The sequence below is a fragment of the Benincasa hispida genome, chromosome 1 (genome assembly GCF_027475165.1).
Source record: "Benincasa hispida cultivar pf3 chromosome 1, pf3_genome.v1.1, whole genome shotgun sequence".
Classification (NCBI taxonomy): Eukaryota; Viridiplantae; Streptophyta; class Magnoliopsida; order Cucurbitales; family Cucurbitaceae; genus Benincasa; species Benincasa hispida.
Genome location: NC_143478.1, coordinates 51,694,721 through 51,766,809, shown reverse-complemented (window position 1 = coordinate 51,766,809; position 72,089 = coordinate 51,694,721). Strand labels below are relative to the sequence as shown.

General features: G+C 33.7%; 4 protein-coding genes and 1 long non-coding RNA gene across 5 annotated transcripts; 4 read left to right on the top strand and 1 right to left on the bottom strand.

The window, feature by feature from the left end:
- The first annotated feature begins 2,432 nt into the window (after nucleotides 1-2,432).
- LOC120067086 (glutaredoxin-C1-like) lies at nucleotides 2,433-3,146 on the top strand. The gene has a single exon (XM_039018488.2). It carries the CDS (start codon nucleotides 2,528-2,530, stop codon nucleotides 2,906-2,908), a length of 381 nt encoding a protein of 126 aa, XP_038874416.2. The 5' UTR covers nucleotides 2,433-2,527; the 3' UTR covers nucleotides 2,909-3,146.
- An 8,473-nt stretch (nucleotides 3,147-11,619) lies between these two features.
- LOC150038529 (uncharacterized) lies at nucleotides 11,620-40,777 on the top strand. Its single transcript, XM_090313474.1, has 6 exons — nucleotides 11,620-12,347; nucleotides 12,543-12,831; nucleotides 13,030-13,180; nucleotides 13,717-14,350; nucleotides 15,099-15,675; nucleotides 40,709-40,777. Exons 1-6 carry the CDS (start codon nucleotides 11,620-11,622, stop codon nucleotides 40,775-40,777), a joined length of 2,448 nt encoding a protein of 815 aa, XP_090169600.1.
- Nucleotides 40,778-54,316: 13,539 nt separating this feature from the next.
- On the top strand, nucleotides 54,317-58,389 carry LOC120091202 (membrane-anchored ubiquitin-fold protein 4-like). The gene is made up of 4 exons (XM_039049122.2): nucleotides 54,317-54,656; nucleotides 54,920-55,161; nucleotides 55,947-56,117; nucleotides 57,920-58,389. Exons 2-4 carry the CDS (start codon nucleotides 55,032-55,034, stop codon nucleotides 57,973-57,975), a joined length of 357 nt encoding a protein of 118 aa, XP_038905050.1. The 5' UTR covers nucleotides 54,317-54,656; nucleotides 54,920-55,031; the 3' UTR covers nucleotides 57,976-58,389.
- A 4,071-nt stretch (nucleotides 58,390-62,460) lies between these two features.
- LOC150038528 (uncharacterized) lies at nucleotides 62,461-64,839 on the bottom strand. Its single transcript, XR_016530882.1, has 3 exons — nucleotides 64,704-64,839; nucleotides 64,436-64,531; nucleotides 62,461-63,957 (listed from the first exon to the last, which is right to left on the bottom strand). It is a non-coding gene; the product is annotated as an uncharacterized LOC150038528 (long non-coding RNA).
- LOC120085175 (major pollen allergen Ole e 1-like) lies at nucleotides 63,809-64,849 on the top strand. Its single transcript, XM_039041065.2, has 2 exons — nucleotides 63,809-63,986; nucleotides 64,319-64,849. The coding sequence occupies exons 1-2, from the start codon at nucleotides 63,809-63,811 to the stop codon at nucleotides 64,654-64,656; spliced, it is 516 nt and encodes a 171-aa protein (XP_038896993.1). The 3' UTR covers nucleotides 64,657-64,849.
- The last annotated feature ends 7,240 nt before the right edge of the window (nucleotides 64,850-72,089 follow it).

The following is a 72,089-nucleotide window of genomic DNA, read 5'->3' as shown; positions in this document are numbered from 1 at the left end:
AAATTGACTTTTCAAATGAGAACATAATTGAGCACTTAAGAGTTTCGAATATTTACTTGATCGATAATTTAATTACCAATTAAAAGTATTAACTTTTCAATTACTATTTTATAGAACTAAAAGAATTTGAAAATAAAAATAGATTTTGAGATATACCATGTATTATGTCTTTATATTTTTCTTAAAATTGAGCACTTGAGAGTTCCACATATTTACTTGATTGTACTATCCCTAAAAGTAATTATACAAATAAAATCTACACAATTATTTGATAGTGATTAAATTAATTTAATTTAGAAAAAAATTGTTACAAAAAACATTGCAAAACAATAACAATGACGATGACTTAACCATCTAAAATCGCTTTGAAATCGAGTGTAAAAAATTATTCTTTACCATGGAAACTTTAATAAGAAACGTTTACATTTACAATAAAAATGTTATTATACTATTTTATCTCTGGTGATATAATTATAAAATATAAAAGGAAAAATAAACTCAAACAAATAGGAAAAAGAAAAAGGGAGATTAAGCATATAATTTAATAGAACACATTGTTGGAGAGTGAACTCTTTTATCTTTTTCCAAGAGTTCAAAAATTAGTTACAATGAGTTTGACATTAATTTTTAGCTAATTAAAAGTGATTTGCTAGCTTATATGGCATTTGATTACATGAATAAAAGTATATGTTTAAAAATCTCAAAATTGAATTTAAAATTTATTTCATGCACTTATTTTGTTGAGCTCTTAGACTGTTTACTCTCATTCAATCTAATTAACCCATTTTTCCTTGTATAACATAATGTAAAATTATCATCTATTAATTCATTCATGTATAGTTAATAGTATTATGATAATAACTTCAGTGTTTAGAAAAGAAAATTAAAATTAAAAAACAAATATACACATATTTTAGGGTTGTTTTTATGTATAGTAAAATGAGGTAACTAATCTATTAATATTTATCACTGATAGATTATGACATTTTGCTATATTTGAAATTATTTTTAACAATTTTACCATTTAAAATAATTACCACATAATTTTACTTTAAAATTTAATAAAAAGAAAAATAGTTATTCCAACCAAACATATTTTTGGTAAGTTATCTGCTAATATTTTATTAAGGTTGACTTCAAAGAAGGGAAAAAAAAAGTAGAAGTTTTGTAAGAAATCATGATTAAAATTATATTCGAGAAATTAAAATAAATTTTAAGAGTAAAAGAAAACAAGCTTAGCGATGCCACGTAAACACCTCAGTCTTATTCTGCATCCGGGTGACGACTGTACGTAGTGGATCAATTTTTTTATTCCAATATTAACCCTTAATAATTAATTTAAACTCGATTAATAACCATTTAATTTTTAAAAATTACATTTAGAAACATTAGTGTGTCTCTCTATCTCTTTCTAAAGGTTCATATATCTACTAGAATTTAAAATTTAGAGTCATATTCAACCTATCATTCAATTTTATATTCATGTATAAGTTTAAGTTAATTTTGAAACTTTATAATAAGGTAAGAATTTATTAAATATATAAAGTATATTGAGATATTAGGTATTTTTTAAAAATGTAAAGACCTTTTACCCGAACTTGAAAATCGGAAAGACTAAAGGTGTAATTTAACCATTTTTTCAAACTTTTGAGATAATTTTTCTACTTCTAAAATATTTTTTTCACAAATAATTATCATAATATTTAAACTTTTATAGGTTTTTTAATCTATTATCTATTACTCATTTGCCCATAGTTACTTTCAATTAAGCATAGAGGAATTTAAACTACAGACCTCTTGGTAGCTAACTAATACTCCTTATATACATACAAATACTCAAAACTATATTATTCATTATTATTAAAAAAAAAAAATAGGTAATATTGGTTTTTTTTAAGAAAATGGCTGTTTAAATTCTAAGGTCTTGGTCGTTTAGTAACCGTTTTGTTTTTTAAAATTAAACCTATAAATACTACTTTCATTTTCAAATTCTTTAAAAAAAAAAAAAACGTTTTGGGCGGTTGAAATGTATGAAATTTAGGAATATTCAATAATCTGTTGATCAAACTTATTTTGCACAAAAGTATTTTATTTTTTAAATCAATGAGTCTATGAGAAATTTTACTTAAGCGTATTAGCTAAAATTGAATCAATAGTTAAAATTACAATACTCAAATTAATTTAAAGTTAAAATTGATAAAATTGAAAGGTTATAGTTTAAATTGATGTGACAAATTTAAGATAAGAGAAAAATAGATATTTAAAAATTTGAAGTGCAAATATCAGGAAAAAAATAGAATAAAATAAAAAATTGTGAAAAGTTTATATAACAAATAATAATTATAATAATAGTAATGTATGACTATCTTTGGACTTTTCTTTACAAAAAGTCTCCTCTATAAATACAATTCCCTCGAATCCCTTTTCTCCTCATTAGCTTTTGCTCTATTCGTTTTCTTCAATCCAACTTCCCTTTTCTTTCACCTTATTTTCTCTTTCAAAATCAGCAACCATTGATAACCGCAAAATGCAATACCAAGCACAGCAACAATACGGTTCTTCTTCTTCTTCCTCCTCCTATTCCGCCAACGATTCGTTGCGACGGATAGAGCGTATGGCGGCCGAGAACGCCGTGGTCATGTTCAGCATGACTTCATGTTGCATGTGCCACGCCGTCAAACGCCTTTTTTGTGGAATGGGAGTTAACCCTACAGTGTACGAGCTCGACGAGGATCCGAGAGGAAAAGAGATAGAGAAAGCCTTGATGCGGTTAATGGGAAGCTCCTCCGCCGTCCCTGCCGTCTTCATCGGCGGAAAACTCGTTGGTTCTATGGATAGAGTCATGGCCTCTCATATCAATGGCTCCCTCGTTCCTCTCCTCAAAAACGCTGGTGCCCTTTGGCTCTAAAATTTCAATGTATGTGTCTTGCCATTTATGAAAGGTCGTTAATTAATGTACCGGTCTTCTTAACCAATTGAGATAGGTTCGTGTTTTGAGTAAAGAAAAAAAAATGTGAATTAAGAAAGTCGAAGAGGAGAGTGCTGGGGACTTGTAATAATTAGCTCCCTCCTCTGAAAAAGGAAAAAAATAGTTTTTTTTTTTTTTCTTGTTTATTATATGTTTTTGTTTTTGAAAGTTTGGAAAATTGTTTGCCTTTTCTATATCTCAAGAGACGGGTTTCTTTCAAAACCCACTGAGCAAATTATTCTTCAGTGCATCAAAAAATGGAAATGATTTGGATTCGAAAATGCATATATATTAGAGAAAGTAGTTGCATGGCAGAAAAGGGAAATTAGCTTCTTCAAATAAAAAAAATTAAAAAAAAAAACATATTTTCAATAAGGTAAGAATTTATCCATGGGAATGGATAACTATCCAAAAGAAAAAGAAAAGGAAAAAGATGTCAAAGAATATGATTAAAACATTAATTTAGTGAAACCTATAATAATTTAAGCATTTAAATTGTAGAAAAAATATTTTTTGAATCTTTTTTTTTTTTAATGTAAAGGTAATTTAATAATAGATTAGACAGAATCTAAAACAAGCTTCCAGTGAGAGCTTTGTCACTTCCTTCTCTGCAGATTTCAGCTTCGAATTCGCCCACCGCCACCGTAGGAGATGGTCGGAATCTGGTGGCAGTTTATCTTTACGTTGTGGTGGCCGGTGGGAGACATCCGTACAGAATGTGGGCCCACTGCCCTTTCTGTTTTTAACCATTGTTTTTATTTTTATTATTCTACATATGTTTTTGGAGCCGTACTTGCTGGATTTTTATATATTAATTACCCTAATAATTCGGATTAATTAATGTGTTAAAAGCTGGAATCACCCGCACCTTCTCATTTTAATAGCAATATGCAACTATACTTGAAATGACGTTGTAAAACGTAAAATTAAGATTACATTTATCATATTCGCAAACATAATTGGATTGATTTTGATTATATTTATTTAAAATTATGAATCTGTCACATTTATTGTTATTATTATCGTTTAGGATCAAACAATAATGATAATAATAATAGTAGCAGTAAATGTGATAAATTTATAATTCTCAAGTTGTAATAGTAACAAAAACGATAACCGCAGTAGTAATTATAACGATATCGACGTAATTTTTCAAAGCAATTTAATTGAGTACCTTCCGTTCATCAATCAGTTTGCATTTTTTATTTTGAAAGTAGACTCAAGATGTCAGTACACACCAAACGAAATCAAATGTGACTCACTTTTTATATTACTATTGATTTATTATATTTTCGGTAAACTTGACCTACATTCACTCTACAAATCATTTATCGAAATAAAGATTCAAACGAAGCTGAACTAAGCTGCAAGGGTGACAGATATGGGTTGGGCCCAACCGTTAAGTGCAAACTATTTGGGCCGTACCAATCCCCTTTTATAGATAGGCCTAATTCAACTGGGAAAAGACTCATTGCACCGAGTAAGGTGGGCTAGTTCAAAGGGAGTTGATCCGAGGAGCAGAAATCCCGATGCAGAATTGGAGTGTATAGCAGATTTTAGGGTTTGATTTTGAAAAAATGATAAATTGATAAATAATAAGATTTATGGTAATTCACATGACATGCATATGACCACAAATTTTTAAATCCCTATTTTATCTTTGTCTAGTTTGTAGTTTTTGTTATTGATAAAATTACACATACATGATAAGTATAGAATGATAAACAATGACGGGGTTCTGTATATAGGGTAGTTGATGATGTCTTAGTTCTCTACTTTTTCTATTCATTTGAGAAATTAAAAATAACCTTCTTCCTCAAAATAACCGTCCATCCTGATTTTTCTCACATAGTTAACGTTTCAATGCATATTTTATTATTAAGTTAGATTTTGTTTAACTACATTTCGAATTAATCTCACTTGAATTAAAAATCTAGATTTTCAACCAAATTTATATTTTAAATATTCATATATTATCAAATTTTATTTATCTAATCAAATTTTAGATTTATACAAATGTTTGAATTGTTTTTCATTATTTTATATATATTCTTAATAAATTAATTAGATATTCCTTCATATTTTTTAAGGTTTAAATTTTTTTGTATATTAGATTCAATTGTACATACTTCATATTTAGTCGCTATTTTAGTTGATATTTTGATAATACCTTACTTGCACGTGATTGGTTCATATATTCGGAATATTAAATATTGTGTAAGTATAGAGCTTTATTAATCATTAAGGTATAAGTACAATTAAGGTATAAGTACAATGTAAGTGAAGATTTTGATTAATAATCGGGATATAAATACAATGTAATTGGAGAACTTAATTAATAACCAAATTAATCATATTGTAATCTAACATATCCAATTTTAAAACTAAAAATGAGCATCATTCCATAACTTTTGCCCTCTTTTGGAATTTGAAATTATTTTTAATATTCAAATTAGATTTTGATAACTACTTCACGAATTGATTTAAAATAAACCGATCTCTTCCTTATTTTTCTCCCCCTAATTGATTCAAATTAGTTATTTGTTTTGATTTGATTTAACTATTTTTCAAAAATATCCAAAATAATCAATCTTTAATTTGTTCATCACCATCGTGGTTTTAATTTACAATATATCTTTAAATTTTATATTATTTTATTCGTTTTTTATTTTAAATTCGGATTAATTTTTTTTTTATTCTGATTAGGATTTTACTTAATATTTCATACATATCAACATCTAACAAAAGGTATATTTCATCGAATTTTATCATTTTTTTTTGTATTTTTTAATAACTTTTTATTCATTATCATCTTATTATATTATTATACCATTAATCTGTCTTTCTAACAAACAAATAAGTACTCACTTTTGCAATCATGCTGTTTTGCTGTGTCTCTACCATGAGTTAGGCTTTTTTAGTAGGTTTTGTGGTTGATAGTATTAATACAGTGTAATTGTTGAAGAATTATGAATACAGTGTAATTGTAAATAAACGAACTCCCTGATTTTTTCTCCACGAATTATATTTGAATATATATTTTATTATCAAATTAGATTTTATCTAATTACTTATCGAATGAATCACAATAAAAAAATTTAAAAAAAATTCTTGATTTTTCTCTCTAATTTATATTAATTTATTTTCTATTATCAAATTTGATTTTATCCGACTAACTTCCGATTTGTTTAAATGTTTGTTACAAATTCAACTATATCTAAATATTTTATCATTATTATATATATATTGTTATCAAATTAATTTGATATATATATATATATATATATTATATTTTCGATGTTTTCAATTTTTCATATCGAAACATGTAAAAATGGCGTGTTTTACTTATTAAACTTTAAATGTTTGAAACATGTGCGCGCACACACACACACGTGAACACACATACACACATGCACGCGCATGCGTGCACACACACAATATTATAATAATAATAATAATAATAATAATATTCTTTCTTGAATTCCATCATCTTGGCTAGCTTTTGACGATCACCCTCGCCAAATCGTTGACTTTTTTTTTTCGCTCAAACACATGTTTCCTTTTTTTTTTCTACTTTGAACATCATTTTCAACAATGACGTTCTAGGATTGATAGTATTTAAAGTTTCTTTTCAAGATCCTATGAGCAAAATGGTCACATGGAAAGAAGACAATGAAACTCTCTATAACTTGTTTGATGTCAAACACAATCATATTTCCAATAGTTATATTGTTCTGAAGTCGCAATTCCTTTAATACTCACTTGCCAACAACAACTTCACTAGTATAATCAATTTTGCTCTTTCTCACCTTGGAGGAGGTCCATCGTTATAGATATCTATAAGTTTCTAATGATCCCCACTGCCTGGTCATCATCTTCCCTCTCATACACGCGTTCTATAGGCAATTGAAGCGTTAAGGATCATATTAGGTGATCTTTAATTTTTGCTTCTGGAATGTTTACATACTGTGTATTTGTGGTTTTAGAATGTTTAGGTAGAGTGTATTTGTGGTATTCGAGATGTTTTTGAAGCAGTGTATCTTTGTATTCTCGTTTTTACATAATTTTGTTATTTTAGGGTATTTTTTCAATTACTAATAAATATTTTAATTTTGTTTTGTTGTTTTTATAATTTTGAAACATTTTTACCATTTTTCCAAATGAAACTTTAAAATTTGCTATTTCTCTCGTCAACCCTAGACCGACCTTAAGTTATTTAGGATTTTAATATAGTTCTTATTTACTTTCAAAATCCTCATGTGTCCAACTATGCTTAATTCCTCAAGGTATGCATCCACTTGGTCTTATTACGGTTTTTTGGTGTAACTTCTTTTCAAATGGTTGTCTCACGCTTTACCTAAGTTTCTCATATGCCCAAGATAGATTCCACATATCCTTCTATGCATCCAAGACTTGCTTATGCGTCCAACCATTGACCTCTTAGGGTTTACTCTATTTAATGTGTTAATTCTTCTTATGTGAGGTCCAACAATTGGTTGTGCATAGTATGGTTGTCCAACACTTAATCAAATATTTCATCATGCGCTCAACTTTACCCTAGATGCTCATATTGGTCCTTCCATGCGTCCAGATAGGGTTCCTTTGGTATGTGTTTACTTTGGTGAGGTGGGTTTGTTCTTGACTTATCATGCCTTAGAGGATGAGTCCTACTTCTTATCTTACCCAAATTCTAGACTATGCTATGAGTTCAACCTCCCCCTGTCAAGGGTCAAACACATGTCTCTCTCTTTTTCCTAAGTGTTTAATCTTTCTTGACCCTCCAAATGTTCATTTTTGCTTCCAACTTCCATTTTCAATACTTAGCCAAAATTTTCTCCTTTTCAGGCGATTTCATGCCTTTAAGCTTTTCTAGGTTCCAAGCATAGCTTGAAAACTTAGCCAAATTTTTAGTTTCTTTACTCTAACTTATGTCCATTCTAATTCCTTGGCCCAAGTGTTGGCTTGGCTTATTCTCCAGCTTAGTTCAAAGGTTTACAGTTCACTTCTTCTCTTTCTTCCTCATTAAAAGCATGGTTTATTTAATGTTTATCCTATATTTGTATTATTTAGTTTATTGATTTTTTGTTTTATAAAATCGATTTTCAAATTGCATGGCAATCACACACTTCTGTAGGAATTCAATTCCCTTTAATTGGTATCAGAGTCTAATTCTTGAAATTTTTATTTTTGGTTTTTAGAAACAAAAATTAGAGAAAATGGTGGGTGAATTTTTGTATTGTTTTCATGAGATGATTACTGTAAAATTCATTTTGGTGTTTTTTATTTAATAGATATTTTTTTATATTTGGCATATAGACTCGTTTTTACTTAATTTATCATGTAAGAGCTTGTTGATTTTTGGGCATTTAATTCAGTAATTGAGTCTGTAAGTCCAGGTCACAAGTTTTTGCTAGTGTTGCTGATGATCGAGATAAAAAATGGAGGATTTCAGTGCAATTTCGAAGGATTTTGCTGTATATTTTGTGTTTCTGGACTGCAACAACGCGCACTGCAACCCTAGCATCCTGACGTTGTGATGCGAGGCGGAAGGCAACCATTTTCTATAGTGTCGCGATGCTATGCCTTAGAGTCACGACGCTGTGTTTGTTCAAGGCCAAGGTGCGCTCGAATTAAAGGTCATCAATTCGAGGCCAATAGCTGCCATTTTTCTTTTTTTTTTAAGTTGTAATTTTATTTGTTTATAACTAAATTAACAAAATTTGATATATTAATTTAATTATTTTATTAGAGTGCCAAATATCGGTCTATTAATACCTTTTATATAGTTTAATACGTATGTGATGTATGTTTAAATTATATAATTCATATGTTGCATATTGTATGCCATATAGATTTAAAATCCCACCTTAGGATAAACATGTTTCATGCATTCTTTTAATATAAGTGTTATATTATATGGTTGCATGATTAGTTTAGCATGCTCATGCATCATACTAGAATAATTTTTATATAGTATGATAGAATGTGAATTATTTTCATTAGTAATAATATAATTGTGATAATATTGTTTAATGGAAATGAATATGTATGTTTATTTTCATGGATGATAATTATAATTGTTATTATTATTGGATGAAAATAAACTTTGCATTGGACATGACATTACTTCGATAAATATAATTGTTATATTTGATCAATATCATTAGATGCAAATTATAGGTTTTAATGATTTCGTTATTTTATAATTGTTATAAGTTTAATGAACTAGATTAAAATCTATAATCAAGAGTTTAATGCAAACATAGGTCCAAATTAATTTTAAATGGTTTAAAATTGATTCATCTAGACTTAAGTTAAAAGGTATTTCTAATATGATTAGAAATAGGTTAATCTTTTAATTTGTTTTAATAGGATTAAAATGAATTTCATAATAGATTAAATTTATAAAATAATTGCCTATAAGGAACCTTTGTCGAAGGAACGTTTTGTCTAGGCTGGGGTATTTAAGCTGATGGAAACCCCTACCTAGTAACCGACCTGAGAGTGAATTAGTTAAATATTTTATAAGCATGCAATAAATGTTTTTTTTATTAAATATTTTAATAAAAAAAATCACATATTGTTAAAATATTAAATATAAATTGAGCAACTTAACAAGGATATAGTTAAATTATTTAGCCAGATTTTTCTGAGTTAATAAATCCATTTAAAAAAAAAAAAAACTTAGTGGGAGGAAAAAGATGTATATGATATGTTTTTATTCCACTCACATTCTCCCTAAAAGTTCACTAGGTGAGATTCATGCTCGGCCTCGTGAAGCCCTAGATACACCCTCCTTTAGGAAGGTATTTGCTGATATGACTTCAACCATTGAACCATTGCATGTACCTAAAGGACCAATTACAAGAAGCAAGGTAAAGAAGATTCAAGAGGCATTCACACTACATCTTCAAAAACTAGATAATTCACAAGAACCGACAAATAATTTTGAGACCAAAGTTTTATATAATGTTAGTTCAATGAGTTTAGAAGAGAATGATATGAAGATGGCATAGAAAAAGTCCTATAGTTTGGAAGATGACATGGTGATCAAAAAAAGTGTGCAGGTTTTGTGAAGAAAATGTTGTCAAGTGTGCACTACATGGGGAAATGTGATGTCAAATCTTTTCAAACGTGCATATCTACTTTGCCACTTCTAAAGGAGATATTTAAGGCATTTTGAAGACTTTCTACATTCCTAGTTTTGCATTTGGACTTATAATTTAGTATGCAGTTAAGTTTCAAGTTTCTAGGTGTTATTTTCTACAATTTGCAATTAATTGTATTTGAATGACTTTGAGTTTCTTGCATCCATGACCATTTGGCCTATAAAATGGCTTGTAATGTTCTTCAAAACTCAGATTATTAATAGTAAAAAGCTTGTGCTTATTCAACCCTTTGGTGTTGTCTTTTTTTTTTCGAATCTTGCTTTAGATTTGATATTTAAATCAATTCATTGGATTAGTCTTGATCAAACTAATTCTGGAGTGAGTTGTCTTAGGATCTAAGAGTGACCATCATAGATTCTAAGTTCGATCTAAGTAGCTTTCTTTGTGAGTATTTGCAAGGATCCTAGAAGGACCTCTAGCTTTGCATCCAACAAGCATCATGGGCGTTTATCATTTGGTATCAGAGCATTTGTTCATCATTCTTGGCCGACTTTAGAGGTGTTATCTTTACTTTGTTTCAATTTATTTTTTTCACTTTTTTTTCTCCATAGCAATTGCTTACATCTTGTTAGAAGACATACTACAATTTGTCTTCAAAACTTCTTCAAATCAGCTTGGATCTTAAAGAAAAAAAAAGTCAACAAAAAAAAAAAAGAAAAAAAACATTAGCAAAAAAAAAAAATAAAAAAAACAGTAGCAAAAAAAAAGAAGAAGAAAAGAAATCAAAGATCCAAAGCACATGAAAGTTTCTTGTCATTCATTTGAGGAAAAAAAATCCAGATTTTTTTTTTATTTTTAGCCTAAGTTTAGTTACTCTAGTCTTAGTTTGTGAGAGTTAATCATTTTGAATTGGTTTTTTATCAAACTTTTAGTGAGATTGCACCAAAAATATAAGCCAACCCTTACATCTTTGACTTAGTACCAACAACCTACCTTTGAGTGATAAACACGAGTGTTCTTGAGTGAAATTGGTGAAAAGTGTGGTGAGGTCCTTTTATTACTAACTTTAAAATGTCACAGGATGAAGGAGTACCACAAGTACAAGATACTAATATGGCTATTCTTCAAGTCATTCAAGGCATGATGGAAATGATGAGGGAAGATAGGCAAGAAAGAAGGGCACAACAACAAGGAGTCTTACAAGAAGATGAGGGAGTAATTGACTTAGTTGAACAAGAAAGACAAATTGGAGGAAGAGGAAACATGAGAGGAATAGGAAGAAATAATATCCATGAAGATAGAGATAGTAGAGTCAAGCTCAAAATTCCACCATTTTGTGGAACGTCGGATGCGGAGGCATACTTGGAATGGAAAAGGAAGAAAGAAGATGTATTTGATTGCAACACATTCAGTGAGAATAAGAAGATGAGACTTGTCATTGCCGAATTCACTAACCATGCAGAAAATTGGTATCAACATCTCAAATCCGAGAGGAGGAAAGAGGAGGATCCTATTGAAACTTAGGAAGAACTTAAAGAAGCCATGAGAAAGAGGTATGTTCCAAAACATTATGAAAGAGATTTGAGAACTAAATTGCAAGTTTTGAGGCAGGGAACAAAAAGTGTAGCTGAATATTATCAAGAGATGGAAATTTTGATAGAAAGAGCAAATATTCAAGAAGAAGAAGAAGACACCATGTCTAGATTCCTTGGAGGTTTAAATCGAGAAATTTCTCATATCGTTGATAGATATCCTCAACTATACTTGGAAGATATGTATCATTATGCAATCAAAATTGAAGAACAATTGAGAGAAGAAAAGGAAAATTCCAAGAAGTATAATTCTAAAGCTAATACCTTTTCAAATTCTAATGTTTGGAACAAGGATGGTTTTGTGAATAGGGGTAAAGCAAAAGGGAAGTTTGTGGCTCCTAAAAGAGCGAAAGCTGGTAGCACCTATACTAGAAAGAATGAAGCTTCAAATGAGGAAAAAAAGAAATCTAGTTCCATTCAATGTTGGAAGTGCAAAGGATTTGGGCACATGAGCAAAGATTGTGTTAATAAAAAAGTCATGGTCATAAGAAATGGAATTATTGATTCAGAAGATGAATGTGATGAACAAGGTGGCAACCGTGAGGAAGAATCCGAAGCCTTTGATGATGAGTACATTGAAGAAGGTAACTCCATATCCTTAGTTGCAAAAAGAGTACTTAATGTGCAAATCATGAAAGAGAAAGTTGAAGATCAAAGGGAGAACTTATTTCACACAAGGTGCTTGATTGAAGGAACCCCATGTAGCTTGGTGATCGATAATGGAAGTTGCACAAATGTAGTAAGTAGTTTTCTTGTAAAAAGACTCCAACTCACTACTCGTCCACATCCAAAACCATATAAACTTTAATGGTTAACAAACAAAGGAGAATTGAAGGTAAACTCCCAAGTTCTTATTTCTTTTACTTTGGGAAGATATAAGGATGAGGTTCTTTGCAATGTAGTACCTATGCATGCAGGTGATATGTTATTGGGCCGACCTTGGCAATATGATAGAGAAGTCACATATGATGGTTTGTTGAACAAGTACACATTTACTTTGAATGGGAAGAAGTTTACTTTGCTTCCATTATCTCCATATGAAGTGCAATGCGATCAAGTGAAATTAGAAAAGAAAAGAAAAGAATTTGAGGATCAAGAGAGGAGAGAAGAAAGTAAGTTAAAGGAGAAGAGCGAAAAAAAAGAGAAAAGTGAGAGGCAAAAGGTGAGTGAAAACCAAGAGAGAAAAAAGAGTGATTTTGAGGGGAAAAAAAGAGTGAGTTTGGTTATGAGAAAGGGGGAAGAGAGGATTATGTTTTCATTCAAAGCACCAAACTTTGTACTTATGTGCAAAGGAATGTGTTTAGTAACTGAACCTAACTCTAATGATGGTTTGCCTAGTGCTTTTAAATCTCTTTTGCAGGAATTTAATGACATGTTTCCACATGAAGATGCACCTACGGGTCTACGTCCTTTAAGAGGAATTGAGCACAAAATTGACTTCATACCCGGGCAACGCTTCCAAATATGGTGGCATACAGAACCAATCCAATCGAGACCAAGGAAATTCAAAGGCAAGTGGAAGAACTCATGGATAAAGATTATGTTCGAGAAAGCATAAGTCCTTGTTCGGTTCCAGTCATTTTAGTGCCTAAGAAAGATGGAACATGGAGGATGTGTGTTGATTGTCGCGCCATCAACAAAATAACGGTAAAGTATCGACATCCTATTCCTAGATGGGATGACATGCTAGATGAATTACATGGTGCAAAATTATTTTCAAAAATTGATCTTAAAAGTGATTACCATCAAATTCGAATGCATGTGGGAGATGAGTGGAAAATGACTTTCAAAACAAAATTTGGTCTTTATGAGTGGCTTGTTATGCCATGGTCTTATCAATGCACCAAGTACTTTTATGAGGCTAATGAATCATGTTTTGAGAGAATACATTGGAAAATTTGTTGTGGTATACTTTGATGAGATTCTTGTTTACTCTAAAAATTTGAATGAACATATGTTGCATGTCAAGATAATTTTGCTTAAACTTAGAGAAGAAAAGCTTTATGCCAATTTCAACACTTTTGTCTAGACCAAGTCAATTTCTTAGGATTCATTGTTGGAAAGGATGGAGTGAAAGTTGATGAAGAAAAGGTCAAGGCTATTCGAGAGTGGCCAACACCCACCAATGCAACCGAGGTGATATCTTTTCATGGTTTAGCTAGTTTTTATAAAAGGTTTATTAAGGATTTCAGTAGCATAGCCTCACCATTGAATGAACTTATTAAAAAGAATGTGAAATTTGAATGGCAAGAAAAGCAAGAAAATGCATTCAATGAATTGAAAGATAAATTGACTAATGCACCTTACCTTGCTTTACCTAACTTTGACCAATCTTTTGAAATTGAATGTGATGCAAGTAGGATAGGGATTGGAGCTGTTTCAATGCAAGAAAAGAGGCCAATCATGTTCTTTAGTGAGAAGCTAAATGGAGCACAACTTAGCTACCCCACATATGATAAGGAATTACATGCACTTGTAAGGGCTTTGCAAGTTTGGCAACATTACTTGTGGCCAAAAGAGTTTGTCATCCACACGGATCATGAAAGCTTGAAGCACCTCAAAAGCCAAACAAAGTTGAACAAGAGGCATGCTAAATGGGTAGAGTTCATTGAGACATTTCCATATGTCATTCATTACAAGAAAGGTAAGGATAATGTGGTGGCTGATGCATTATCAAGAAGGTATGCATTGTTTTTTTCCTTAGTGCAAAAGTTCTTGGTTTTAAACACATGATTGATTTGTACAAAGTAGAGGCATCTGAATTTCATGATGTGTATATTCAATGTTTAGAAGGGAAAAATGTGCATGATTATATTGTGTTTGATGAAATGCTTTTTAGGAAAGGAAAACTTTGTATGCCTAAGTGTTCCATAAGAGAGTTGCTTATGAAGGAAGTTCATGGGAGAGGACTAATGGGGCATTTTGGGGAATTTAAAACATATAACATGTTGGCTGAACATTTTTATTGGTTGAAAATGAGAAAGGATGTGAATAAAGTGTGCAAACAATGTTTCAAATGTAAGAAGGCTAAGTCTAAGACACAACCCATGGTCTTTACACACATTTAGATGTTTCTAGTGGACCTTGGGTTGACATTAGCATGGATTTTGTTTTAGGACTACCAAAGACTAGGAGACATCATGATAGCATTTTTGTGATAGTTGATAGGTTTAGTAAAATGGCACATTTCATACCATGTAATAAAACAGATGATGCTACTAACATAGCTAATCTTTTCTCTAAGGAAGTGGTTAGATCGCATGGAATTCCTAAGATCATTGTTAGTAATAGAGATGCAAAATTTTTAAGCCATTTTTGGAAAGTTTTGTGGGGTAAGTTGGGAACTAAGCTTTTGTTTTCAACAACTTGTCACCCACAAACCGATGGGCAAACTGAGGTGGTTAATAGAACATTGGGAACTTTGCTTAGGTCATTAATTTCTAAAAAACTCAAGTCTTGGGAGGATACTCTACATTTTGTAGAGTTTGCTTACAATAGAGCAATACATAGCACCACTCATTGTTCACCTTTTGAGGTTGTGTATGGCTTTAATCCATTAACTCCGTTAGATTTGTCACCCTTGCCACCTAATATGTTTACTAGTGATGCAGCTGTTTCAAGAGCAGAATACATCAAAAATTTGCATAAAGAAGTCAAAGAAATGATTGAAAAGAAGAATCAAAAGCTTGTCAATAGCAAGAACCAAGGGAGAAAGAAAAAGATTTTTAAACACGGTGATTGGGTTTGGGTACATCTACGAAAGGAAAGGTTTCCAGATCAAAGGATGTCTAAACTTCAACCAAGAGGATATGGTTCATTTCAAGTGATAGAGCGGATCAATGATAATGCCTACAAATTGGATCTTCGAGGTGAGTACAACGTAAGTTCTACTTTCAATGTGGCTGATTTGACTCCTTTTGATGTAGGAAATGAAGACCTTGATTTGAGGACAAATCCTTTTAAAGAAAGGAGGGATGATATGTCTTCAACCTTTAAACCATTGCATGTACCTAAAGGACCAATTACAAGAAGCAAGGCAAAGAAGATTCAAGAGGCATTCACACTACATCTTCAAAAACTAGAAAATTCACAAGAACCGACAAATAATTTTAAGACCAAAGTTTTATATAATGTTAGTTCAATGAGTCGAGAATGACATGAAGATGGCATGGGAAAAGTCCTCTAGTTTGGAAGATGACATGGTGGTCAAAAAAAGTGTACAGATTTTGTGAAGAAAATATTGTCAAGTGTGCACTACATGGGGAAATGTGATGTCAAACCTTGTCAAACGTGCATATCTACTTTGCCACCTTCTAGAGGAGATATTTAAGGCATTTTGAAGACTTTCTACATTCCTAGTTTTGCATTTGGACTTATAATTTAGTATGCAATTAAGTTTCAAGTTTCTAGGTGTTATTTTCTACAATTTGCAATTAATTGTATTTGAATGACTTTTGAGTTTCTAACATCCACGACCATTTAGCCTATAAAATGGCTTGTAATGTTCTTCAAAACTCAGATTATAAATAGTAAAAGGCTTGTGGTTATTCAACCCTTTGGTGTTGCCTTTTTCTTTCAAATCTTGCTTTAGATTTGACATTTAAATCAATTCATTGGATTAGTCTTGATCAAACTAATTATGGAGTGAGTGTCTTAGGATCTAATAGTGACCATCATAGATTCTAAGTTCGATCTAAGTAGCTTTCTTTGTGAGTGTTTGCAAGGATCCTAGAAGGACCTCTAGCCTTGCATCCAACAAGCATCGCGGGCGCTTATCATTTGCATGGGTCAATATCAAGTTGAATGGAGAAAATACTTATAGTAAGTGGGAGAAGGTTGTGTGTCAACATATCCTAAGGTCTCCTCATTGGTTTGAAATGTTTTTTCCATGCTCGACCTACAGTATCCTACATTGGAAGCTAACAAAATCATTAAACACTCTAATTACACTTAATTTGAGTAAAAAGCATGATATGAAAACAAGTTTTTAAAGAAAGGGTTTTAGCTTGAATACCTTTGTAGATTTCCACTAGGTACTTGCTATATCCATGAAATTGACCTTCAATTTCTTAAGTAGACCACCAAAAGAATCTTCTCCACTATTCTCAGCCTGGGATTTGAGTGGTGGAACTCTGAATTGAGAGGGATTGAGATGGGCTTGAGAGAGTTTGAGAGCAGAACTAATTTTGTAGAATTTCTCTCTAATTAAATTGCATGAAGCTTCAAAACTTAGAAATTGAAGCTTTTATTAGGCTCAAACATGCAAGCACTAACTAATTCAACTGACTAACACTTCAATTAGCACTTAGTAACAGTAACTAACGAGTTACAGACATACCAATCTTTACCAAAAAGTAAGAAGAGGCAGAAGAATGAGGCAAATGTTGCTTCATCCTCCAGGACGTTCTATAGAGGTTCAACCTCAGGAACGAAGTCCGCACCTTCTTCTTCTAACTCTGCAAAGGAGAAGAATAAGAAGGGTGGTAAGGGAAAAGGGAAGGCACCTGTTAACCCACCGTCTGTCGCCCCAAGTAGGCATCCACAAGTTGCTAAAGGAAAGTGTTTCCACTGCAACCAAGATGGACACTAGAAGAGGAACTGTCCTCGATATCTGAAAGAGAAGAAAGCAGCCAAGGCTAAGGGCAAGGATGATAAAGGTAAATGGATTTACTTGTGCTTGAAACTTGTTTAGTGGAGAATGATGATTCTGCCTAGATAATTGATTCAGGCACCACTAACCATGTTTTTTCTTCTTTTCAGGGGATTAGATCTTGGCGACAGCTGGAGGCTGGTGAGATGACGATGCGAGTAGGCACTGGGAACATTGTCTCAGTTGTGGCAGTGGGAGGACTCCAGTTAACTTTACAGAATAGGTTTCTTATTTTAATTGATGTATATATTGTTCCTGAACTAAAAATGAACCTTATTTCTGTAAAGTATTTATTGCAATGTAAATATACTATCTCGTTTAATGTGGAAGAAGCGTTTATTTATAAAGATGGTGTTTTTATTTGCACAGCAAATTTGGAATCGAATTTATATGTGCTAAGGTCGTTAGCCATTAATTCCTTTCATCATACTGAATTGTTCAGAACTGATGTAACTCAATAAAAACGTCGATGAATTTCTCCAAAAGAAAATTCCCAACTTTGGCATCTTCGTTTAGGGCACATCAATCTCAATAGGATTGAGAGATTATTGAAAAATGGACTTATATGTGAGTTAGAAAAAAATTCTTTACCAGTGTGTGAATCTTGCCTTAAGGGTAAGATGACTAAACGACCTTTTACTGGAAAAGATTATAGAGCTAAGGAGCCTCTTAAGTTAGTACATTCTAACCTTTGTGGTCTTGTGAATGTGCGAGCCCGAAGTGGCTATGAGTATTTAATCAATTTTACTGATGATTACTCCAGGTACGGGTATGTTTATCTTATGCAACGAAAGTCTGAATCCTTTGAAAAGTTCAAAGAGTTCAAGGCTGAAGTTGAAAACACACTAGATAGACAGATTAAAACACTTCGATCGGATCGAGGTGGAGAGTTTTTGGACTTGGCATTCCAGGACTATTTGATAGAACATGGAATTATTTTCCAACTCTCAACATCGGGCACACCTCAGCAGAATGGTGTAGCGGAGAGGAGAAATAAAACCTTGTTAGATATGGCTCGATCGATGATGAGTTACGCTTCCTTACCGAACTCGTTTTGGGGTTTCATAGTGGAGACTACGGTATATATACTTAACTGTGTTCCCTCTAAGAGTGTTGCAAGAACACCTTTGGAGTTGTGGAATGAGTGTAAAGTTAGTTTACATCACTTCCGCATTTGGGGTTGCCCTGCACATGTTCTTGAGGCTAATCCCAAAAAGTTGGAACCACGGTCGAGGTTATGTCTCTTTGTAGGCTACCCCAAAGGTACATAAGAGGGTTATTTTTATGATCCAACGGAAAATAGGGTGTTTGTTTCTATAAATGCTACTTTCCTGAAGGCGGATCATATAAGGGAGCACTGTCCACAAAGCAAAATCGTGTTGCGTGAGCTTTCCAATGAAACTACTGAAACTTCAACAAGAGTTGTTGAAGAGCCTGTTACATAGCAAGAGTTGTTGATGGAATTCATCCAGTAGGTCAGCTACACCTTAAGAGTTGAGGAAACCTTGACGTAGTGGGAGGGTTGCGAACCCACCCGTTCAAACAATTATGTGAGAAGAATCTCCAAGTCGGGCAAAAGGTCTTACTATTTAATTCGTAGCTACGATTCTTCCCTGAGAAATTAAAGTCACATTGGTCCAGACCCTTCATAGTCAGAGAGGTATTCCCGCACGGTGCAGTTGAGTTATCCAATGAAGACGGGACCAACATATTCAAAGTCAACAGGCAAAGAGTAAAAATATATCTTAGAGAAGACTTGCATCACAAGGTCACCTCCATGCTCCTGAGGAACTCTGACTGAAAAAGAAATGGGTGGTCCCTACACAATCACGCGATTCAAACTCATCAGGGACGCAAGTTTTGTGAAGTATCCATTGAAATATTCAATTCATGAACTTATCTCTATCTCCTTATAGTTATTATCATTTTGTTATCTGTTGTAATAAAAAAAAGAGAGAGAGAAGAAGAAAAATTTTGTTAACTTTGCTTTTTAATTTTTATTTGACCCTCTCGATGTTTTCTTTGCGATGATCGTGGTGAACAATTGCGGAGGAACTACACGCAAGACGCAACTACTTTATTCCGCCATTGCAATCAAAGAAGAGCAGTTCACCGTAAAGAAGGATGAGTTCACAACCAATGTGGGCGACAGAGCAAATTTAGGGGTTGTATCTTTCCTTGACTTTGTCTATTCCAAATTTTTCATTATCGCATCGCATTTTAACTTTGCAAATTTTATCATTGCATCCTCTTTAGTTGGTGCAATCATTTAACATTGATTAATTTAGTAAGTCACCGCATTATTTCTCTTCGCCAATTATGATTTCAATGATGAAACACATGCCTCTATTTTTTCGTATATACTAGAGTCAACTTAATTTTAGGACAGTCATATCATGAAATATTTCTAGAAGTTAGTGGTCTGCTAGCTTTCTTTCAAACTGACTTTTTACGAAACTTCCTAAGAGTATCGCATGACTTCTTTCAATCTTTCAGCAATGAGGACATTGCTACATTTAAATTTGGGGGTGCGGTATTCATTTTCAACATTGCTATTTTTAGGTTCTAAAAAAAATCACAACGTTGCAATCGAATCCTACTCGTAGTTGGATGTCCACATGACACTTGTGGGGGCAAGCCAAAACGAAGATAGGAATTGTGATCAACGCATAAATAAAATGATCACAACTCCACTGCCAAATGGGCATGAGTTTAGACTGAGAAAGAGCAACTTGCTCGTAGTTGGATGTCCGCATGACACACGTGAGAAGGCAAGCCAAAACGAAGGCTAGGCACTTGGATAAAAATCATTTGAAAATACCCTAATTAAAAATAAGTTTTTTTTTATGAAATAAATCATGCGATGCCCTATAATCTAGTAAAGTTTTTTTTTAAGGTTAAACTTGCGGTCCCTAAATTTTAGAAATATTTCAAGAGGAGACCTGGATAAGAATTAAGGAGATTTTGGTGCATAGGATTTGAATAAGGTAACTTTGAGAAATCTAGGAAAGAAAAAGACGGTCGACTTTCTAAAGAAAATCTTTAGTCCATGCTTGAGGACAAGTATTGTTTTAAATTTGAGGGTGTGATAATGGGCAGAAATGCACGTTATTACAATGCAAAGATATAAAACAATGCAGGATTGCGATGGTAAAAATATATAATATTACGTCCAAAAGCATTAAGTTCCAACATTGCGATCGCATGCGTCCATCGCATTAAAACAGCTCAACTTATGTATTTTGTGCAGAAAATACATTGGCACAAGGCGGAAATGCAATTCGAAGAAATTAACGTCCGAACGCATTAGAGATTGCGACCGAAGGCGATGCGATCATATGCACTCGCAAAAATCTGCTCCAGAAGGTGCCGCATAAAGCCGGCGCATCAAGGTGAAAGGTTAGTAAAGCAAGACCTAAGTATAAATCCTACCGAGTTGCCTGGTAAGCCTAGGATCGAACACAGGGACTAAGGAAACAATATACGATGGTAATTTTTTATTACTTTGCGATAACAAATCAAACAATGCGTTGGTTGGTTGGTTGTTTAAAGTATAAAATCTATACAGCGGATTTGAGAAAAAAGTTAATAACACGAAAGATGCGATGAGTATGTGGGGGAACGGGCTGAGAAGGGATTTAGCTAACACTTCCTTGGAATGCGTTCATATTATCTCTAAGTCTCTATCTCTTGCTTATGCAGATCTAATCTTGCTCTCTCGAGTCTAGATTCTAACCTAGCTCTCTCAAGTCTTAGGTTCTTTCTTTAGACTCTCTTTCGAGTAGCTCTAAAGGGTCATGGGCGCAACATAAGACAAGATGATCGCATGCAATGAAGCTCCTAGATCATGGTAGCTAAGTAATTCTCAACCCATTCAACAGTTTTAGCTACTCATGCGTATTTTACAGAGAGTGAACAGATGTAGAAATGCAAGTTCCATTCTATATATGAAATTGAGGTACAGAATGACAATGTGACAGAAAGATAAAGAGCCTGGTAGCAATCTCTTGCTCCCAAGCCTTTTACATTGTTCTTCTCTACTCTGCTCAAAAGATATTCTTGCTCTCACAAGAGTTGGCCCTCTCTCTGTTTTCCATGCTCCCTGGCACTCTCTCGAGTTGACCAGACGATCTTCTGGCATCTACTCCTTTTTCTCGCTTCCGCCATCTACGTATAAGGAAACTAAGAACAACTATGGCTATCTATGGTGAATTCTCCGAATTGAGCTAACTGAACCGAACTCCTTCAATGAAGGTGACCTTTGGTATTTAAAGAGCTTTAGGGTGAAGAACTTTTTCTCTCGAATGATTGCACTGATGGGATGTCATTAATTCTCTATCTGATGCGTCGAATATTTGTCACTGAAAAAGTGAGTGTACTTTCTACAGTATGTCATTAACGGCTTGTCAACTTAATTTGGAATCAACCGTCATCAGCTTTCTGTCCCATCCTGATTTATTAAACTTTCACCCAGATGCGCCTACCTTGATGGGCCGACTCTATGCGGCTACCTTCTTGAGCAGAATTTTGCGAATGCATATGATCGCATAGCCTTGCGGTCACAATCTCTTATGCGCTCGGACGCTAATTTCCTTTGATCGCAATTTTGCCTTGCGTCAACGCATTTTCCTGCAGAAAATACATAAGTTAGTTGTTTTAATGCGATGGACGTATGTGATCACAATGTTGTAAACTTAATGCTTTTGGACGCAATATTATGTATTTTTACCGCCGCAATCCATCATTGTTTTATTATAACTTCACGTTGTAATAACGTGCATTTCTGCTCGTTATCACACCTCTAAATTTAAAACAATGTTTGTCCTCAAGCATAAGCTAAATATTTCCTCTAGAAAATCGACCGCCTTCTTCTTTCCTAGATTTCTCAAGGTTGCCTTATTCAAATCCTATGCACCAAAGTCTCCTTAATTCTTATCCAGGTCACTTCTTAAAATATTTCTAGAATTTAGGGACCACAAGTTTAAACTTCAAAAAGACTTTACGTGTTTCCAGGGCATCGCATGATTTATTTCATATAACAAAAAACTTTTTCAACTAGGGTATTTTCAAATGATTTTTATCCTTGCGTATTTTAGACATATATATTTTTTCTATGACCTTGCACTGATCTGAGTGCCTAGCTGTCGTTTTGGCTCGCCCCTACATGTGTCATGCGGACATCTAACTACGAGCAAGGTGCTCTTTCTCAGTTTAAACTCATGCCCATTTGGCAGCGGAGTTGCGATCATTTATTTATACGTTGATCACAATTTCTACCTTTATTTTGGCTTGCCCCCACATGTGTCATGCAGACATCCAACTACGAGTAGTATCCGATCGTAACATTATGATTTTTTTTTTTTTTGTAGAGCCTAAAAATAGCAAGGTCGAGAATGAATACTGCACCCCCAAATTTAAATGCAGCAATGTTCTCATTGCTGAAAGATTGAAAGAAGTCATGCGATGCTCTTAGAAAGTTTCATAAAAAGTCAGTTTGAAAGAAAGCTGGCAGACCACTAACTTCTAGAAATATTTCATGAGATGACTGTCCTAAAATTAAGTTGACTCTAGTATATACGAAAAAATAGAAGCATGTGTTTCATCATTGAAATCATAATTGGCAAAGAGAAATAATGCGGTGACTTACTAAATTGATCAATGTTAAATGATTGTGTCGACTAAAGAGGATGCGCTGATAAGATTTTCAAAGTTAAAATGTGATGCAATAGAGCAAAATTTGGAAATAACGAAATCAAGAAAAGATACAACCCCCAAATTTGCACTGTCGCCCGCATTGGTCATGAATGCATTCTTCTTTGCAGTGAACTGCTCTCTACGATTGCGGTGGCGAACTAAGCTAGTTGTGTCTTTTGTGTAGCGCCTCTGCAATCGTTCATCACAATCGTCGCAAAGAAAACATCGAGAGGGTCAAATAAAAGACAGAGTTAGCAAAATCATTTATTGCGATCGTTCACCACGATCGCATTTTTTTTTTTTTTGAAAAAGACAAATATACGATAACAGTTAAAAGAAATGTAACGAAAGTTCATGAATCATTGATAGGAAAGAGGATATTCCAAAAGAGTTGCATCCCAGATTTGAGATGCATAGTAACGCAGGGACTGCTTATTTCAATCTGGGCTTCTTACGTCCACGGTGGCTTTCTCTTCTTTTCTCGGTCTTCTAGGATCTTGATTGCCTTAATCCGGAGCTTTTCCCCATTAACATTCATCATAATCTCCCCTTGTGCACATAAATTTGAGCGCGATCGGTCAAGAGGAATGTTCGTCCCAATATAATGGGTGCATCTTCGTCTTTTTCTCTTGAATATTTGTCGAGAGGAATGTTCGTCCCAATATAATGAGCGCAAACCGAACTCCTTCAATAACGGTGACCTTTGGTATTTATAGAGCTTCAAGGTGAAGAACTTTTTCTCTCGAATGATTGCACTGATGGGATGTCATTAATTCTCTGTCTGATGCGTCGAATATTTGTCACCGAAAAATTGTGTGTACTTGCTACAGTATGTCGTTAACGGCTTGTAACTTAATTCGGAATCGACCGTCATCAGCTTTCTGTCCCATCGTGATTTATTAAGATTTCACCCAGATACGCCACTTTGATGTGTCGGCTCTATGCGGCCACCTTCTTGAGCAAAATTTCACGAACGCCTATGATCGCATAGCCTTGTGGTCTCAATCTCTTATGCGCTCGGACACTAATTTCCTTTTATCGCAATTTCGCCTTGTGTCAACACATTTTCCTTCATAAAATACATAAGTTGGTTGTTTTAATGCAATGGACGCATGCGATCACAATGTTGTAAACTTAATGCTTTTGGACGCAATATTATGTATTTTTACCACCACAATCCATCATTGTTTTATAACTTCGCGCTGTAATAACGTGCCTTTCTGCCCGTTATCAGTACACTCAACTTTTTGGTGACAATTATTCGGCGCATCAGATAGAGAATTAATGACATCCCATTAGTGCAATCATTCGAGAGAAAAATTTCTTCACCTTGAAGCTCTATAAATACCGAAGGCCACCTTCATTGAAGAAGTTCGCTCAGTTTAGAGAGTTCACCATATAGACAATAGTTATCCTTGTTCTTAGTTTTCATATACTTAGAAGGCGGAAGCAAGAAAAGGGAGAAGACGCTGGAAGATCATCCTAGTCAGCTCGAGAAAGTGCCAGGGAGCGTGGAATCGAGAAAGGGTTGACTCTTGCGAGAGCAAGAATATCTTTTGAGCAGAGTAGAGAAGAACAGTGTAAAAGCCTTGGGAAGCAAGAAATTGCTACCAGGCTCTTTATCTTTATTTCACGTTGTCATTTTGTACTTCGATTTCATATATAGAATGGAACTTTCATTTCTATACCTGTTCACTCTCTTTACAATAAGCATGAATAGCTAAAACTGTTGAATGGGTTAAGAAGTACTTAGCTAACATGACCTAGGATCTTCATTGCATGTGATCATCTTGTCTTATGTTACGTCCATCACCCCTTTAGAGCTACTCGAGAGAGATCTAAAGAAAGAACCTAAGACTTAAGAGAGTTAGGTTAGAATTTAGACTTGATAAAGCAAGATTATATTTGCATAAGCAAGAGATAGAGACTTAAAGATAAGCTTTGTATGCTAACATGCATCGCATGCACCCTATAGATAGGTTATGGTAGTATGCGGTCCCCTTGTGTATGTGTGTGCCATTCATCATCGCATAGACAAGAATAGAGGCTTAGATGTAAGTTCTATAGACATCATCGCATACATTGCATGCGTTCTAAAACTAGAAGCCGTAGTATTTGCATTGAGAGATGATTTTCTGTTGTATGTATGTAGCATGATCGCATAATATGAATGCAATCTTAGGAAGTGTTAGCTAAATCCCTTCTCAACCCGTTCCCCTGCATATTCATCGCATCTTTCGTATTATTACTTCAAACAATATACCAACCAACGCATTGATTTATTTGTTACCGCAAAGTAATAAAAAATTACCATCGCATACTGTTTCCTTAGTCCCTGTGTTCGACCCTGGGCTTACCAGGCAGCTCAGTAGGATTTATACTTGGGTCTTGCTGAGAAGACTTGCATACATAACGCATATTCCACCATCACATTCTGCACCATTATTTCATCATAATAACAAAACGCATCAGCGAGCGGGGGCGTCCAATACAAAGAGTTTGTATAAGACCTGACCACGAAGTGTTAACGTCTCATTATATAACACCGTTCATGACAGAGACTTCACTTCACTAAGATGACCATAGGTAACATGACCTCAATCCTGAGTGAGTTGGGAACTCCTGCCATTTAGGGCGGTCCTTTGATTTGTATGTGTGCGAGTGGCCAGATCGCCAATTCAAACCTACTATTTTGAGGATTCACCTGATTTGGGAGCTGGGAACTCAGCTACACAAGATGGAATTCACTCCTTCCTCAAGACAGGGGTAAGTAGATAGATAACTCCCTTAAGGGTTGATTTTGAGGCTTGACCGATGTGGCACCACACACATTCTCTTGGCCCGAGAGGTTTTCACACATAGTTGGACTATGTTGTATTGTTCATTAGAGAAATCAGTGGTACTTAAGGAGTGAGATGTAACTGTAGGGATATAACGGTAATTTGACCCAGCTGTACTTACAAGCATCTGTGAAGGGTCATCGTACTCATGACTGGTTATATCCGATGGACACAGAAATATATCTGTGGTAAGAAGAGTTCAGTTGTTGGTCTTTAGTGGATGCCTGACAATTAACGAATGGTGGATCTCGTGGCTAAAGAGTTTAGTCAGCTATTCATGGACCGTTGGAGCTTCGAGCCACGGGTCCATTAGGTCCCTTGGGTAGCTTGGATAAAGTCGAGAACCAATATTTGGGTAAGTTTGAAATGTTCAAATTGACAAGAGGAAGTTCGATTATATATGATATAATTGGACTAGTTAATTATATATGATATAATTGGCTAAATGTCTGAGATACATTATTTTGGAGGAAATTAGATATAAATATGATTTATATCAAGTAGATGAGAAAACACTATAGTAGATATGTGATATCAAACTATAAGATAAAAATATAATATGATTACATTTATTAATTAATTAATTGGTTAATTATATGATAATTAATCCAATTTTCACGTTCGGACGTGGGTTAGTATGGATGAATTGGTTATTGTAACCGATGAAATAAAAAATGTAATCGTTTCATTTTTAAGGAGCCCGTTCGTCAATCGTCCAAAGAAAAGAGAGAGCGCATTGGAAGAAAGCAAAACGATCGCTTAAGCATTTTGAGAGACTATACGATAGCTGATAACTTGTAGAAATACAAGTTATTTATACTGTTTTATTTAGATATTGCGGCCAAAAGAAAGGAAAGTTATGTCAGTTGTATGGAAATTAGCTAAGAAATGCAAGAATTATAAATTTTCGTCAATACACCCACTGACACCATTGCGATGGTAGAAAAGAATATTTCAAGTCTGTTTTGCAAGAAATCAAGCACCGTATCTGTTCATGGCTCAAGATAAAAAGAACAACGCATCTACGTCGCATTGCGCTCATCATTCAGGAATGAATAGACGATCAACGCAACGACGGCGCATGCGACAATCGATAAAGAGCTAAGCGACCAATGCAATCTTAACTGCATGCGGTAATAAAAAAACAACACCGCATGCGGGCAAACGATCGAAGATGTAAAGAGCAACGCAATTGCGGAGGATTCTAACGTGTGTACAGCTGACCGTTGTGCATTTCTGAAGGGATTGATTGCGTAATAGAAGGAATAATCACTCTACCATTTTCGGAACTGCCTTAACAATACAGTGGGGCCATAATGCAGAGAGTCAAAGCTAGCCTATAAATAGCTCCGGCCATTCCACTGAGAAATGATGCTTGAATACAGAGAAAAGTATATATATCGATTTGAGAGAGAGACTGGTTGAGCGACTAATCAGAATAGATCCAGGAAGAATTAAGAGATAAGGTCGAGAGGTGAGTCTCAGGGCAAGAATTCTTCCGATCCCCGCCATTGAAGCTCTTTACGAAGGTCACTTCTACCGAACGAGCAAGCCTGAGAGGGAAGCTCTTCTCTTCATCCACTCCACACGCCGGCAAGCAAATCCACCGTCCAGATCTGTGTCAAAACGTTGACACTCTTCTGTATTTGTTTCTATCTCTTTATCATCAATTATATTCATCTTCTTAATCTCTATCATTCACACCATGTATCAAACACTTAATTCTATAATTAAATATTATGATTATTTTCATCTCCATCTCTTTGTCTATTTCCATTCATCCATATTTCACTTTCTCCACGATGTTTTCTTAAACCCTTGGATAATTAGCAATAATTGAGAAAGTGAATTAATTGGGTTAAAGAAATAATTATGTTTAGTCAAAGCATGCTAGAAGGCATCGTCACCTGTGAGAGCAGAAATGAAGATGCCATTCCGCCTATCGAGAGAGGGTTGGAAGAATGCATTCACTAAAACAAGAAGTACTTCCAGAAATGGAAGCAACCTTGTGTTCACCACGTTCATCCCTGTTTCTTTAACGCAATTAACAAACTTGCGATGTTTGTACTAATTATTCTTTCTCCTTCTGATTCATCCATTAAGCCTTGCCATCGCATAGCACGATCTTTTGTATAAACTTCACAGTCAGTCTCGAACTCAACATCATATATATCATGTATCTTGTATCTTGCATCACATTAGCTTAGGTTTATCGCACTTTATTTTATTACTGCAACTTTAGTTTATCTGCACAATTTTACTTTACCGCAATTTATTTTCCTGTACAAACACACAATCTTTATTAATTGTCAAAACCGGTCGCATATATCACAAATGTAATACATTAACGACAAAAATCCCTGTGTTCAACCTCGGAACACTTTGAGAAAATTGCGTTGGAATTATACTTGGTTTCAGCGCAAGGAAACTTGTGACAACGCATAGCATACTACAAGCATTTCATTAATAACGTATACATCTAGAAATAGTATCGCATAAAGTGTCAATAAGCATAACACAGCATCCACACTTCATCTCCATCTTTCCAAGTCATCGAGTTTATGGCAACATGAGCTTGTATGATTCCCATTCATCATTATCCATATTTTTCCACATGCTTATTTAAAGACATCATAAATCAGTGTTACAATAGCTCCTCTCCACCTAAAAGATCGTCTACCGTGCACCTAAACGATCGCATAGCTTCTCTAAACGATCGTATAGTGTGTCGATTTAGCTAAACGATCGTTTAGTAAATCCTACATGATCATGTAGCTCCTCCTAAACGATAAGCATTTCTGCTATGCGATAGCATTTTCTTCCCTCCCACCTGCTTATCGCCTACACGATTCGTGTTTCCTCCTTCCTCTACCAAATTCACCAAAGACCACCCTTTGGGTTTTCACTCCGAGAATACGCGAGGCTCTTTAGTGGTGGTGTTATCCCCGTTGCGGTCGTGAGTTCGCGGTTATTCGTGTTGCTGCAGTCGACGCTTCCGTCGAGAGTTGGTAGATCACTTGGAGGGTTCCGCTGCGTTGGAGTTCCGAAGATTGAAGATTGTCTTCAACTGGTATGGAACTCTGTCCCTTTGTTAATTTGTTGTTTGAAGCATGTCGATAATCAAGATTTGTTTGCCTAATTGTTTGTTGAATGTATATTATTGTATTTCGGTCACTGTGAGATCGGAGCGATCCGAACGCGCTCATGGAACTCTTAGATATGAGATCCTTCAATTGGTATCAGAGCCAGGTTCTGATACTCCGATTTCATATGTTGCAACGAAATGACATATACATTCATGGTGGGTGCATTTCTACGCTATTTAATTGTTAAATCTGGTAGATATGCAGGATTAATGGATGTTTTCGGGATGATAAGCCTCGGTTTGATTTAAATCCTTTTACATTTGCGATTATTTGTAAAGGCCCCTACGTTTTTTGGGCAGTAATAATTATTATCGAGTCTGTATTCAAAGTTTGTTTGAAGTTTTGAGTCGTTCACCAAAGAAGCAGACCTGTGCGTACGTTGCATAAGAGTGGTACGCGATCTGGGCAAGTGTTGCAGTTCTTCACGGAAGGAGGCGATCTAGGGTTGATCGCATCGTGCAGAACATGTTCTACGCGATCACTTTTGATCGCATCGTAAAGATGAAGAAGTACATGATCACTGATGAATGCATCAGTTAAACGATGGGGAATGTGATCAAGAGTTGGTCGCATTGTGTTGACGATCGGGTACGCGATCGTTGAGTATCGTTTAATGCACTCGCTCACTAGACAATCGTTTAGGTCAGCAAGCTTTATCACTTAGTAACTGACTAAACGATCGCTTAGCATCGCAAGGTAAATCGTTTACCTGTTTGCACGCATCGTGTAGATGATCAGATACTCGCGTATCATTTAAAGCGCATGTGCTAGACGATTGTTTAGGTCAGCAAGCTTCATCGCTTAGTAACTGACTAAACGATCGCTTAGTATCGCAAGGTAAATCATTTACCTATTGTCGCGTTACACGATCGCATAGACGATTAGGCTTTGCAGCCTCGTCGTCGTCTATGCGATTGTTTACTTATGCTTCTATCATCTAGTGCGCGCTGAACGATCGTTTACCTACTTCAGTTTACTACACGATGAAGGCCTCCTGGCGGTTCAAGACTCAGTTCGCCTGTGAATCAGATGTAATAGATAGGGTTTTTTCATTCCAGTTTTTTGTAAAGGCTCATCCCGGTCCATTAATCCTTTCTTTATTACATGCAATGTATGTTTTTATATGTCATATAGTATGCACATATAGTAAATCTCACCTTATGTTATGTAATGGTCATGCATCATCTCTTTATTGTAATTGTTATAATTTAGAGAAGCATGATTTTAATTATGTAAGAGCATACTCATGCATCATATAATATAAGAGTTATATTTATGCATGCATAAAAAGCATTGACACGCATCATCTTTATATTATAAATGTTATAGTATAAGGGTGAATGATAGCATGTTTGCTTGGTTGTTACGCATTATATAAAAGTTATATATAGTAATGACCGAACATTGCATGAAGCATGACACATAGGTTATTTTATAAATATTATAAATGCCTCGTTGTGCGCAATGGTTTTAGTTGTTTCTTTTTAAAAGTTAAAGAGAAATTAGAACTAAAAGAAATAAGAAAGACATGCATGCTCACTTAAGTTTAATTCATGGTTTTAAAGTATTTAAAACTTGGATCACATAGACCTAAGATCACGGTTCTAATACGATTAGCAACCCTAAGGCTTTAATCTTTTAATCAGTTTAATAGGATTAAGTTGGCTAATAAAAGGCTAAAGTGTAGCAAATCTATGTATAAGGGACCTTTTATCTAAGGCGAGTTCTGTCTAGGCTGGGTTATTTAAGTTGACGGAAACGTAACACCCCTACCTAGAAACTTACCTGGAAAGGTGAATTAGATAGATTTGATGCATGCATGCAAGTTAAGAACAGTCCATTAAAGTGTTTAAATGTGACTACTTGAACTTGTTCATATTTCATAGACAAACGTTGTTTATGAGCAGAATTTAAAAAGAACCACTTAGACTATAATCAATAGCCGGATTGTCTAGGTTAATGAACCCCTAGGTAGAACATTCAGTGGGAGGTACTTGGGGCATGAGATGCTTCACTTAAACCTTTCACGTTTCTCCTAAATAGTCTACACCGTGAGATCTATCATCGGCCTCGCGACACCTTTGGCGCGTCCCCCCAACGATGGTGTTTGAGTAGGTCAATATTAAAGTGGATGGAGAGAGTGTTCATAGTAAGTGGGAGCACGAAGTGCGACAGCATATCCCTCGGTCTCCCTCGTTAGGTTAAAGTTACTGTGCATCGCCTTGAAGCACCCTAGGAGTGTCCTCCTAAAGGATGGCAGTTTTACGCGTTTCTTTATTTAATCTCCTATAAGAGGATAAGGTAACTTAGTCTCTTGTCCTAATTTGCTTCTTCCCTACAGTGGGCTCATTAGGGCGGGACTCTGGCACCGAAAGCGAGGGGTTACACTTACGCGAAATAGTTAAAGGTTAACAATTCTGAACTGAAAAATGGTGGCTATTAGGTTCAGTTCCAAGAGTTAGTTCTACCTAATGGTTGAGAATGTCTCATCCCAGTGAAGGGGCAACTGATCACCCCACCGGTGGCATTTGTCCTGCCTCATTGGGGCATCATTGCAAAATAGAAGTCTATAACTTAAGGTACTTGAAACTGTTTTACAAAACTGATTGGTTTAAAAGTGGTTTAGCAAAATTCTAATAAAGTTTATTCGTATTTTCAGCAACATTTTCAAAATGGCAACAACTACGTTAGCATTGCTAAGCGTCGAAAAACTTACTAGCGATAATTTCGTAACATGGAAACACATGATCACGACGATCCTGATCATCGAGGATCTCATGTTCGCTCTCACGGAGGCTTGTCCTCCTATTCCAGCTCCTAATACCGCTTGAAATGTTCGGGAGGCATACGAGCAATGGACAAGGGTGAATGAGAAGGCTCGAGCCTACATCTTGGCAAGTCTTTCTGAAGTCTTGGCCAAGAAACATGAGCCTATGGTCTCAGCACATGAGATCATGGAGTCCCTACGGGGGATGTTTGGACAACCGTCTGAATAGCTTATGCATGAGGCTCTTAAATACATATTCAAATCCAAAATGAAAGAAGGCACCTCTGTTCGTGAACATGTGCTTAACATGATGGTCCACTTTAATGTGGCGGAGTTGAATGGATCTACCATCGATGAGGGCAACCAGGTTAGCATAATCCTGCATTCTTTACCGGAGAGCTTCCTACACTTTGTTAGTAATGTGATTCTTAATAAAGTGAAATATACCTTACAACTCTCCTCAATGAGTTGCAGACATATCAATCTTTACTGAAAAGTAAGGAGAGGCAGAAGGGTGAGGCAAATGTTGTTTCATCCTCCAGGGCGTTCCATAAAGGTTCGACCTCAGGAACAAAGTCTGCACCTTCTACTTCTAACTCTACAAAGGAGAAGAATAAGAAGGGTGGTAAGGGAAAAAGGTAGGCACCTGCTAACCCACCACCTGTCGTCCCAAGTAGGCGTCCACAAGTTGCTAAGGGAAATTGTTTCCACTGCAACCAAGATGGACACTAGAAGAGGAATTTTCCTCAGTATCTGAAAGAGAAGAAAGCAGCCAAGGTTAAGGCCAAGGCCGATAAAGGTAAATATGATTTACTTGTGCTTAAAACTTATTTAGTGGAGAATGATGATTCTGCCTGGATAATTGATTCAGGCGCCACTAACTATGTTTGTTCTTCTTTTCAGGGGATTAGATCTTGGCGACAGCTAGAGGCCGGTAAGATGACGATGCGAGTAGGCACTAGGCACGTCATCTCAGCTGTGGTAGTGAGAGGACTCCAATTAGCTTTACAGAATAGGTTTCTTATTTTACATGATGTATATATTGTTCCTGAACTAAAGAGGAACCTCATTTCTGTAAAATGTTTATTGCAATGTAAATATACTATCTTTTTTAATGTGGGTAAAGCGTTTATTCATAAAGATGGAAATTTGCACAGCAAATCTGGAATCAAATTTATATGTGCTAAGGTCGGTAGCCATTAATTCCCTCCATCATACTGAATTGTTCAGAATTTTCGTAACTTAATCAAAACGTCGACGAATTTCTCCAAAAGAAAATGTCCAACTTTGGCATCTTCGTTTAGGGCACATCAATCTCAATAGGATTGAAAGATTGGTGAAGAATGGACTTCTAAGAGAGTTAGAAGAAAATTCATTACCAGCGTGCGAATCTTGCCTTAAAGGGTAAGATGACTAAACAACCTTTTACTGGAAAAGGTTATAGTGCCAAAGAGCCTCGTGAGTTAATACATTCTGACCTTTGTGGTCCTATGAATGTACGAGCCCGAGGTGGCTATGAGTATTTTATCAATTTCACTGATGATTCCTCCAGGTACGGGTATGTTTATCTTATGCAACGGAAGTCTGAATCCTTTGAAAAGTTCAAAGAGTTCAAGGCTGAAGTTGAAAACACATTAGATAGACGGATTAAAACACTTCAATCGGATCGAGTTGGAGAGTTTTTGGACTTGAAGCGTTTTTAAACTCGGCATTCTAGGACTATTTGATAGAACATGGAATTGTTTCCCAACTCTCAGCGCCGGGTACACCTCAATAAAATGGTAGAGAGGAGAAATATAACCTTGTTAACATGGTTTGCTCGATGATGAGTTATGCTTCCTTACCGGACTCGTTTTGGGGTTTCGCAGTGGAGACTGCAGTATATATACTCAACTTATTTTCCCTCCAAGAGTGTTGCAAGAATACCTCTGGAGTTGTGGAACGGGCGTAAAGCTAGTTTATGTCACTTCCGTATTTGAGGTTGTCCTGCACATGTGCTTGAGGCTAATCCCAAGAAGTTGGAACCACTATCGAGGTTATGCCTCTTTGTAGGCTACCCCAAAGATACACGAGGAGGTTATTTTTATGATCCGATGGAAAATAGGGTGTTTGTTTCAACAAATGCTATTTTCCTGGAGGAGGATCATATAAGGGAGCACAGTCCACGAAGCAAAGTTGTGTTGCGTGAACTTTCCAATGAAACTACTCAAACTTCAACAAGAGTTGTTGAAGAACTTGCTACATCAGCAAGGGTTGTTGATGGGAGTTCATCTAGTAGGTCGGTTCTACCTCAAGAGTTGAGGGAACCTCGACATAGTGGGAGGGTTGCGAACCCACCCATTCGCTATCTGGCTTTCACGGAAATCCTTGTTGTGGTAGTAGATCGCAACGTTAAAGATCCGTTGTCTTATAAGAAGGTAATAGAGGATGTTGACTGGGATGGCGACGTATAAGGAGAAGCTTATCGGAGGAATCTGGAGCTCAAAGTTTGAGGTAAGGAAGTTAGATATTTATGATCAAGTTTGTAGAAGGAAATTTCTCGAGATAATGCCTATAATTTAATTTATTCATATGAAAATATGAAATATGGAAATTGGTGGTTGAATAAGCAGACAGCTGCTTCCGAGGAACAAGTAAGCAGCTGGAAACCCTGATTGAGTGGTGGTAAGCGCAAGCATGAATGTTTTTTAACACGAAGCACTGACTGGATGTATGCGTGAAGTGAGCGCACGGCCTCCAACGGAAGAAGCCACCGATTGAGGACACCGTGAGGGCATAGGCACGCACACGACGTGTTATGGGATGCGCCTGACTAAGTGATGCAATGAGCGTGGAAATTGCCTTATGTTTAATGTTAAGCTATATTGTCTAAGTTTAGCTCAAAAGGGAGCTAGTGGTATTAACCAAGAGTATTTATCAATGTCACAGGGCAAACACCAATAAAAGAAGCCTATCATCCGTGAGGAAGTAGCCCAAGACTGCGAGTGACTAAGTTTATAAAAAGTTTTCTCTTATGAGTTTCCAACGCATGAATTACTATTGAGTTACTTTTCAAGATGTTTCTTAAAGATATACCATGCATGAGTTTTAGCCTGATGTTGAATTTCCTAAGTAAACATGATTTCTTCAAGCTTTACGTGACGCATGACCTAGTATGATAGTGAACATATGAGTGCATGGTTTAAATTCTCTAAAAATGAGTTTTCTGAAGCATGCGTCAACTAGCATTCCTTTACTCATGTTAAGTATTTTATAATGAATGTGTTAAAGGCTTGTTTTATTGGAATGCTTAATGTTTCAAAGTTCAGTTTCGTTCTTAAAGGATGATTTATGATAATGTGATGAGGAATCCGACGCCGAAGGACTAAGATAAGGTATTTAGACCCCCTGTACCTAAGGTTCTGGTCTTTAAGGCATTATCACGTGCACGTAGGTAGAGACTACTCTGTACCAACTAAGGACTTCGACGTTGAGTGATTGAGCAAAAGGGCTCTCCTCAACTAAGGTTATGTGATAATAACTTTTGTTTGAGGTTTCAGGGTTTAAATGTTGATTTATTTGATAATATTGAGTATGAATGTTTTAAACCCTGGAGTTTTATGGAACTTGATGTTTACTTAATGTTCAGTAAATATATTTTTAAAATAGTCACTCACTGGGCTAGTAGCTCACTCTTTCCAATGCTTTCTTTTTCCCAAGTAGCGGTCAACATCCCAAAAGATAGTTGTTCTGCTAGTCTGCCACTCAGTATTCAAGGGTTTAAGTGAAGTTAACTTAGGTTATTAAAGATTTTCTTTCATGTACATACTAGAGATCTAAAATGGTTTTTAAACGAGACCACGATCTGTATATGAGCATGTTAACGTCTTTATGGTTGAGCTTGGCATCTTATTATGCTATTTTGGATAGTTTCTTTATGAGATAGATGTTTATAAATGTTTTTTAGATGCCTAAGTTTTTGTTAAACAGATTGGGGGTTAAGGATGGGCAGTTGATGTCATATGGGGGTCGACATCAGCTGTCTTCACATCTTCTCCTAGGATAGGAAGGGTTTCTAGAAGAGGGTGTAACAAGTTTGTATCCAAGCATAAGATTTTAGGAATAAACTCATGCATTAGTTTAGGACATGAAAGTGATGTAATGATGTAATGGGTCCCTAATATTTGATTATTATCTTAGGAAAAATGTCAAGAAGAAATGGCAGACTGAGTAAGCAGACAACGGATGGGGATCATGACTCTACCAGAAATTCTAAAGTCCTAAAGGATCAGAACCTTGCTAGAAACCCTAGGAAGGGTAAGAAGCATGATACTAATAAAAAATCAGTAGTGCAGCAAACCACGTCTAAGGGTGAGTCTAGTACCCCTCATGATAGGATAGATCCTCATATTGAGAACCGAGTGTTTGATATTATCGCCTAGAGGCTAGTGACGAGTGTGGGTCCATACACTTAGATCCAGAGAAGAAATATGGCATCGAAAGGCTAAAGGCCCTAGGTGCTATGACATTTGAGGGTGTGCCAGACCCGGCAGACGCTAAGGTTTGGCTTGATCTGATAGATAAGTGTTTTAGTGTGATGGGATGGTCTGACGATCGAAAGGTTGATTAAGCTGTGTTTTTACTGTAGAAAGGAGCTGAAAAATGATGGAAAGTCCTAGATGCTCGACGAGGTAGATCTAAAGCTATAACCTAAGAGGAGTTCAGAAAACTTTTAAAGAGAAGTATTATCCTAACTCATTCAGAGAGCTAAAGAGAGACGAATTTCTGAAGCTAGTTCAGAGGTCAATGACGGTCGCTGAATACGAGCAGAAGTTTACTAAGTTATCCCAGTATCCTTTTTCGATCATTATAGAAGAGAAAGACAAATGCAGGAGATTTGAGAATGGTTTGAGGAAAGAGATTCGCGTCAGTGACTCCCACAGCTAGCTGGACGGATTTCTCCCAGTTAGTCAAGACAACTACTAGAGTGAGGAGTTTGCCTGATGAGGAGCAGTTATAGAGAGGGAAAGACGAACAGCGGAGATTTACTTCTGGTGAGTCTGGGAGTAAGAGCTTCAGGCCTCGCTTTTTAGGCAGTCAACTATAAGGAACCAGAGAGCTATGAGTCAGCAGAGAGGTCGAGCAGGAAGAGATCGAGATAGACGGTTGTTTCAGCTAGAGAATCTAGGACATGATGGACTGGTGAGTCTGTTGCTAGTATGGTCAAGAAACCCCCATGTGTGAATTGTGGTAAGCATCACTTGGGACATGTTACAGCGAAAGAAATGTATGCTATCAATATAGTCAGACAGGTCATTTTAAGAGGGAATACCCTTAGCTAGTACGAAAGACCCAGGTGGAGCAGAAAGACGATCTCTCAGACCGTAGATCAGCCAAGAGCAGCTGGGACTAGAGATGAGGGTTTCAGTGGAGCCAAGTAGAAGGAGATAGCTAAACGACCTCAACAGTAAGGTAGAATGTATGTTATGACCCACCAGGAAGCTGAACAGTCGCAAGATGTTGTGACTGATAAAGTAACTCTTTGTAATTTCTCTGCATATGTATTGTTAGATCTTGGTGCTACTCATTCATTTGTTTCTAACATGTTTGCATTACATATTGATAAGATGCTAGAGAGCATGCCTGAGGAGTTGTTTTTTCTACTCCTGTTGGGGAAGTACTAGTAGTAAAGGAATTTTATAGGGATTGTGAAGTAGTAATTGAGATCCAAAGCATGTGGGTTGATTTAATTCCTCTAGAATTACTTGACTTTGATGTTATCTTAGGCATGGATTTTCTGAGTAAATATTATGCATCTGTTGATTGTTATAAGAGAAAGGTAGTGTTTAGAAGACCTGGAGGAAGAGAGATGGTGTTTATAAGGAGCAGAAAAGTCCTTCCTAATAGCTTAATCTCGGTAGTCAAAGCCATGAAACTATTGAGCAAGGGATGTATAGCCTATTTGGGGCATGTAATTGTTTCATAGGATAAGAAGCTGAGGCCAGAGGACATTCTGATTGTTCAGGAATTTTTTGATGTATTTCCTAAAGAGCTATCAGGCTTGCCACCTGACAGGGAGGTTGAGTTTACGATTGATTTGACTTTAGGTACAACTTCTATCTCTTAAGCACCTTATAGGATGGCATCAACTGAGTTAAAAGAATTAAAGGTTTAATTATAGGAATTGGTGGACAAGGGTTACATTAGATACAGTGTGTCACCATGGGGAGTGCCATTTCTGTTTGTAAATAAGAAAGATGGCACTCTTAGGTTGTGTATCGATTATAGGTAGTTAAATACGGTAACCATACGGAGCAGGTACCTATTACCTCGTATTGATGACCTCCTTGATCAGTTAAAGAGAGCCACGGTATTCTTCAAGATAGACTTGAGATTGAGGACAAAAAATTTCGAAGGGAGAGGTAAACTGTAAACCCTTGGCCTTAATTTTCCTATTAAGCATGTTAAATTAATGTATTGAAGTTTAGTTAATTTTATTATATGTTATGTGCAGGAAGAGGCTTGGGAATTTTAGAAGGAAAATATTCTAAGTATTGAAGTCTAGGCTTTTGGGTAGAAAGAGGTGCAAGGTGATGCCTAGTAGTAAAAAAAAATGGCTAAGTGTGAACCATGTGTTTAAAGCCATGGCATGCTTGTTGAAGGCCAAGGCATGAGAGATGCAGCAACCTACCTTGTCTAAGGAAGGGTAGGAGAGATGCCAAGTCAATGGCAAGACGAGTCACGAGGCACAAGCTGTGTGTTGATTAAGAGCCAAGCCTGGGTTTTGAGCTTGTGAGGCGATGGCCGAGAGGTTAAGGCATGTGCAGCAAGACAAGGACATATGCATAGACTTAAGGAGACATAGAAGAGTGCAATGAAGGCTTAGAAGTATGATGAGCAGTGTATGTTAATGCATGGTCTTAAGCCGTGAGGGTAGGATGTAAAGGCTAGAGACGCATTGGCCAAAGAGGGGCCAATGCGTTGCAAACTAGGCCATGCAATGGTTTAGTAGCCTAAGCGTTGGTAAAGAAATGGAAGATTTCAGCTTGACCACCAAGCTTAGTAGGCCAGCTATCATGCTTAGATGCTTTAATCATGCTTAATGGGCTAGTTATTACCTTAAGCATGCATGATGGTCATGCACTCACAAGTATAAAAGGAAAGTAGGAAGAAGTGAACGATTTAGCCAATCTATTGGTGCTATGGGAGAAAATTTTTTGCTGACTTAAAGCTTGAGTGATGCTAAAGGAGAACTAGAGCTGCTGAGAAGAATTTCCCGCAAATAAGTTGAAGATTGAAGAATCTTCTAAGTGTTTCAAGTTTTGTATGTGATCAGGCAAGGTAGGAAGATTGATAATTTTGAACTTGATCGAAGGAATCTGGAGCTCAAATTTTGAGGTAAGGAAGTTTAGATGTTTATGATCAAGTTTATAGAAGGAAATTTCTCGAGATAATTCCTAGAATTTAAGTTATTCATATGAAAATTTGAAATTTAGAAATTGGTGGTTGAATAAGCAGACAGCTACTTCCGAGGAACAAGTAAACAGCTGAGCATTGGCAAGCGCAAGCATGATCGTGGTTGAACACGAAGCACTAACTGGGTGTATGCGTGAAGTGAGTGCACGACCACCAAAGGAAGAAGCCACCGATTGAGGATGTCATGAGGCCGTAGGCATGCATACGACGCATTATTACAGTGCACGCGTCTTAATGCCTATGTGTGCGTTATGGTCGTATGTCACTCACTAGCTGATTAAGAGGTAAATTTGGAGCGTGGCAATTGCCCTAAGTTTAATGTTAAGCTATATTGTTTAAGTTCAGCTCAAAAAGGAGCTAATGGTATTAACCAAGAGTATTTATTAATGTCACAGAGCAAACGCCAATAGGAGAAGCCTATCACTCTTGAGGAAGTAGCTCAAGACTATAAGTGACTAAGTTTATAAAAAAAAAATCTCTTATGAGTTTCCAATGCATGAATTACTATTGAGTTATTTTTCAAAACGTTTCTTAAAGATATACCATGTGTGAGTTTTAGCCTGATGATGAATTTCCCAAGTAAACATGATGTCTTCAAGCTCTACTTGACGCATGCTCTAGTATGATAGTGAACATATGAATGCATGGTTTAAATTCTCCAACAATGAGTTTTATTAAGCATCCATCAACTAGCGTTCCTTTACTCATGTTAAGTCTTCTACGATTAATGCATTAAAGGCATGTTTTACTGGAATGCTTAATGTTTCAAAGTTGAGTTTCGTTCTTAAAGGATGATTTATGATAATGTGATGAGGAATCTGATACCGAAGGACTAAGAGAAGGTATCTGGACCCCCGGTACCTAAGGTATGACACTATTCAGGGCATTACCATGTGCACGCAGGTATCAATCGACGTTGGTTGTATTGAGACTACTCCGCACCAACTAAGGACTTCAATGTTGAGTGATTGAGTAAAAGGGCTCTCCTTAACTATGGTTATGTGATAATAATTTTTGTTTGAGGTTTTAGAGTATAAATGTTTGATTTATTTGATAATATTGAGTATGAATGTTTTAAACCCTAGAGTTTTATGGAAGTGGATGTTTACTTAAGGCCCGTTTGGTAACCATTTGGTTTTTTTGTTCTTGTTTTTTAAATTAAGCTTATTTCATGCACATTTCTTGCAATAGTTTGCATCTTTCTTAAGTACAATGGTTGAATTCTTAGCCAAATTCCAAAAACAAAACAACTTTTTGAAAGTATCTTTTTTAGTTCTCAACTTTTTGGCTTGGTTTTTTAAACCATTGGTGAAAAGTAGATAATACAGAAAAAAAATTTGGAGGTGGAAGTAATGTCCATAAACTTCATTTTCAAAAATAAAAACAAAATTATTACCAAATGGGGCCTTAATATTCAGTAAATATGTTTTAAAATAGTCACTCACTGGACTAGTAGCTCACTCTTTCTAATGTTTTCTTTTTCTCAGGTAGCGGTCAATATCCCAGAGGATAGTTGTTCTGCTAATCTGCCACTCAGTATTCAAGGGTTGAAGTGAAGTTAACTTAGGTTGTTAACGGTTGTCTTTCATGTACATACTAGGGATCTAAAATTGTTTTAAGACGGGACCACGGCTGTATAAGAGCATGTTAATGTCTTTACAGTTGAGCTTGGCATCTGATTATGCTGTTTTGGATAGTTTCTTTATGAGATAGATGTTTGTAAATGTTTATCAGATGCCTAAGTTTTTGTTGAGGTTAAGAGGGCAATTAATGAATAAAGGTTAGCATCAATTGTCTTATCTTCTCCTAAGATAGGAAGGGTTTCTAGGAGGGGTGTAATACACAATCTATTTCATTCTCACATTTCTCTCTAATTTTACATTTTAAAAAATAATATTGAATACGTGTGAGAATAATGTATTAATTGTATATAAACACTGATACATACACTTATACATGACTAATTTGAGTATGATTGAATAGATAAGACATTAATTTCATTTCAAATGTTAGCAGTTTGATTCCTGTATATTGACAATTGTGGCACTAAAGGAAAGCATACACCTATATATTGATTGAGTATAATTATGACGACTAAAGAATCGTAGTCAATAATATCCTACCCATTGATTAAATGTAATGACAAGTCTACCTTGATTAACTGCAAAAATTAATGTAGTTTTATCGAATGCAGTTTCATTAACTACATCAATTAATTTCTTCTAAGATTTTTTTTTCTCAAATTTTTATTTTACAGAAGTTATTTTAGATTTTTTAGTTACAATGAATCCAAAAGACTTCACGGCAAGAAATTGGGCTAAACTCGGGCTTCGTTGGGAAATAAGTTAGCGTTTTAAGCATTTTTTTAAGATTGTTTTCAATAAACACATTTTTATATCTTGAAATGCTGTAAATAACAAACCATTTTTTTTTTTAAATTAATAACAAACTATTTTGGTTTATCTATACTAAAAGTCGTTATCCAACAACAATTTGATCTAATTTTTGAAAATTTTGTTGGTTTTCTCGCCAGTTTTAATTTTCATTTTTTCTATATAACCTTTTGAATTCTCAATCAAATTCTAAAAATAAAAACTACATTTTCAATACTTGAAGATAGATTTTTTTTTTTTCGATTCTCTATATACTCTTCTAAAACAGTGGATTGTCTATTTCCCCACCCAATTTTTTATTTTATACTCAATGTTATATTGAATATAGTTAGTTAGTTAATTAATTAATATTAATTTAAAAAATTAATATAATTATTTATTTTAATAAATCAATAATAATTTTGGAAAATATTTACTCAATTCCTTTATAGAAATAAAATCTTATTAAATGAATGCAAATTTTCATATACACAAATTAATTAATTAGATAACAATATATTTAATATATTAAATTAGTTAAATTAAGTTGGTATAAAATTCATTTTTCAGTAGTTATGATTGATTACTTGTTATTTTTTATAATCAAGTAATGATTTTTGGAACTATTGTAATTAGATCATTCACTATTAACCTATCACAATTTTAAGATATTTTCCTAATATTTCTTATTGAGTTTCATTATTAACATACTATATTTTGTTTTTTTACCTCTATTTTTTTTTATTACTTATTAAAATATATTTTTAAAATAAAATCATTTTAAATAACAAAATTGTTGAAAATATTTACAAATAATAGTAAAGTATCACAATTTATCTACGATAGACTATCACAGATAGACACAGTAGTTTATCGCAATCTATTACAAATAAATATTAAAATTTTGCAATATTTATAAATATTTTGGTCCATTTTCCTACCTTTGAAAACATCCCAAAAGTTATTGACTCTAGTTAGCTAAAATCAAATAATTGATTGTAATAAATAAATTACTATATATTATTTAATCTAATTTTATTGATAAAAAAAATAAATCAAATTAATGTGGTTAGGGATATTTAATTAAAATGTCAATTAATTAATTTTAGTATTATTTTTAATAAAAAAAAATAATTTAATATTAGTTAAATTGACTTAGTATAAGTATTCATTTTTTTAATAGTACTCATAAGTAACTTTCTAATTGAAATGATTATTTTGTTATTAACTAGCTTATAAAGTAATCTATTAAAATTATATGAGGTTACTATGATAAATTTCATAAAATAATATAACATAATTTATTTCTTTCCAATCATAACAACATTCATATGTACAACTAAACACAATAATTTCTTATTCATAGGCGTGTTGTCTATAAAACCTTAAACGACCCTCAAATTTAAGTGGGTTATTATAGTTCACTCTATATTTGGTGTTCCATTTCTAATATTTAGCGTTTCTAGTTATTATAGGTTACAATTAATTACAATATTACTATTTCAAATCTCTCATTTTGAAATGTTCAGTATTTCCTGTTCATGTCCACTCTCCCTCTTTATTAAGATGTTTACTATTTCTTATTCGGATGAAAATAATATGCATTTCAAACATAAACTACTATAACCTACAAATTATAATAAACAAAGACTGTGATAACCAACTCAATGTGCAAAACGTCTCCTTCTTTTTTTCAGAAAAAAATCAATCTTTACTTTCATTTTGCTTTTAGATTAAATTAAAAGTTCAACCCCTCAACTTTCATATTCATGTCTATTTGTCCAAAATTTTTAAAAGTATAAATAAGTTCTTAAACTTTTAATTATATTTTAAACTTTGATTTTTTTTTTATGTACGACGAGTCGTTCACCTTTCAATTTTATATACCTAATATATTCTCTTTGAAAAAATGGATAACCGATCAATTACATATACGATTGAGTTTTATATTTAGTGGAAGCTTCTTTTTTTCTTCTACGAAAAAAAGATGAAAAAGTATGTTTAAACTTTTTTTTTTTGTTTCAGGTCCAAAAAAAAGGAAAAGTCTTAGGTTGAGAAGCGGTCAAAACCGGCGGTTCGCCGTCTTCACAATGTGAGAAAGGTCGTCGGTTCAAAATCAGACCGTTTTTCTCCAAATCCGTACAATTCTCAACAACCAATCGCTTTCTCTCACCTAACACTCCTCCACCTTCTTACCATACTCCTTTGAACACCAGATCCCCCTCTTCTCCCGATATTTTTCACCGACAAACCCCACCCAGAAAACGATTCCACCCTTTTTTTTTTAAATTAAAACTCAAAAAATATACTACAATTTTTCAAATTTTGCTAATTCCATAACCCCTTTTTCTAAAATTATAATTTTAGTCAGTTATGACCGTTTGATAACATTTTCGTTTCTTATTTACTGTTTCTTATTCCTTTCTTTTTTTAAGAATAAAAAGTAGGATATATTTGATAATTATTTTTATTTCTTATTTTTTTTTACAGAAACTTGTTTGATAACTATTCTTATTTCTCGTTTATTATATTTTTTTCTTTACACTTTTTTTATATTTTATAGTTTAAATATAATCTAATTATATAAAATAAAAAATATATAGCATGCATTAGAATATAAAAAATAATTATCAAATACACATAAGTCCTGATGTAAAATTAATAACAATGATACAATTATTTCAATCATTCATATGTTGCTAAAATTTGATGTACAATATTATTTCTCATTCAAGTAATTTGTTTTAAATTTTAAATGATGTAGACTTAAATCTAACTCAAGTATATTTTTATCAAAATGTCGTGGTTGGAAAAATATTAAAATGGACCTAAATGAATATCTTAGTAAATAAATTTTATATATTGTAAAATTATAAATGATTTCATAGGTAAGAAAATAAAAATATAAAAATTCATATTGCAAAATTTAAAATTCAAAATTCAATATTTATATATACACATTGAAAATGAAAATTATTTTAAATAACAAAACTGCTTAGAATATTTACAAATAGTAGAGTTTCGACAAGCTTCCTCATCAACTAACCAAGTCTAAATTATAGTACAATTTAAAAACAACTTTAAATAAAATAAAAATGGAATAGGAGAAACAACTTTTTATAGTTCCTCAAATTTGGTCCATTTTTAGGAACGCTTCTCAAATTTTAAGAACAAGAAACAGGAATAGGTATCAAACAGGTCAGTTTCTTAAAAAATGAGAAATCCTCCAAATAATGAGTAGGTAGTTCGATCATTTTGATTTTGCTCCTCATAGTAAACTGATGGGGGGAAGATAGGGAACGGGAAACTGAAAACAGTAACATTATCAAACATACCCTAATTTCGAAGACTGTATTTGCTAAATTCATTAAAAAAATTATTAATGCTAAATTCATTAAAAAATTATTAAAGAGAGAATTAATTCAGTTGGACTTGATTTTCATGTCATCTTGCGAAATACTGAAAACTAAATTCGAAATCTGAAGTATGCTAGTTTCGCTCCAACACCATCTACAGTGCTCCACCAATGACATTATTTGATATAAATCTATCTACTAATGACATTAATATATCTACTATCATTTGGTTTAGTTTGGTTTATTCATTACCAAACCTGACTAAAGATTTTTATTTTTTTAATTTTCAAACCAAAACTATCAAATCTATCGGGTTCAATCAAATCCATCTAGTGGTTTCAATTATTGTAAAATTGAGGAGCACGACAAGAACACAGATATAGAGAAAATATAATATAATAATATTAAATATATAAAATAAAATAACTAAAATTGTAAAATTGGATAATATGAAAATGAGTGCAATTTTGAAGTGGAATCCTCACGAATGTGTGTCTGATTTTAAGATCCATCAAATGCCACTATTTATAGACAAGTGGTAAATAGGATGTGGTATTACATAAATACAAGTATGAATAATTACAAGGCACATGGACAACATAAAGGGTAACACATGTCTTTTGGGACACTAAACAACGGGCATCTATTTATTATTATAATATTCATAATATAAACAACTTTTTATCTTGATATTAAAGCAAGACTAGTTGCACAATGTGTTAAACCTGTGGGATACAAATGGGTATTTGTGCAACTAGTCTTGCTTTATATTTTGTGAACTCATTATTTTCATTTCTTTTCCTTACAAATACTCATTTGCATCCCACAGTTTAAGTGTAAACCTAACGTTTTGAAAGTGAGTTTAATTCGCTTCTTTCCACTGAAGCCAGTTTTTTCTATTTCGACATTCTTCAACAAATTTTGGTTCAGGATCCTTATTTTCAGATATAATATCAAGAGCAACACTATACGCAAAAATATTGTCAATAATTACATTAGTACGATTCCATCTTTTTCCTGTCATGACATAGTTTATTGAAATCTCATTATTATCTTTAGATATTTCACCTTCCTCACTAGTCATGTCGAGGATTTCTTTATGGGTATTTACATCCTCAACCAAGTCTTTTCCAGTATTAATTATTTTTTTTTTTTCGAGGATTTTTATCTTTGGAATCCCTGGTCTACCACGCTTCTGACGTATTCCAGATTCATTAGTGACAACTTGTTGTGTTGGGATATCAATTTTTAACGGAACATTTACAGCTGGTATATGTAACTTAGTTACTTTTTTTGCATCTAGAGATGCATCTGGTGATTGATTTGCTATATTTTTCAAACGAATTATTTTCGGAACTTCAAGTTCACATTAATCTGTATGGGGATCTAAATGAGACAATAACGATGCATTCCATATAATTTCTTTTTCCAACTTCTTAATTCCTCCGCCTAATGTTGGAAAATTTGTCTCATTAAAATGATAATTGGCAAATCGTGCAACAAATACATCACTCGTCAGGGGTTCAAGATATTTAAGAGCAATTGGAACATATATTGCACATCCAAAAATTCTCAGATGAGAAATATTTGACTCATGACTATAAGCTAATTGTAATGGCGAGTACTTATGATAAGTTACTAGCCTAATGCGTACAAGTGATGCTGTATGAAAAATAGCATGACCCCATAAGGAAGCTTAGCTCTCATAAGTAATGGTCTTGCAATTAATTGCAAACATTTTATAAATGATTCTACTAAACCATTTTGTGTATGAACATGAGCTACATGATGTTCAACATTTATCCCAATTGATATACGATAATTATCAAAAACTTGGGATGTAAATTCACCAACATTGTCAAGACGAATGGTCTTAATTGTAGAATCAGGAAATTGTGCTTTTAACTTAATTATTTGAGCAAGTAATCTTGCAAATGCAAGATTTCGACGTGATAATAAGCACATGTGTGACCATCTATTGAATGCATCTATTAATACCATAAAATATATAGATGGTCCACTTGGTGGGTTAATAGGTCTACATGTATCACCATGAATTCGTTCTAAAAATACAGGTGATTCAGTCCCCACTTTAGCTGTGATGGTCTAATTATCAATTTGTCTTGAGAGTAAGCTTCACATGATAATTCATTAGATTGAAGAATCTTCTGGCACTTCAATAAATATCTATTTGAATTCTCAATAATTCTTCTCATTATTATAGATCCTGGATGACCCAATCGGTCATGTCAAATAGTTAATATGTCTGGATTCATGAACTTTAGGTTCATTCTTGCATATGTTTCAATTACTCGTATATGAGTATAATATAATCCAGAAGATAAAGCAAACAAATCTTCCAGTATACGTTTTTCATTTGAGACAGTGGATATAATATATAGATATTCCACATTATTCTTACTATCAGTCTCAATATGATAATCATTGCAACGTATATCTTTAAAACTTAGAAGATTTCTCTTTGATTGATTAGAGAACAATGCATTGTCCATTGTAAATTTTGTTCCTCTAGGGAAAATAATATTTGTTTTTCCAAAACCTTCGATCAAGTTTGCAGAACCTGATATTGTATTTACTTTTGCTTTTAGCATCGTCAATTTGGAAAAGTATTTTTATTTGTAAGTATTGTATGTATAGTTGCACTGTCTGCCAGACATAGATCTTATTTGCTCATCTTTTAAACACCCAACATATGAAAATGATCCATGTTTCTTCGTTAAAAGAAAATAATTATAATAAGAAAAACAACACTTAAAATATACAAAAGTTACTAAAAAAACACCTAAAGATAGATAAAAGAAAACAACAATATTAAGTCTAGATATGCTCAAAGTCAAAAGAAACACTTGATGTTTCACCAACTGTTCCAATCTTTTCTTCAGGAGATTCAAAGAAGTCCACCATATCCAATCCAAATTTGTCATGTGGGATGGGTCAAATATGTCATTATCTTGGTATGCAAAATTTGCTTAACATTTTTCTCTTTTTCCTTCAGGGAGGCTTGATAGAGGTCAACTAAGTGTTTTGACGTACGACAGGTACGTAACCAATACCTAGTCATTCCGCATCGAAAGCATTTATTTTCAACACTCTTTGAACTTTTATCTTCTAAAGCTTCTCCTTTGTGATCATCGTTTTGTGTGGTTATTTTGAAATTTAAATTATTAGAATGACCACCATGAAAATAATAATTATTTCTTCCTCTACCATAGTCATGACCTCAACTACGATCACGATCATGACCTCGACCATGATTATTAATATTCACAACATTTACTTTAGGGAATGATGTTGTTTCAGTTAGCCGAGATTCGTGATTTTTCATCAATAACTCGTATATTTTGTTCGGCCACAAGAAGACATGAAATTAGTTTAGAATATTGTTTAAAACCTTTCTCTCGATATTGCTGCTGTAGGAGCATATTCGAGACATGAAATGTAGAAAATGTCTTCTCTAACATATCAGAATCAATAATTTTCTCTCCGCATAATAACAATTTCGAATTGATTTTAAATAATCTGGAGTTATAAGCACTTACTGATTGGAAATCTTGTAGTCTCAAGTGCATCCACTCATAACGAGCTTTAGGAAGAATAACTGTTTTTTTTTTATATATAATTATACCTCTCTTTCAAAATTTTCTACAAGATACGAGAATCTTTTATTGTAAAATACTTCATTTTCAATCCCTCATGGATATGATAACGAAGGAAAATTATAGCTTTTGCTTTGTCCTGACTAGATGTTGTATTTTCTTCTTTAATAGTCTTCCCAAGATTCATAGCATCCAAGTGGATTTCGGCATCAAGTACCCATGAAAAATAATTATTGCCGTTAATATCAAGAACAACAAATTCTAATTTTGTGAGATTTGTCATGGCAGCACTATCATAAAATATTGTACTTATGTTGGAAATTTAATAGATATTGAATATGCAAAATAACATTAAATTTATTAATTATAACGAAGAAGGAAAAATCAACATACCTTTAGCGAAAAAACGACAAAAGCTCGTGCTGATAACATGTTGTGAAATTGAGAAGCATGACGAGAATACGAATATAGAGAAAATAGAATATTAAATATATAAAATAAAATAACTAAAAAAATAAAATAACTAAAATTGTAAATTTGGATAATATGAAAATTAGTGAAATTTTGAAGTGGAATTCTCACGAATGTATGTGTGATTTTAAGATCCACCAAATGCCACTATTTATAGGCAAAGTGACAAGTAGGATATGGATTTACATGGACACCAAACATGAATAACAAGACACGTGGATAACGTGAAAGTGACATGACTTTTGGAGTACTAAGCAATGACATCTATTTATTATTATAATATTCATAATATAAATAACTTTTTTTCAAAATTTTCAATTTTACATTGCATCCCTACTTTCTAGTACTCTATAGTATTTACTCCTATTCCATGTGTTCACACTGGAATTTTTCATTTCATGAAAATTTATTTAGTGGTAGTAGACTTCACTTAAGAAAAAAACTTAAATGCAGGCGGGTTGTACCCATTTCTTGTACAACCCACTCAACACCTAATAAGATTATATCCCGTAGCACAAATTTTTTGTGAGTAAAATAAAGGAGTATAGGAATAGGTGCAACCTAATCATTCCCTTTCACTTAATAACTAAAACATAAAAATCCATTCATGAGAGTAGTAACTACACAATGGTAATTGAAAGTTTCGATTATGCTTGTCAAGATTGGCTTACTCCTACCTGCATATAATCACATAAATGATGTATCAACCAATGTGTAAAAATTAATCTTTTAAATGATGTCATTGATATATTTTAAGTTGAAATAAACTATAACAATGATTTTAATCTTTTCTATTATAAATATTATGATAATAGATGCCCATTAGTTACTCATGCTTAATGTCCATTGACCATGTGTCATGCCTTCATTTTCCAAAATATTGTCGAGGTGTCTCAACATTACATATTATTAATGTCCATGTAATCCACCTCCTACTTGTCAAATTGCTTATAAATAGTGACATTTAATAGGTCTTTTGGAATATACATATTGGGCAAAATCCAAAAAGATCGAAGAAAGTGGAGAAATTCATCCTTTCTATTTTATTTACTTTTGTTATTTATTTATTTCATATATTTATATATTGTATTTAATTTATTTTAATATTATATCTTATTGGTATGTGTTCCCATTATGCTCATTAAATTCACAACATGTTATCAGTAGGAGTTCTTATCGTTCTCGCTAAAGGTAGATCCTAAAGGTATGTCGGTTTTTCTCTCTTTATTATAATTAATAAATTAAATGTTGTTTTACATATTTATATATATTAAATTTCTAATATAAATATAATATTTTGTAATAGTGTTACTATGAAAATATTATAAAATTAGAATTTGTAGGATTTGATATCAATGATAATAATTATTTGTCATTAATTTTTTATGCCAAAATACACCTGGATGCCATAAAAATATGATCATCGGAAAACAAATTTTCTTCTTAAAGCTCTGTAAATGGATGTACTTGAGGCTCCAACATTTTAAATTAATATGTTAGATAAGATATTTTTCTACATTTCGAATATGCTCTTGCATTAGTAATATCGAGAGAAAGGTCCAGTCTTATACAAACTTCTTTGTATAGAATACCCCGCTCACATGTCTCTACATGAATGATCAAGATCAGATTATTTGTAGCACTTTACAACAATTGTAACATCTACAAAGCATGTCGTATTCGTAGTGTCGCCAGGATAAAGTATCCAGTCTTATCCATCTACTACAGACCATTTAGGTTATCATTCAAACATGATCCACCTATATATCTCTACATATATGTTTAAGCTACAGACGATAACCTTGGATGTTAGTTTATTGGTTTGTGAGTTAACGCTACTAATGTCGAATAAAACATCTCATATTTTATTAAATAAACAAAATGTTTGTACATTACAATTACAAACTACAAAACTCACGAGATTTAGGGCATCAACCCCAACACAAGGTTCATCAATATTTTGATCAAAACCAAAATATTTTATTGCTTTATCAAATATAATGTTCCAAGATCTGGATGCATGTTTCAACCCATAAATGGATCGATTCAGCTTGTAAACTTTTTGCTCCTGAGCTTGGGCTATGAACCCCTCGGGCCGAGACATAAAGATGTTCTCTTCAAGATTGTCATTCAGAAAAGCAGTCTTGACATAAATTTGCCATATTTTATATTCATAATATGTGGCTATGGATGAGAGAATTCTTATAGAATCTAGCTTTGAAGGTTTGTACCTTTCCAACTACATCTCTCTTTCTTTTATAGATCCATTTGAACCCTATGGGTTTGATCTCTTCAGGTGGATCTATAAGCTCCCATACTGAATTGGAGTATATAGACTCTATTTCAAGGTCCATGGCTTTGACCCATTTGTTCTTGTCTACGTCATTCATTGTCTATTTATTTCAATGGATACTCAACACCATCATCTAGTATGACAACCTGAGTTTCAGTTAAACTCAAGTAACAGTCAGGTTGTATCACAACCCTCCTACTGCGTCGAGGCACTCTCAATGATTGAGAAAGACTAGACTGACCTAAAGTGTTGACTTCTTCATTAACTCTTGATGAAGGACCAGTTGCATCAACAACCCGTGTTGATTCATAAATAACTTCACTTAATACTATTTTGCTAAGTGGTTTATGATCTCTCATGTGGTATTCCTTTAAAAATATAGCGTTTGTCGATATAAACACCTTGTTTTCTTGAGGATCATAGAACAAACCATCTCTTGTTTCCTTAAGGTAACCAACAAATTGGCATAATTTTGAACGAGATTCCAACTTCTTAGAATTTATCACTAACACATGTGCAGGACAACCCAAATTCTGAAGTAACGTAGACTCAATTTACGCCCCCTCCATAACTCGAAAGTATTTGAGAAACATTCTTCGGGGGAGCATTGTTCAATATATGAACTACAATCTCTATTGCATACCCCCAAAACGAGTTAGGCAATTGAGCATAACTCATCATAGAACGAATTATATCTAATAAGGTTCTATTTCTCCCCTTCGATACATCATTTTGCTGAGGTGTACCAGATGTTGAAAGTTGAGATTGAATTCCATGTTCTATTATATAGTCCTAGAATTCTAAATCCATGTATTCTCTCTTCCGATCAGATCGAAGTGTTTTAATTGTTTTACCTAATAGATTTTCAACTTCAGCCTTATACTCTTTGAACTTTCAAATGCTTCAGACTTATGTTCCATTAGGTATAAGTAACCATACCTTGAATAATCATTTAGACCTATGTTCCATTAGGTATAAGTAACCATACCTTGAATAATCATCTACGAAAGAAATGAAGTATTTGTACCCTTCTCTAGCATTTACATTCATTAGACTACAAAGATCCGACTGTATGAGCTCTAAGGGCTTTTTGGCTCTATAACCTTTTCCACTAAAAGGACTTTTTGTCATTTTTCCTTCAAGACAGGATTCACATGGAGGTAATGAATCATCTTCTAACTTGCTTAGAAGTCCATTCTTTATCAATCTCCCGATCCTATCGAGATTTATGTGACCTAATCTTAAATGCCAAAAATAGGTATCATTGTTACTTGGAGAAATTCTTGTCATTTTTGTTTGAGTATTCGCAGTTTAAACATCTCATGATTTAAAAGTGCTTTTGATTCAATTGGTCTTAACACATATAAGTTGTCTTCTAATTTAGCTGAATAGATAATCAGACCATTTTTCATAATGGACACTTCATAGAAGAAAAGGAAACAGAGTATGATTGACAATTAAATAGGAAATAGAAACAAGATTCCTCACCATTTTGGGAACAATATATAAGTTTTCTAAAAACAAAAATCTACTTAAAAAAAAAAAAAAAAAAAAAAACTTAGCAGCTCCCACTGTACGAGCTAAAATGGTGTCTCCTATTCCAACCTTGAGCATCATTTCACCCTCTTCAAGCTGCTGGAAGGAACTAATTCCCTGTAAAGAAGAACAAACATGATTAGTGGCTCCTAAATTAAGTATCCAGGCATCATGATCATTTTCCACTAAACAGGTTTCCAGAACTAGTAAATCATATTTACCTTCAATCTCTTTCTTGCTTTCAGCAAAATACTTGGGGCAATTGCGTTTCCAGTGACCATCCACATTACAGTGGAAGCATTTGCCCTTGTCAGTCTTAGCCTTGCCCTTGCCCTTCCTAGCAGTGGGAGCCTTCCCCTTCCTTCCTTTCTTTTTCTGGTTCTTCTTAGAACCAGAGGATGAAAAAATAGACTTAGTTCCTGAGGATGAACTTATGGAACTTTTTGGAATTGGCAACATTTGTCTTTCCTTCTACTGGTTCCTTACCTTTCATAAGGGATTCGTTATAAGTTTGTAACTCATTAAAAAGGATAGTCATGGTGTATTGTATTTTGTTCATAACTGCATTGCTGCAGAATTGAAGAAAATTCTTTGGAAGAGATTATAAAATAAAGGACACCCGACTCTGCTCGTCAATGACTGCTCCGTTCATTTTGGCAACATTGAATTGGACCATCAGGTCAAGACACATGTTCTCTCACTGACTAGCTTTCCTTCATGCGCGCACTGTAAATGTACTTGAGGGTCTCGTGTCATATCTAAATGGAGGGTTGTCCAAACATCTCCTGGAGGGACTCCATGATCTGATGTGCAGACATCATGGCCTCATGTTTCTTGGTAAGAACGTCAGACAGACTTGTCAAGATGTAGATTCGGCCTTGTCATTAGCCTTCGTCCAACGATTATAAGCATCCTTCAACGTTTGGGATGAATTGTGAGCGGGGACTGGAGGACATTCCTCTGTCAAGACGAACCATAGATCATTAATAACAAAAATTGTATCCAAGTTAGATTTCCACGTCGCATAGTTTTTACCGATTAATTTTTTGTTTTTAAGCAAGGATATGATTGTAGAAGACATGCTGAAACATATAACAATCAATAATATTTATTGAATTAACATATATAACTCTTTATTGATGCCAGTCAATTAATAATACTTACTATGTACGAGTTTTAGGGTATAAAACCCAATGTTCCATGTGTCTCAACATTACCCATTAAATAGTGATATTTAGTGGGTTCTGGAATGCACACATGCAAAATCCAAAATGATGGAAGAAAGTGAATAAAATCATTCTTTTTATTTTATTTACTTTTGTTATTTATATATTATGATTAGGTTAATTTATTATTTATTTATTTTATTATTATATTATATTTATTTTAATATTATATTTTATTAGTATTAATGTTTCGGTTGTACTCTTAAGTTCACAACATTTTCATAGTTGTTATTTATTTATTTATTTGTTATTATTGTAACCAAAATCGAAATTGAAAAAAAAAAACGAAGAGATAATGGAAGTTGGGAGCCAATGAAATCAAAACTCGCACGTATCTGAATCTTTTTTTTTTTTTTTTTTTTTTAATAATTAAAAGCAGAGAAAAAACCAAATCAGAAGAACAATCGTATATGATCGGAGCAAAATCTAGGGTTCTTTCTCATTTCAAGATCTCTTCCCGCGATTCTTTAACTTCTCTCTTTAACATTTCTCCATTCAAAAGATAAAGCTTCTGATTCCTTCCATCTCTCTCTCTATTTCTCTCTCCGCATCTTCTTTACTCAGGTATTCCCTTCATTTACTTTTCTTTTTTTCTTTTCCTTTCTGATGCATGTTGTTTATCAATTTGAAATGGATTCAATCCATTACTGTTTATTTCTGTTAATCCTGATCAATCTGTTTGAGACTTGGTTCTTGTGGTTTATTTAGTTTTATTCAGTGTTATGGTTGAGTCAATTACTGTCTCAGCTTGTTTTCAGATGCCATCTTTGTTTCCTCTTTCTTCGGGATGGCCGGTTTGAGTTTTCGCTGTTTTTAAATTGGTGTAGGTATGCGATAGCGCTCGCTTGTGGTAGGTAGGTTGGGGGATTTCGTGTGGGAGGATTTTTCGGGGGAAGTTGCTGCTGGCGATGAAGGTGTTGTTTTACTGGTAGAGCTCAAATGCCGGACGAGGATTTGATCGAGCTTAAGTTCCGACTTTATGATGGATCGGATATTGGTCCATTTCGTTATTCCCCAACTTCAACTATTGCGATGGTTAAGGAGAGAATTGTTGCAGAATGGCCTAAAGGTCAGAGAGTTGGATCATGTTATTAGTTTTCTTTTTGCTGTTGTGGTTTTTCAATTTGTTGAACAACTGTTGTATGCAATGCAACCGTGGAATCATAGGCACATACTCAGCAGTTCTTATGTTTATTTCAACCTTGCCATTTCAAAAATTGACTTCTTTGACTTCGGTGGCCTGTAGCTCAACTTAGAAGTTATGGAACACAATTATATGTGAAAAGAAGAAAGAGGAAGACCACTTAGACAAATGTGCTGGTAGGCAAGCATGTTTTTTAAGATGAAATTACTGAAATACATTGAGCTAATTTTTTAAACATATAAATGCATCAACTCATTTATTGAGATATATTTTAAAAAATGTATGTTTTAATAAATGTGTCCTTGTCGTGTCCTAGATTTTTATTTTTAAAAAATGACGTGTTGCCGTGTCTGTTGCGTGTATGTGTCGTGTTGTATGTGTCTTGCATCCGTATTTGTGCTTAGGTTATTGGTTACATAAGAGTGAACTCATCTATTTACATACTGTGAAGGAAGTTTTGAAAGTTTGAAAACTGAAAATACATTGATGGTAAGTGAACTCATCTATTTACACAAATTTTAGAGATGGCTTTTCCTTTTTAAAAAAAAGAGTGAATACAGTCCAGCTTTATCTTCATGTTTTCCTTTTATATGGTCTCGATTGAGTCAAAGTGCTATTACATTCAATTATTTTTCATCTCTCTATCTCACTTCATTTGCCTGTCCAACAGGATATAAACTAACTACTGCAAATTTTTTTATATATTTTAGATAAGAAAGTTATACCCAAAGCAGCAAATGACGTAAAACTGATCAATGCTGGCAAGATTTTAGAAAACAACAAGACTGTTGGTCAATGTCGAGTGCCTTTCGGGGACCTCCCTAAAGGAGTTATTACTATGCATGTCGTGGTGCAGCCAACTATAGCCAAAGCAAAGACAGGTAGCCTCTCCTTTAAGTTTTAGATGTGTCATTACTTTTAATAGCAGCTATTCTATTGAGAACTAGGCAACATCATATATTATCTTCATGTCAATCATCTAGTATTTGTATCCTCCATGTTTTTGGATTTTGGTCATTAGCAATGGGGAAAAATATTTAAGATTTTGGTGGTAACGGGATGCGCCTGAATTTATTTATTCATAACTGGCATCAGCATTGTCCTGGTTTCCAGTGTTGTGATGATAAGGTGATATTCATGGGTGAGATTACCACTTAAGCTTAAAACTTGTAAATGGACAGTGTATAGTGTATGCACACACATACAATGATTCTAATGTTGATGTATAACACGATTCGGGTGATTTTGTAATTTTTTTTTAGTATGTGAATTTTTAGTTTTTAGTTGGTTTTTGTCGTCGGGTTGTTTGTTAGATTGTTATTTCCTTTAGTAATTGGTTTACTCAGTGGTTTGACATCCTCTTTAAATCAGGATAGTGACTATTTTTACCTTTTGAATGTTAACAAAATTGAGCTCTAATGTGTTCTCCATGTTGTGTTTATTTGATCTTTAGTTTTTAATTCTTGTAATGTAAACTTTAATTGCTGACATGCTGTGATTAGTTTTTTATGGTTTTAAATTAATTTATAATTTTAATTGTGTTGACATGACATGAAAAATAAAATTGGCAAATTGCAAAAATCACTCTTAAAAGTTGCAATTATACCCTCAAACTTTCAATCGTAGAAATCGAACACTCAAATTTTAAGTGTTAAAAGTGGACCTCAATTTGGCATAAATATAGAAATTGTAATAATTGTATAAGTTAGAAGGTTTAATGTTTATCATTTTGGAGTCCAATTTCTACAATTATATTAAGTTTGAGGGTCCATTTTTAACACTTGTAGAAGTTTGAGGGTCCAGTTTTTACCATTGGAAGTTTGAGGGTCCAGTTTTTACCATTGGAAGTTTGAGGGTGTTATTTCTACTACTACCATACTATCATACCTCATGGGTGGTTTTTGTAATTTGCCCAAATAAATTTTAGTATGCTGATGTAACCTCTCTTCCCTTCGAGAGATTAATTGTGGAGGATGGCAATTTTATACCCTTAGATGTACGAGGCAGAAATTAAAAAATATAATGAATAATCTTCCTCATTTCTTTTTCTCTCTCTCTCCCCAATTTCTGTTTTAGATCTCCGTTCAGACCCCTCCTGATTTCTCTCTCATGTGTCTCCCTTTCTCCTTTTGTCCTGTTTTATCTCTTCATCTTGAATTATCAAAATTTTGTTTGAGCTTTGAGGGTGCTATCCTTGCTTAGAAGGATGCAACTTCTGTGCCTGTGGCGTGATCAGATGGAAGGCCGGGAGTAGCGGAAGAATGAAGAAGCATAATTCTTTTTTAAAATGCATACAATTCATTTTATCTAGTCAGCTTAGTGTTCAGGACTATTTGGAGCTATGACAGCAAACCGAGGCCAAACAAAACATATCATATGAAGAAAGTTTAAAAATATAGCGACCAAATAAATCAGGGCCACAGTGTAAATTATCTTAAAATAAGACATTTGTAGAGATTTTGTGGAGTTTCATCTTTTAATATTCATGGTAGGTTGCATTAGATGCGTTGCAGATGCATGGTTGTTTCGTTCTCTAAGTAAATAAGTAATGTCTAAACTGAACTCCTTGTTTGCCTCTCTCATGAATCAATTAAGTTTGTAGTTTAAAGTAAGATCATGTAGATAGGTTCAATTTTTGTTCCATATGCTAACTACTTGAAATGTAATTTGTTATCCTCTACAGAAAAGAAGGTCGATGAGACCCCAAGAAAAACTGTATGTTCGTGTTCCATATTGTAGGAAGGTCGGATGAATTGTAAGGAAGATGTTTGCCAGGGGCTAGTGCCAGCCAGCCTATTTGGGGTTACAGAAATATGTAGCATGCAAGAGAAAATAATATCACTGTATAACAAAGTTCGAGTGTCTGATTAATTACATGGTTCATTACAGGTTGATCCTGCGTGACACGAATATATATATATCGTGTGAATCTATATAGAATGACTGAAGTATGTAATGTAGGTGGTTTCAATTGTTTCAAAATTATTTTTACAGAAAGAAATGAGGGGTCAACTTTGATCCTGAGATTTGTATGTCATACATCTAAATTCAGCCTGTGTAAAAACTAAACCAAACTGGACCGCCCACAATTTCTACAATTATGCCCTGTTTGTTTTGCTGGAATGGATAATTCAAAATTCATGTTTGAATTGAGCGTTTTGGGTTCGATTTGTGATATCAAATTCATTTTCTTCTCATAGTTGTTTTTAGTCCAATTCTCTTTTTCACTATTTTTACGTCTTACAATTTTATTTTCATTTTGTTTTCAATATTTCATGCCTTACAACATTGATTCTTAGTAATCCTATTAGATTTTAGTCTTTACTCTTGGGCGTTGGAGTGCGTTTGCTATTTTCATTTTATTTCTGCCGTTTGCTTGGAAAATTTTATTATGATATAATTATATTTGTTCTTCGACGTCTATACTTGGTGTCCATGCCAGCGGTCATATTCCTATTACCTTGTGTTGTTTATGTGACTATACCCTTTTAATGTTCATGTAATCCTATAAATAACGATTTTTGGTGTATTTAAAAAATGTATATTGGTGAGAAAATTAAAGAAAAATTCCACGACTATAATTTCCTATATTTTCTTATTTTTGTTGTTTCTATTTTCATATTTTTATAATTTTAGTTGTATTACTTTATTTTGTTTATTTTAATATTATAATATCTTGGCATTCATTTTCTCGTTTTGTTCCTCGATTTTATAATAGTTCTAAAGGTAGGTTGGTTTTCCTCTTTATTATAATTAATAAATTGAATATTATTTTGCATGTTTGATATATATTAAATTTTTAACATAAATACAATGTTTTGTGAGAGTGTTACCATGACAAATCTTACAAAGCAAGAATTCGCCACCCTGGATATTAATGGTAATAATTATTTTTCATGAGTGCTTGATGTCGAAATACATCTGGATGCAATGAACAGAGAATACGACTTCTAGTCAAGAATAGGCAAAAACCATAATTTTCCTTCGTCATCATCTCCACGAGGGATTGAAGATGGAAAATCTAGCCGTAAAAGATCCCCGCATATTGTGGAAGATCCTCACATCTCCACGAGGGATTAATATAAATTATAAGAAATCATAACATTTCAACTATATATTATACAAATGTCATTTTAGATTCAAGTCTCATTTATTACATTTACTTTTACTAAATTATAACGTTTGAATTTTCTTCTAAACCTTAAATCCATTTTTGCCAATATGAGCTTAACTCAATTAGCATAGTAATTGTACTATCGATCTCGAGGTCAAAGGTTCGATTCTCCCACCACATACTTTAACTACAATACCTTCGCAAAAAAAAAATGAAAGAAAGATATAATCATCAGAAAACAGTTACCCTTCCTATCAGAGTAAGTGATTACAACTTCGCATTATTTAAAATCAATTCAAAATTTTTCTTATGCGAAGAGAAAATTATTGATGTTGATATATTAGAGAAGACATTTTCTATATTTCATGTCTCGAATATGCTCCTATAACAGCATATCGAGAGAAAGATTTCAAACAATATTCTGGACTAATTTCATGTTTTCTCGTGACTGAACAAAATGGTGAATATTGTGAATTTTAATAATTGTGGTCGAGATCATAGTCGTGGTTGACATTCGTGACTGTGGTAGAGGAATAAATAATCATTCTTTTCGTGATGGTCATTATAATCATCCAAATTTCAAAAGAACCACTTTGAAATGATAATTATAAAGGAAAAACTCCACAAAATAAGAGTTCAAGAAATATTGAACAGAAATGCTTCCAATGTGATATGATTGGACATTAGGCACGTATATGTCGTACATCAAAATATTTAGTTGATCTTTATCAAGCTTCTTTGAAGGGGAAAGGGAAAAATGTGGAAGCAAAATTTTCATATCAGAATAAGGATATATATTTGTTCCATCCAATATGAAAAATTTGGATGTGATGAACTTCTTTGAATCTCTTGAAGAGAAAATCAGTATTGTTGATAGCATAGCAAGTACTTCTTTTGATTTTGAGAATATTTAGAATTAATGTTTTTTTTTAATCTATCTTTCATGTTTTTTTAAGGTTGAACTTTTGTACTCGAAGTTTTATTTCTCTTATTGTAATTATTTTGTTTAATGAAGAATCATGGACAATTTTCAAATATTAAGTGACTAAAAAATGAGAAATGCATATCTATGTGTGCAACTACGCATACAATACTTGCAAGCAGAAAATATTTTTCCAAATTGACAATGCTGGAAGCAAAAGTTAATACAATATCAAGTTTTATAAGTTTAGTTGAAGGATTTGGAAAAGAAAATATTATTTTGCCTAAAGGAACAAAATTTACAATTAACAATGCATTGTTCTCTAGTCAATCAAAGAGAAATCTACTAAGTTTTAAAAATATACATTGTAATGGTTATCATATTGAGATTGATAGAAAGAGTAAGATAGAGTATCTTCGTATTATATCTACTCTCTCACATGAAAAAACGTATACTGGAAAAGTTGTCTGCTTTATCATCTGAATTATATGATATTTATATACAGCAATTGAAACTTATATAACAATGAACCTGAAGTTCAAGAATCCAGACATATTTACATTTTGACATGATTGATTGAGTCGTCCAGGATCTATAATGATGAGAAGAATTATTGAGAATTCACATGGACAACCATTAAAGAAATAGAAGATTCTCCAATCTCATGAGTTATTATGTGATGCGTAAGTGAGGATTTCACCTGCATTTTTAGAATGAATTTATGGTGATATATTTGTACATCCCAAGTTTTTAATAACTTTTATATGTTAATTAGGATCATTATTGAACATCCTGTAGCTCATTTTTATACACAAAATGGTTTAGCAAAATCATTTATAAAACATTTACAATTAATTACTAGACCATTGCTTATGAGAGCTAAGCTTTCAACATCTTTATGGAATCGTACTATTTTGCATGTTGTATCCCTTGCACACATTAGGCCCGTAAAAGCTGTCTAAGAGATTAGTCGAAAAAATTCTACAACTTGTTAATACAAAAGAAATGAAATGGATTCATGATATAAATGTTCGTCATTACAATTAGTTTATCGTAATGAGCAAGATATTTTTCATATGAGAATTCAATTTGCCACAGCTTCAACAAAATATCTACCATTCATATGTTCATTTTCATCTTTCTCTTTCATTACAATTAATTATCATGTCAAATATTTACCATATAAATTCAACGAAAAGTATATTCATTCAAAATTTATATCGTATAATAAAATATTATGTTATGAAGATCTTTTACCTCATATTACATATTTTTCGTATTCATTAATTTTTCACAATAGTGGTAGTCACTAATTCTTTTCTTATATTTAAGAGGTCAGATCAAATTATGATCAAATCTAAATTTCATTACAAAACATGTATGTTCTATAAATTTCTAATCACATGCACATTTGCTCTTGCCCTCAAGTAAGTCAGCCAATTTAAATTCAAATAGCCGGTGGCACAACAGACACACCTTGCAACATCCACCCCGTTTTATAGAAAATGCTTTTAGAAAACTGGATTAGAGAAAAGGTTTTTGCAAATATTTAAAATCATTTTGAGAGAATAATTGTAATAAGCTAGAAAGCAAGGAACAACGACGACTTTGATAGCATACAAATCCGACTAGAAAGGATTGACTACTAATCTTACCCCTTATATATATTGTAATATTTTGTAAATATTGCTCTTGCATAAGAAAATGTGCTCTTGTATATGAAAATGGCGATGAATAGTATGTAGAAAATAAACTAACTTGTACAATGGAATACATAGGATGAAAGCATGATAACAATGAGTTGACTTGAGCATGTAATCATGTGAAACATGCCTATAAGGGAAAAAAGGGTAAAATAAGTAAAAAGATGATGCCCTCAAATAAAAATCTCGAAAACGCATGCTTCAAATGCTTGGACATCTTATATTACTGCAAACCAAACCTAATAGTTCAATGATTATTCCATGAAAATGTTAAATTCTCACGTCTCAACTACAATAGAAGTGGGTTGAATTTTCATTTCCTAACACTGGACTATGAGGATTTGGCAATGATAAATAGTTGTGCAGCGAGTATATTTTTTTAAAAAAAACAACAATGCGTAGAGGTGAGTATTCAAACTTCTTACATTTTGGTTAAAAAATAAAAAATAAAAATAAATAAATAACCTTAATTATGTGAGATGCACTGATTCAAAATTTTAAGAGGTTTAATTTTTTCCCATCACAATGTGTACTATACATATATATCTCACCAAGGCAAACTCTATATTCATTATTCATTTTCAAAAACATTGAACAACAAAAAGCAATTAATCAAGTACAACAAAAAAAAAATTCCAACAAGCCTTGGAATATTTTGTAGCATTTTTACCGTAAAAGGCGAGTCACCGGGGTGAATCAAGCAGCAGGGCAGCATTGAAGATAAGCCATCACCACATATGCTACCAAATAGCCTGCTGTCATTTTTCAATTTTCAAAGGCTCCAACACTTGAAAAGCTTCGCGTGCTGCTGGGGGCAATTTGCATAAGCATTATAGGGCCCTGTTTTGTTGTTCAAGCAGGCTCGACCAACAAGCATTCTCAACCGCCAGATTGCTCCAATTTACCCTTTAAGATCACTTTTCTGCAGAAGGTACTGGGTCCAAAATCTGGATTGCCATCCCTTAAACCCACACCACATCACGAGCTGCATAGTCTTTTTCTAGTGGCTCAGATTCTATGCTTCAATCAGCTTTCAATCTCCACCACCCAATATTTTCTCCCCCATCAGCCATGTTTTTGGGCTTTTGGGTTTTGGGGATTGCTGCAATTGTCAAATAATAACAACTTGGCACCAAGTTTAGTTGTTCAGACAAAATACCATTTCATTCGATCTCAATGGCGTGATTTCTTCATCCTCAGACTCATTGTCTGGTTATGAGTATCTATCTTCATCCTCAGACTCATTGTCTGGTTATGAGTATCTAAGGATGGCTTTTATTTTAATAGAGGTTGGCTAAGACTACAACCAATCTCCTTCAAACGATTGAGATGTAGAGCGGCCTTTTTCTTTTTACAAGAGAGACTTAGAATTGACACCTAGAAAGAATACAGGAGATATGGGTGTAAATCTTCTCAAAACAATCGCAACGAAATTCAGTCCGTGTGTGTTGGTTGGCTCTTATTTTAAAATAGGTAGCTCTATCAATAGTGTTTATAGCTTGGGTTAGACCCTCGAATCAAGCAGCAGTATCAGCAATAATTCTGCCAAAAGAATCTACTTTCTTCTCTTTCCTACACATCAAGTTCACATGCAGAATGACAAAAGACTATCACATGTCTTTGTTTCTTGTGAAAATGTTAAATGACCTTCACTTTTTTACTTTGCTTTCAGTTATATCCTTACCCACCCAACTACTGACGCAGTGAAGCTCGTTACTTACATTACTACTCCTCCCACCCTTCATTACATATCCTGATATGCATTGAACATAAGATAGGCACTTCTTCCAAAGAAGAAAAAGCGGCTTCTCTCTTATCTTCCAAAATTTAGCCATGAATCTGATTCTACTCTTTGTCTTAGCTTCCTTGGTTCCAAGTTCCCTTCTGTTGGAAATTCAGGCTGCTCATTCCCACCCGTCAAGAACATATTCTCATATTACTGTCATGGGTCTTGTTTATTGTGACACCTGCTCCAACAACACCTTCTCCAAACACAGTTACTTCTTATCAGGTAAAGCCCGATTTCATTTCTTCACATTATATAGTTACTCGAGTAAGCTGAAGCTAAAGTTTAAGTCCTAATTTCAACAAGTTGAACCTGAACAAGAATTCAAATGGCAAAACTAGTATCTATTTTTGTAATTATGCTGTACGTTTGTCATTTTTGAGTTTGAGTTTGAACTTATTTTTCCTTTTTCTAAGCTTTGATATAATGGTTGGGTTTGAATAATTTTTAGTAACCTAATTTCAAAAAGAACATTGATTTATTCAAAGAGAGATTGAGAAAATTGATAGTCGTCGGTGGACTGTGTGTGTATATAAATGGGGTGGAAAAAAAAACAGGTGTAGAAGTCCGAATCGACTGCAAATTCAAAGCAGAAACGCCGCGTACGGCGGAGCAGATAGCATTCTCAGTAAACAGAACAACAAACAGATACGGAATTTACAAGCTGGAAATACCTTCGGTGGACGGAATCCGATGTGCAGAGGATTCGGCGATGGTGTCGTTCTGCCAAGCGAGTTTGATGGGAAGTTCATCGTCATCTTGCAACGTTCCTGGATACAGAAGCACATCGGGAGAGATTTCGATCAAATCAAGACAGTCAAACATTTGCATTTACAGCTTAAACCCGTTGAATTACAGGCCATCAACAAGAGACGATATCTTATGTGGTAATTAGAAGAAGAAGAAGAAGAAGACGAAGAAGACGAAGAAAATGAAGATTACCTTTCGATCTCAGCTTTGTTTTGCGTTTGCCCTAATTTGAAGCCATGGATTGGAATGTGTGATTTTGTTTTTATGAATTAACAAATTTGTGTGTAATGTTGTTGTACAGATTTGGAAAGAAGGAACCTCCATGTGCTTTTGCTCTCTCTCTCTCTTTGCAATTAATATTTGCAAGGTTTTTTTTTTTTTTTTTTTGGTTAAATTATTCAAGTTTAATTGTGGCATGTACTCTACTTGGTATTCGAAAACAAAAGATTGAATGAAAACAAAATTAAGTGTGTAGATATGTATTTAGCAGTAGATTTAGAAATTTGATTCTAATTTAAGTAAATGTCTAAAATGTATTTGATGTTATATTTATAAATTATAAAGCTAGTTGCACTTACTCACTAAATATTACCGTTGAAAGATAAATTCTGGCCAATCAAAGTTTGCCACGTATCACAATAAAAGCCAATTTTATTGAATTTAGGACTAATTAAGAATCATTGTATCTAAATTAAAATTTGGTGCCACGCAACTCCTTTCTAGCTATTTGATCACAACGATGGACTTATCAAATTCAACGGTGATGGAGCCTAGACCAACATCAATAAATTTGGCTAGTAGCTCGATTGAACCTAAAATTGTACATTGAATTGGACATATTTAAGTTAAATTGCTCATGCCCATGGTCCAACACAATTCAAACGGGTGGTAGAAAATCAGGCCAAAGAAGAGGTTGGACCCAAGCTCTGATGGGGTTGGTGTCCTAAATCTCATGGTTCTTGTAGTTTGTAAATTTTGTACGCGAATTATTTATTTGATAAAATAAAAGTTATTTTATTTGACATTTGGTTTGCATTAAATTAATCCAATAAACTAAGATCCAAGGTTATTTTATATAACTTATACATTTATGTGGTTGACATACATGTGGATCATATTTAAGTAATAATCTAAATGGTTTGTAGTATATGGATAAGGTTGGGTGTCTTATCCTTGTGACACAATGGATGTGACCCACTTTATAATTGTTACAAGAGTTGTAAAGTGTTACAAACGATTTGATCCTAGTCGTTCATGTGAAGAAATGCGAGTGAAGTATCCTATACAAAAAGTTTCTATAAGACTGGACCGCGAAATGATTAGTCTCTTTTTGTAATGTCGTTAATTGAAGAAATTAACATTTCATAGGATGACCATAGGTGACTCGACCTTAATCCTGAATGAGTTATGAAATCCTATCTATGAGGACAATCCTTGTATGAGTGAGAGTGGCCAGATTTTCCGACTCAATATCCCTACCATTTTGGGGATTTATCCAAGTAGGAAGTTGGGAACATAAGATGAAATTTACTCATTCCCATCTTTAGGGTAAGTAGATGAATTACTCCCTAGCTGATTCTGCGTCTTGAACAATGAAGACTCACCTTCTCACTGATTTGAGAGAGATTAGTTTATAATTGGACTATAAACTGTTTGTTCATTAGAGGGATCAATGGTGTTTAAGAAGTTAGATATAACTATAGAGGTAAAACGGTAATTTGACTCAATTGTAGTTACCAGCAATTCGTGATGAGTCTACTTACTGTTGATTGGTTATATCCATGGACATAGAAATATATCTACAGTACGAAAACTGCAGTTGTGGATCTTTATTAAAGTGACCTACAGTTAATGAATGTACATTAATTAATTAAAAAGTTTAATTAATTAATCTCTATTATTGAAACTTCTAATCTGTAAGTCCATTAGGTTTCCTTGCTAGCTCACAAAAGATAAAACAAGGAATAAATGGTTTTGAAATAATTTGAATTTGTTCAAATTATTTAAGAGAAATAAAGGTGTAATTTATATTAATGTGACTAATATGAAGTATAATGTATGTTGATGCATTATAATGTATAGTTTATTAAAATATGATTTATAATTAATGAGAGTAATATATTTGAATAAGATTCAAATATTAATTATATGATTAAGATTCATCTATATACTATAGTTTAAAGTTAATATGAGAAAGATTCCTATTAAATTGTAGGTTAAAGAGAGATGCATTTTAATATGATTTAAATGCATCTTTAATTAAATATGTGATATTTAATTTAATTTATAATTAATTAATGAGATTAATTAATTATTATATTTATTTAATTTTATAATGAATTATATTTATTTAATTAAAAATGAATTTAGAATTTGATTTTAATTAAATTTAAATAAATAACATTATATTTATTAAAATAAATCCTTTCCAGCTGTAGGGGAGCAATTGTTAGAGTGAGTGGGAGTTGTCCCTCTCACGATATGCTCCCTCTAATTTTTTTCTGTAAGAGACACAGAAGTGAGAAATAAAGAATTCTCTCAAGAACTTATTCTCTATTAAAAATTCTCTACTATTCCCTTCCTCTTCCAAGACACAAAGTAGATCCCACAGTCTAATTTCTTTCCTGAGAATGGCAAGATTTCCTATTGGTGGTCTTGTGTTCTTGTTGTACGTTGAGTTCGAGAGGGAAAAGTTCGTGTAGAGAAGTTCGAGGTCTACAAGGGTTAGTTCTTTTCTTTCCTTTTTCTCCTCAGAAGGCATGCTGTATAATTAAATTGTTTATCCTATTCCCGTTGATTTTTCTCTGTTTTTGAGTTTTCGAAATTGATTAATACTGACAATGTGTTCACACGCTTCTACTAAGGAATTCAATTCCTTTCATTGGTATCAGAGTCATCTTATCTCTTTGTTTATCAACTTTGAAACAAAAATTAGAGAAAGGGTGGGTAAACTTTGCATAATGTATGTGGGATTTGTGAAATAGATAATTTCGAGTTGGCACTGTTTAGATTGTTGTTTTTACTTGAATCGTTCATGTAATAGTCATTTGTTTTTGGGCATTTAATTCAACAATCGAGTTTGTAAGTTCGGGTCTTTAAGTTTTGGCAAGTGTTGCTGAAGTTGGCGTTTAATTCTGGAGCCAATAGACGAAGAATGAAGTAGGGAAAAGCTTTTTATGTTAGAGCGTAGCGCACAACATTGCAACGCTGTACTCTACGTTACAATATAGAAGTCCAACGTCACTATTCTAAGCAACAACGTTGCAACACTGATGCTTAGCGTAGCAACGCTGGCCTGCAACATAGCTACACTCCCCTAGAGCGTCGTTATGCTCCAAGGTCTATACACACACGCGCGGTTGTAGGATTACTAGATCGTGGGTTTGAGTCTCCATGGTAGTTTTTGCAGTAGGTTTTTTTGTTTTTTTTTCTTGAAAATTAATTTAATTTGTTTATTAATTAAATTAATATATGATTATATTAATTTGATTAATTTTTTAGGGATGCCAAATTCAGTATATTTTTGTTCTTTATTTAATTAATGCATGAGATGTATGATTAAACTATTATATGTTGCATAATGTATATCATATAGTTTAAATCTCACCTTAGGATAAACATATTCATGCATCATATTTATATCATTGTATGATACTATAAACATACACATACATCTTATTTAATATAAATGTTATATTATAAAGTTGCATGTATCAGTTAACATATCCATGCATTATACTTAATATAAGTATTATATTATATGATGGATATGTATAATTTTATTAGTGATTAATATAAGTGTTATATTATATGATGAAAATTGACAAGTATTGAGCATGACATTACTTAGAAAATATAATAGTTATATTTAACTAATGTCATTAGAATGCATGTTATAGGTTTGATAATTCATTAAAATATAAGTGTAATATTTTTTATGAAATAGATTAAAATCTATAATCAAGAGTTGGGTTTTAATTAATTTTAAATAGTTTAAAATTAATTCACTTAGGCTTATGTTAAAATATTCCTAATATGATCAGAAATAGGTTAATCTTTTATTTTGTTTTAATAGGATTAAAATAAACGCAATAAAAGATTAAACTTTATTCCTATAAGAGTCTTTGTCTAAAGAAGGTTCTATCTAGGATTGGGGTATTTAAGCTGATGAAAACATAATATTCTTACTTGGGAACTGACCTAGAAGGTGAATTATAGTCAAATATTTATAAGCATACAATAGATTATTAGAATTTGTTAAAATGTTTAATAAGTAATAATCATGCATTGTTAAACTATCCCATATAAATATTGTATTGTGCAAATTAACAAGAGATTTAGATAAATTATTAGCCAGATTTACCTAAGTAATAAACCATAGGTTTAAAACGTTTGGTGGGAGGAATATATATATATATATATATATATATACATATATGTCATTTTCTTCTCACGTTCTTCCATAAAGTTCACACCGTGAGATCTATGCTCGGCCTCATGACTGAAGGAAATCTAAACAGAGATCTCCATTGAGCAGCGGATGTGGATCGTTCCAAATCCTGTTCAGAATGAACACAACAATTACAGTATTAAACGGAAACAAACAGATTATGCATAAACCGAAATTACAGCATGCTAGAAGAAGATTCAAGGGATAGAGTATGCGTATCTTTGAAGAACTATTCTTCAAGTACCCTCGGTCAGTCTCCAATGCGTCCAAACCAGCACTCGAACGGAACAACCAACAACTTGATGCTCCTCGATCCCAATCGAGTCCAACTCGATTCACGAACTGAGTTAGAACACTACCACAAGTGTTACCTTGGTGGGCTCTATATGATCTTGGATTGAGAAAGACAGGAGATATACATCGAGTAAGTGGGAGATAATGATGATTGTCTATCATATAGACGATGTACTCGATCGTTTAGAAAATGAAGCCTATCATTTAGACTTTGCTACTCGATCGTGTAGCAACGATCAACGAGTAACTATCGTATAGTCAACTTCTAGCTAATCGTGCATGCTCTCAATGGTTATCGTTTAGTAAAAACTCTTTTTACTTGATAGCATTTTCCGTGAGTTTTTCGAATCAATCAACTATTAAATTTTGGAAAACAATTTTCCTTTTATTTTACGGTTACCATAAAACTTCCAATAGCCTCCTACTCAAATCAGTTATTAGAGAAAAAGAATTAATTATCATATAATTAATATATTATAAATAAATATGATAATCAATTTATCATATTATATTTAAAACCTATAGTTTTAATATTTCATCATATGAAACATATAAACCATAGCTTGTTTTCTATTTTATGGTACTTAATATAAATCATATTTATATTAATTCCTCCAATTAATGTATCTAATACATCATATCAATTATATCACATATAATTGAATTTCCTCTTGTTAATTTGAACACTTCAAACTAACCCAAAATCTGATTCTCAACTTGAACCCATTGAGTTACCAAGGGGATCTCATGGACCTGTAGCTGGATGAAAGAAATAAAACATGAGGATTTTCATGAGCAGCGGAATGATCGTTCCAAATTCCATTCGATATTAAACATACACAATTACAGTACAAGAAACGGAAACTAACAAGTCATGCAACAACTAGAAATTACAGCATGCTGACAAGATAAACAAGGGATAGAATATCCATACCTTTGAAGAGTCATTCTTCAAACTCCCTCGATCCGTCTTCAAGTGTCCAAGTCCAAGAACAGCAACTTAGCCCTCAAACACAACGTCTGGTGCACACGATCACCAGCACGGACACAAGGAACACAATGAACACGAACCCAACGAACGACCTTCAAAACCTCGAAATCAATCGAGTTGAGTGAGGATACCACCACATTGGTTACCTTGGTATTCTCGATGTGAGAATCCACGAGTTATGGGCTCTGTATGAACTTGGTTAGAGGAAGAGACTGGAGGAACAACAATCGTGTAGACGATTGAGTAAGTGGGAGATGACACAGTCTATTGTATAGACGAAATGCTCAATCGTGTAGGAGATGGTAACCTATCTATAGATAATGCCATGTGATCGTTTAGCTACGACTACCTGAGTGAACTATCGTATAGTTATACTCCACGATCGTTTAGTCTCTTTATAGCTATTGCTTAGTGAAACACTTTCACTTGATAGCCTTGTCCTTGAGTTTCTTTCCGAATTGAGTAACACTCTAAAATTAGGAAAACATTTTTCCTTTATCTCACGGTTATCATAAAACCACCAATAACCTCCCACTCAATTGGTTATTAAAGAAAAATAGATAATTATCAAATAATTAATATTATTATAAATAAATATGATAACCAACTCACCATATTATATTTATAACCTATAGTTTTAATATTTCATCTCATGAAACATATAAACCATAGTTATTTTTCTATTTTATGATACTTAATATAAATCATATTTACATTAATCCTCCACTTGATGTATCTCAACATCACACCAATTATATCATATATAATTGAATTTTCTCTTATCAATTTGAAAATTTCAAATCAACCCCAAGAACTGATTCTCAACTTGAATCCATTGAGCTACTAAGGGGACCTTATGGATCTGTCTTGAAGCTCCAACGGTACGTGAATAACTGACTAAACTCTTTAGTCACGGGATCCACCATCCGTCAACTGTCGGGCACTCTACTAAAGACCGACAGTTGCATTCTCCTTACTACAGATATATTTTGTGTTCATATCAACCAATCAACAGTGCGATAACCCTTTACAAATGCTCGTAAGTATAACTGAGCCAATTTACTGTTTTACCTCTGTAGTTACATCTAACTCCCTAAGTACCACTCCACTCATCCATCTAATGTACATAAGTCATATTCCTACTATGACTGAGTCCTCTCTTCCAAAGAGAGGCTGTGGCCACTATGTTCAAGACCCAGAATCAGTCATTAAGGGAGCAATCTATCTACTTACCACTGCTTCGGAGAAGGAGTGAATTCCATCTTGTATAACTGAGTTCCCAGCTCCCCAATCAGACGATTCCCCAAAAAGATAGGCTTGTTGAGTTAGCAATCTAGCCACTCTCACCCATACTAATCAAAGAACTGCCCTTAAAAGCAGGAGTTTTCAAAACACTCAAGATTAAGGTCATGTCACCTATGGTCATTTAGGTGAGATGTAAATCTCAAGTATCAACGACGTTATATAAAGAGATGAATCATCTCGTGGTTCGGTCTTATACAAACTCTTTGTATAGGATACCCCGTTCGTATGTCTCCATATGAATGGTCAGGATCAGACCATTTGTAGTAGTTCACAACACTTGTAAACCTCTACAAAGCGAGTCGTATTTGTAGTGTCACAAGGATAAGGTATCCCTCCTATATTCTTATACTACAGCCTTTTTAGGTTATCACTTAAGGCATGATCCACTTGTATATCTCATATACATGCTTAAGTTTACATACAATAACCATGGATCTTTGTTTATTAGATATGAGTAAATGCTAAATAAAACAACTCTTATTTTATTCATAACAATGTGTACAATGTTTACAAACTATGAAACTCCGGGAGAATTAGG

What these genes read in the sequence shown, in the direction of transcription:
- LOC120067086 (XM_039018488.2), top strand. Translation starts at nt 2,528, where the DNA reads ATGCAATACCAAGCACAGCAACAATACGGTTCTTCTTCTTCTTCCTCC.
- LOC150038529 (XM_090313474.1), top strand. Translation starts at nt 11,620, where the DNA reads ATGAGAAAGAGGTATGTTCCAAAACATTATGAAAGAGATTTGAGAACT. An exon ending in AGAAAAGTGAGAGGCAAAAG is followed by an intron (nt 12,832 to 13,029) that starts GTGAGTGAAAAC and finishes TCTCTTTTGCAG; the next exon opens with GAATTTAATGACATGTTTCC. An exon ending in GCTGATGCATTATCAAGAAG is followed by an intron (nt 14,351 to 15,098) that starts GTATGCATTGTT and finishes AACTTTGCTTAG; the next exon opens with GTCATTAATTTCTAAAAAAC.
- LOC120091202 (XM_039049122.2), top strand. Translation starts at nt 55,032, where the DNA reads ATGCCGGACGAGGATTTGATCGAGCTTAAGTTCCGACTTTATGATGGA. An exon ending in TGTTGCAGAATGGCCTAAAG is followed by an intron (nt 55,162 to 55,946) that starts GTCAGAGAGTTG and finishes TATATATTTTAG; the next exon opens with ATAAGAAAGTTATACCCAAA. An exon ending in TATAGCCAAAGCAAAGACAG is followed by an intron (nt 56,118 to 57,919) that starts GTAGCCTCTCCT and finishes TATCCTCTACAG; the next exon opens with AAAAGAAGGTCGATGAGACC.
- LOC120085175 (XM_039041065.2), top strand. Translation starts at nt 63,809, where the DNA reads ATGAATCTGATTCTACTCTTTGTCTTAGCTTCCTTGGTTCCAAGTTCC. An exon ending in ACACAGTTACTTCTTATCAG is followed by an intron (nt 63,987 to 64,318) that starts GTAAAGCCCGAT and finishes AAAAAAAAACAG; the next exon opens with GTGTAGAAGTCCGAATCGAC.